The sequence below is a fragment of the Bufo gargarizans genome, chromosome 6 (genome assembly GCF_014858855.1).
Source record: "Bufo gargarizans isolate SCDJY-AF-19 chromosome 6, ASM1485885v1, whole genome shotgun sequence".
Classification (NCBI taxonomy): Eukaryota; Metazoa; Chordata; class Amphibia; order Anura; family Bufonidae; genus Bufo; species Bufo gargarizans.
The window spans coordinates 31649900-31721988 of NC_058085.1; the positions used below are offsets into that span (position 1 = coordinate 31649900).

Below are 72089 nucleotides of genomic sequence, written 5' to 3' on the forward strand. Positions count from 1 at the left end.
AATATCAATAACTGTATAACAACCTTTAAGAGCAACACCACAGGGGAAGAATTCGTTATCAAAAGTCTCATGAACTGTGCTTCAAGTTTTGTCATCTATCTTTTAGAATGTGCCTGTGGACAGCAATATATAGGTCGAACCACTCAGACCCTCAGAGAATGCCTAAACAACCACAGATAGAATATCAAACGGGGCTACCTAAAGCACAGTGTGTCCAGACACTTCCTGGTCATTCACGACAAGGATCCCACTAGGCTAACCATCACGCCCATTGAACATATCTCTGACAGCTGTTCCGACAGGTTCAGAACTTTACAACTGAGAGAAATGTTTTGGATCTACAAACTCCAAACACTGGAACCTTACGGTCTTAATGAAAGCTTAGAAAACAAATGTTTTTAAATCCAACTAGACCACTTTCCTATAACTCTCTCTTTTCTCATTTCCACATCCACTATTATATCATTATCTCCCTAGCATTGCTGCGTCCCCTTTCCTCCCCCTTGTCTCCCCCCCCATTCGCTACACCCTCCCAACACACCCAGCATCACCTTGAACTCATTCCCTGCATCCCTAACATCATCATGATCCCACCCTCTCGCAGATCCCGTCCTGCCCACTTCCATCATGTCATTTACCCTTAGCATAGTTGCATTCCCATCCCTCCCATTCGCCTTCACAACACACCCAGCATCACCTTGCACTCATTCCCTTGCATCCCTAACATCATCACGATCCCACCCCCTCGCAGATCCCGTCCCGCCCAATGATGTAATTCACCCTTAGCATAGTTGCATTCCCATCCCTCCCATTTGCCTCCCCCCGTCCCCAACACCATTCTCAATATCACCTTCGGCGATCACAAAGACCGTGATCGCCGAACAGTGTGCTGTCTTCCTGGCGCTAGAGTTCGACACATCGCGGATCGGGTTGACAGATTACTGGGAGGGGCTGGAGAAGATCCAGCGGTCATGGTCCATATTGGAACCAATAACAAAGTTAGGGGTAGGTGGAGAGTCCTTAAAAATGATTTCAGGGATTTAGGTCAAAAGCTGAGGGCAAGGACCTCAAAAGGTAGTATTTTCCGAAATACTACCTGTACCACGGGCCACACAAGAGAGGCAGCGGGAGATTAGGGAAATTAACAAGTGGCTCAAGAACTGGTGTAGGAAGGAGGGGTTTGGGTTCCTGGAGAACTGGGCCAACTTCTCTATCGGCTACAGGCTCTATCGTAGGGACGGGCTGCAACTCAATGGGGAAGGGGCAGCTGTGTTGGGGAAGAAGATGGCTAGAAGGTTGGAGGAGTGTTTAAACTAGGGACTGGGGGGGGGGGGTAATTATGTTATAGAATGGGAAGATAGTGCAGATAGAGACCGGGGGCAAGGTAGTGAGACTGGGGGAGGAATGGAAGGAGGGACTAGAACAGTTTAGAAGGAAAGGTGTAGAGTAAAAAATATACATAAACCTCTGAAATGTATGTATACTAATGCCAGAAGCCTGACTAATAAAACTGGTGAACTGGAATTAGTGATGTGTGAGGAGGACTAAGACATAGTGGGAATAACTGAGACATGGCTGGATGATAGCTATGACTGGGCAGTTAATGTACAGGGCTACAGTCTGTTTAGAAAGGATCGTCAAAACCGGAGAGGGGGAGGGGTCTGCCTTTATGTAAAGTCCGGTCTAAAGACCACACTCCGTGAAGATATAAGTGAGGGACATGAACATGTGGAGTCACTGTGGGTAGAGATACATGGAGCTAAAAACAACAATAAATTACTAATAGGAGTTTACTATAAACCACCTAATATACCAGAGTCCACAGAAAATCTACTACTAAACGAGATAGACGAGGCGGCAAATCATAATGAGGTGGTTATTATGGGGGACTTCAACTACCCAGATATAGACTGGGAAACTGAAACTTGTATATCTCATAAAGGAAACAGGTTCTTGGCAATAACTAAAGACAATTACCTCTCCCAACTGGTTCAGGACCCGACTAGAGGGACGGCCATACTGGACTTAGTATTAACCAATAGGCCTGACAGAACAACAGACGTGCAGGTTGGGGGACACCTGGGAAATAGTGACCACAAAGTAATAACCTTCCAATTATCATTCAAAAGAGCGTTTCTACAGGGAGGAACAAAAATACCAAACTTCAAAAAAGCTGAATTTAGCCAACTAAGAGAGGCCATAGGCCTAACTAAATGGGATAAAGTCCTCACAAATAAAAATACAGCCACAAAATGGGATATCTTTAAAAGCATGCTAAAATCTCATTGTGAGAGGTACATACCGTATGGGAATAAAAGGTTAAGGAACAAAAAGAAACCAATGTGGATAAACAGAACTGCAAAGAAAGCAATAAATGACAAAAAGAAAGCATATAAATCACTAAAACAGGAAGGTAGCGAGGAAGCACTAAAAACTATAAGGAAAAAAATAGAACATGTAAAAAACAAATAAAAGCGGCCAAACTAGAGACCAAGAGATTAATTGCCAAAGAGAGTAAAACTAACCCTAAAATGTTCTTCAATTATATAAATGTTAAAAAGTATAAATCTGAAGGTGTCGGCCCGTTAAAGAGTAATGAGGGGGGAGTCGCAGAGAGCGACGAGGAGAAAGCAAAGCTGTTAAAAAAAAAATTCTCCAATGTATTCACTGAGGAAAATAAACTATCAGATGACATGCCGAATGTTGAAATAAATTCCCCATTAAAAGTGTCCTGTCTGACCCAGGAAGAAGTACAACAGCGACTTAAAAAGATTAAAATAGACAAATCGCCAGGACCGGATGGCATACACCCCCGTATCCTAAGGGAATTAAGTAATGTCATAGCCAGACCCTTATTTCTTATATTTGCAGATTCTATATTGACAGGGAATGTCCCACAGGATTGGCGCATGGCAAAGGTGGTGCCAATATTCAAAAAGGGTCCAAAAACAGAGCCTGGAAACTATAGGCCGGTTGTGGGTAAACTGTTTGAAGGTTTTCTGAGAGATGCTATGTTAGAGCATCTTAACGGAAATAAGCAAATAACGCCATATCAGCATGGCTTCATGAGGGATCGATCATGTCAAACAAATTGAATCAGTTTCTATGAGGAGGTAAGTTCTAGACTTGACAGCGGCGAATCAATGGATGTCGTGTATCTGGACTTCTCCAAAGCATTTGACACTGTACCACATAAAAGGTTAGTATATAAAATGAGAATGCTCGGACTGGGAGAAAACGTCTGTAAGTGGGTAAGTAACTGGCTCAATGATAGAAAACAGAGGGTGGTTATTAATGGTACACACTCAGATTGGGTCACTGTCACTAGTGGAGTACCTCAGGGGTCTGTATTGGGCCCTATTCTCTTCAATATATTTATTAATGATCTTGTAGAAGGCTTGCATAGTAAAATATCTATTTTCGCAGATGACACCAAACTGTGTAAAGTAATTAACACTGAAGAGGACAGTATACTGCTACAGAGCGATCTGGATAGACTGGAGGCTTGGGCAGATAAGTGGCAGATGAGGTTTAACACTGACAAATGTAAAGTTATGCACATGGGAAGGAATAATGCAAGTCACCCGTACATACTAAATGGTAAAACACTCGGTAACACTGACATGGAAAAAGATCTAGGAATTTTAATAAACAGCAAACTAAGCTGCAAAAACCAGTGTCAGGCAGCTGCTGCCAAAGCCAATAAGATAATGGGTTGCATCAAAAGGGGCATAGATGCCCGTGATGAGAACATAGTCCTACCACTTTACAAATCATTAGTCAGACCACACATGGAGTACTGTGTACAGTTCTGGGCTCCAGTGAACAAAGCAGACATAGCAGAGCTGGAGAGGGTCCAGAGGAGGGCAACTAAAGTAATAACTGGAATGGGGCAACTACAGTACCCTGAAAGATTATCAAAATTAGGGTTATTCACTTTAGAAAAAAGACGACTGAGGGGAGATCTAATAACTATGTATAAATATATCAGGGGTCAGTACAGAGATCTATCCCATCATCTATTCATTCCCAGGACGGTGACTGTGACGAGGGGACATCCTCTGCGTCTGGAGGAGAGAAAGTTTGTACACAAACATAGAAGAGGATGCTTTACGGTAAGAGCAGTGAGACTATGGAACTCTCTGCCTGAGGAGGTGGTGATGGTGAGTACAATAAAGGAATTCAAGAGGGGCCTGGACGTATTTCTGGAGTGTAATAATATTACAGGCTATAGCTACTAGAGAGGGGTCGTTGATCCAGGGAGTTATTCTGATTGCCTGATTGGAGTCGGGAAGGAATTTTTATTCCTCTAAAGTGAGGAAAATTGGCTTCTACCTCACAGGGGTTTTTTGCCTTCCTCTGGATCAACTTGCAGGATGACAGGCCGAACTGGATGGACAAATGTCTTTTTTCGGCCTTATGTACTATGTTACTATGTTACCTTGCAGTCATCCCATTCATCCCTAGCATCTTCATGGTCCCACCCCCTCACAGACATCGTTCCCACCCACCTATATTGCCGCCCCCCCATTCTCTCAATTCCCACCCATCCCCTCCCCCTCTATTCCTTTGTCGTCCCTATTATTGCGGCATGTATCCCCCTTATCCCTAGCATCACTGCGGTCACATTCCCTATCAGATACAGTGCCCGCCTATCGCATTATGCCGCCGTCTCTTCTCCTCCATCCCCCCACTCTCGCCCTCCGCCCCATCGCGTCACACAGTTCCGCCCTCATCTTATCACAAAGTTCAGCCCACCCTAATCTGATTCCACATTCATGCGCCGACACCGCATCGCAGCCTTCCCCATCGCGGGACTAGGCTCTGCCCTTACACACACCCACTTCACCATCTACGTGCCAGCAACAAGCTCCGCCCATTCAGGGCATTCGCGTCACCACCAGCAGTAAGCTCCGCCCATTCAGGGCGTTCGTACCACCCAGCTGGCTTTGTCCCCGCCTACTTCGCCTCCTCTTTGCCGTCCCAGCGCGCGCTACCAGCACACAGCATCTGGACGCCGCACGTGCCAGAAGCTGGGAGTAGCGCACATTCCATCAGCAGTATTTTCACCAGTACGTACTCCAGCAGCGCTCTTTCTCTTCTCTCTTTTTTCTTTCCTCTCACCATTTCCTCTTGTACACACCATATCATGCCTTTCGCCCCAGTCCTTATATTACCACCCAATAGCATATCATGCCCTTGCTTTTTAATTTTTTATATATCATGCTAACCACTGTATAGGTCCATTGACCCTCAGCTAAAACTTACATAAGTGACACTGTAGCAATAATGCAAGAACCACTTCCTGTATAGGTCAATTGACCCTCAGCTAAAACTTACTCAAGTGACGCTGTAGCAATAATGCACCTCTGATCCTGCGTCTCTTCTGACTAATCGTATGCGCATTTTAACCACTAATTAAATATTTAATTGCATAAACTTATATTGCATATCAATATTAAGATTGATTAATTTTACACGCGCCCTACAAATAGCTATTCATCACCAGCTACTTATTATCAGCCACGTAATCAACTGGCGCCTCTCATATATATATATTTATATATTTACATTTTTATTTTTATTGTCATATTTTACAATAATATTTGTTTTTATTTTTATTATATATTATTTTTTATTGACTTCATGGTATTCACGTATTTATGTATCCATTCATCCATTTATATCTACATCAAAATCTAAGCTTGAACTAATCCCCCCCCCCCCCCCCCGACGGTCATATATTATTATTACTACTATTATACATATTTTTTATATAATTTGTATGATTGTATGTACATGTTTTTTAGACTTGAAAAAGGGGTCCACAGAACCCCGAAACGCGTTGTCACGATAACAAAAATAAAAAAAATCTATTGGTTTGAAACAAACTCTGGTTACGTTTTGCGCCTATGGTCCACCCTCTACTCGACCCCAGAGCCCAGTGGATACATACCTCTATACTGTGTGGGGAGGCAAAGGTATTAGAACTGTTGATGCTTTAGATGTTGCAGAATGCTAAATTATGGATCGGCAGAAGCTGTCGGTGATACAAATTTGAAGTTTCTTATACTGTATGTCTGAAAATCAGGTAGGGCTGTAGCTTAGGCTACATTCACTGTAGCGTTCTAAAATCCAGTAGGCTGTTCCAGCAGAGAGCAGCCTGCCAGAGTTCTCCATATCAGCATTGGATTCCTGCTGACTACAATGGGATCCGACGGTGATCTGCCAGTGTCCGGCATAAATGCCGACTTTTTACCAGGCAAATACTTCTGCAGTATTATCCAGCTAAAAGGTAGAAGAAGAATCTTGTAGCAAACAGGGTTCTTCTGTTTCACAGTCACAAAAAGAATTGAGCAAACTTGTAGTTGGGCACCTTCAAACAAAAGTTTTGGTAGGACAGTCAGACTTCTAGATAGAAGTGTGGCCTTCATGTCTGGTCAGCCGATCTGTCTGGATCAGGACAGTTTTAGTCTCCTTTCAGATCTGGATCCTCCTCCAGCTCCTACAGATGATGCATCGAACTTCAGGAAGAACTGCCTTGAGATATCAGGATGATGCAAGATGGAGACAGAGGAGAAAGCTTGCTTTTTAGGTTTGGAATGGAACTTCCTCTGGAGGTGTCCAATCCTTGGCATTCAATTATTTTGTGGTGAGAGCAGAGATAGAAGCAGTGAATCTGTAGAGATGTGGGATAAATTGCTGATAATAATTTGCAAAAAATCCCAAAAAATGCTGGATGGCTCTCAAACCCTGAGGACAAGGCCAGTCAAGAACTGCAGATGCTTTTCAGGGTCCATCTATAGACTGTGGTCTGAATATCACATAGCCCAGAAAAGGATGACATAATCTCTCAAAGAGGCACTTCTCATAATTGGTGTGGAGCGTATTCTCTCAAAAACACTATAGGACAGCATGTCAAGTGAGAAGATCAGGATTTGATTGAGATATACCACAACGCAGACATAGAGCAGAGAACAGAAGATGTCATTGACAAACTCCAGAAACAGAGGTAGAGCATTACTGAGACCAAAGGGCATGACATGCTATTCATAATAGCCTTCACCTGCATTAAAGACTGTCTTTCATTTATCACCGTCACAAATATGGATCAGGTTATAGCACCTTGGAGATTCAATATAGTGATATATTTTGCCCCAGGCTGCCTTACATCTATCCACCTCCCTAATGTGGATCATGTTATAGGCACCTTGGAGATCCAATATTCCAAGGACCTTTACCCCATGCATTGACATGTTAGGTAGGAAGTATTCCCCATCCACATCACTGTTCCCACCTACTTGGACGATCTTCCCTAAATAGTGATCCCCAACTGGGCGATGGTCCCTAACTTGGCTATGTGAACAGGAACTAACCTAGGGGGTAGAAGAGTAGTAAGACAGACCAGGTCAGAACCATATAGTATGCCAGAACTAAAGCAGAGGCAACACACAGGTCAATTCAGGAGGAGACGTCAGAGGAAAAAATAAGCAGTGAGAGGATAGCTAACTAAACAGGCAGAGGGTCAGAGCTCAGGAATCCAGAAAGCATACAATAATGTTAGTGAGGCAGGAAGATTAGTCACACACGATTGTGGCTAGTGGTCACCTGGTTTAAATGCCCTACTATCAAGAAGCATGGGATGAGGGTGCCAAGCCTGAATGGCCTGACATCCCTGCTCTTTGATAAGCTGATCAACTCCACTGTCATTGAGGATGGTTGCTACAGCAATGGAATGACCGCCAAAGAGGGGCCAAGCTCTCTGTGGAAATGTGTACATGTAAGTACATAACGCCACCCCCCTTTCTCATGAGGGTCCACTGGACCTTTAACCAAAGGAGCAGGCTAATCAGGATGAGTTTTATGAAATTTTTCTATCAATTTATCAGCATGCATCACCTTGGCTGACACCCCCGACTTTAAACCATAATCTTTCCAATGGACGAGATAAAGTACTGCACCGTGCACCCCTACTGAATTTTACAATGTTGGAGAACCTCATACTCCTGCTCCCTCTATACCTCAACTGGAGTAGGGGGTCTCCGAGAAGGAAATGTAGAAGAAACATATTTTTTTAATAAAGATCTGTGAAAGACGTTATGAACTTTAAAATAATCTGGTAAACTAAGACGAAAGAACACAGGATTAATGACAACTTCATCAAGAAGGAATTTTACCTGATGTGTCAGATTTGTGGTGGAGGGCCATACCTTGTCCCCAACAACAAAAATGAACCCTGAGAGTGTTTTTTTTTTTCTATCAGGCCTCTTTTTTTGTTTACAATGGTATTTTCTCAGTGATTTTTACACTGAACCTGAGCCCAGACTGGGCAAAGTTTATTTGTGGCAATATGCACCTCCAAATTATCAGACTACATGGCAAGAAAGGACAACAACATGGGTGAAAATCATAATTACAAAAGAATGGAGGGGCATCAATAGACTGGTTAACATGGCTATTCATGGTGAATTCTGCCAGAGCTAAATGAGGAGCCCTATAAGACATGGTCAGAAATATAATACCTTAAATATTGCCCTAACGACTGGTTTAACTGTTCAGTCTGACCATTGGTCCCAGAATGAAAGGCTGACAAATGTGAAAGATTAATACAGAATTTGGAACAAAATATATTCCAAAACTTATACAACACGATCCAACACAATTAGTGTTGCAGTGGCTCTACCGACCCAAATCTACAGCCCAGGTGCACTCTCCTCGACACACCCACTGTCGGCAAATCCGCAAAGTAAAATATCAAAAGTTTGGAGGGCACTCGACTATCTGATGTTGCATAGAATCATCAAATGCATGAATATACCGTACATATATTATTTATTCCAAAAATATAAAAAACTAATAAGAATATATAAAACTCATATACAGCAGTAATAATCATCATAAAAACAACTCTAAAAAAGTAATGACGTCACGACTAAATTCTCTAATACATCAATAAACCTATAATTGGGGCACTTGCTAAATTAGAAACATGATTTACAACATTAATTAACAAATGATTATTATATCATATAATTCACAAATATAAGTTGGATTCTGTAGAGAATCAAATGTCCATGATTAATCAACAATATTGTAAAATTATGAAATGGCCAAACACCGTAAAAATGAAAAAATATATCTCATGGGAAAAAAAAGTCTCAATTAATGTTTTTGTGGTTGGCCAGCTGGCATAGAAAGATGGTATATAAATATCTAATTCAGCATACGTATATTACCCCTTATAATTATCCAGTTGCACTAATATAGGTTTATAGATAATTAGTACCCTTTCTGATAGCAGCAACTCTATTATTGTGGCGACTGTTGATATATAGTATAATTGATTAATGGTCATTATCTGATATTTTGTAACTGGCAACGTTACCGATCCTTTGTATTAGAATCGGCTGCTGCGTTCAGAATAGAGCTGTGTTTTCACGATCACTGGACTTTGCCTGCTCTGCTCATCCGGCGTCCCACGTGATCGGGAGCTGTTTAGTTGATCGGCTGGAGGGAGACGATCAACTAAAATTGTGCTCAAATATTTGAAGTGGACAGACATATCTTGTTAAATCTATCTACGACTACCCAGACCACCATTTGCTACCTCTGTCTTCATTTGACAGTCCCATCGGCCTGTTGTGTGGCATCACTCCTCTACAGTGTCATATACAGTATATCCACTGTCCGTTCCGAAAAATAATACCATGTCGGAATACATAAAGTATCTGTGTCATGTACTTACTTGGCCACTTTCCCGTGGTGAGCCCAGCCTCTCTATGGCAGTGCTCCTGGCATCATTCCATTGCTGTGGCAACAAGCCCCGCTGACTCAGAGAGCAGGGACATACAGGGAGCCCCACAAAAATTTGCCTCCAGCTATAGTATGATCAGATGAACGAGCAAGTGGATTTTTTGTTTTTTTTATTACCCACCGGTCACAAAAGATGCTGAACGTGGTGCCTGTTCAGGTCTCTGCATCTTTGGGCAGGTCGGAATTATGGTTTCGGATACTGCCTGCAGCTCTTCAGCACTGATGGTTTTCCTTGAGTTCATCCAGGGGATGTGGATTATTAGCAGACACTTTCTGTTTTAAATTTCCCCAGAGAAAAAAAATCACATGTAGACAAGTCTGGCAAACAGTGGCCATAACCCCTTGCTCACAGTTCGCTCTTCCATAAACAGTTCATGAACCCATGCCGGTGAGCTTCATGAGATGTGGCATGTTGTCCCATCTTGTTGGAAAAAGCAGGACATTTTTTCTTCTGCAGCATCACTGTTGACGAGCTACAAGCAGTATATACAATATAATCCGAGTCCAAAGATGCATAGATGTGAACGGGGACCACTTTCAACATCTTTTTTTATTGGGGTAATTTAAAAATCTTGTCATACTATTTTAATCTTGTCATACTATTGCTGGAGGCAGGCTACATTTTTGTGGTCCACCCTGTAGAACCAATAAGGTTCGGCTCCGGTGTTTTATGCTTCCTGACAGCAGGGTATTTAAACAGATGATTGCTGGCCTCAGTCAACTGTGATTTTATTTCAAGACACGGAGGCTCATATTGCTTATCTTTCTTTACTGACAAAATCACAGCAGCAAAGAAAAAACTTGGAAAATTAACATATCTCCATGGTAACAAACCCTCCTCCCTGCTCCCCTATAAATAGTCTCTGTAACAGGAAACCCTCCTCTTTCTTTGCTGCTGCCACAGTTAAGTACTTCACTGTGTCCTTACATTGTAGAGTTTTATATCAGTTTTTATATCAGTTTATTGGCTTTTGTTTTTCTAGGGCGCTGGGTTTTTTCCCCATGTTGTGTTCTTTTTCTTGTGGGTATTTCTTTAGCTTATTTGGGGTTTATCTTGTTTTCCCCACAGGTATTGGCTCATATTTGCCGCCCCTTGTGGGCTTCATTGCCTGCTGTTGTTCCCCTCATTTGTCTCTCTTTTGCCTCCTGAGGTTTATCTGCCTTTTCCTGTTCCCCGTTCCTTGCGGGCCGCCCGTCTATTACCTCCTATTTGCCCGCGCTCCTCTCCCCTTCATCGCGGCGGCCATCTCTGCTCCACGGGCGGCCATCTCTGCTCCACGGGATTCTCGGCGGTCATCTTGCTCCACCTTTTCCTTGCGCCGTCTTCTTGCTTCTGGGGAGCTCTTTAGCCACTCCCCTTACTTCCAGTTTCGGGGCACGCGATTTTGTTGCCGCGCCCCTCTTCCTGCGCTCCGTCCGTCCGTCTCCTCATCGTCTGCGGTGTCTTGCGGGGTAACTCACCCCTGTTAGGTTAGGCGCATAGTCTCTCCACTGTTCCTTCTGCCCCTGCGGCTGCAGCTTCTGTCCCTCATTGGCTGCTGGCTTCAGTCCTGCTCACCCCTCCATATATATTTACTGTGTCCCTTTGGTGCCTGCAGCCATGTCCCAATTACCACCCAGGCAGGCGCAGTCCGAAATTACTGAGGTGGGATCCCCCTCCCATCCTACAGTCCCGGGTCCCAGTGGTACTCTCCCCTCTTTGGATCTGTCCCTGACGGACGCATTCCAACGGTCCGTCTCAGAGGCGATCATGGCGGCTATGGGGTCTATGTCCCATTCATTAACTAAATCTATTGCTGAGGCCTTTCAGGCACAGCCCCCTCCGCCTCTGATTACGTCCTAACCTGATCCTGTTTCCTATCCTGCCTCCAGAACCATGTTGACAGGTGTGTCACCCATAAGAGCGCGCCCGGCTCACGCAAAAGAGCCTTGTCCCGCCAGGCAGAAAAGGTAAGGAGTTGGAAATGCGCTAGTACGCAAGCAGATTCTGCTTCTGAATCCGATTTCGGTTCCGAGGATGAGGAGGTTAGATATGAGGATGCAGAATTCCCTGACGCAGACCCGTCGGACTCCCCACCCGACCGGCCCTATATCATTCCCTCCGCCACGGCGGCAGGGACTTCGGCGTCAGAGGCTATACAGGGCCATCCTGGTCTCTTGACCGACCCCTCTGGAGAGCCGTTGATTGACCCAGATTCATTGCACCACCCAAGGTCGGCTGAGTGGCTCTCTCTGGACCATGTAGCTTAGTATCTAGAATCTAGGGTCCGTTGCCCTCTTAGCAAAGAGGCCCGCAACAAACTGAAAGCCGAATGCCCTCGGCCCTTGATTTCAAATAAAGTTTGCGATACTCCTATCGTGGACCCTAAGATGGCCCAATTCCTAACAAAATCGGTCTGGAATCCCAGAAAGGGCTTAGAATCTGCCCTCAAGGCGTGCCAGGACAAACTTCTGGATATGTTCGGCCCTCTTGCAAATATGTTTGAATTAGCTGAGACAGCTAGGGCGACTAATGAGCCGATTGACCCGGAGGAGCTCCATGGTTGGGCCCAACGCGCCATATGTATAGCCGGTAACGTCAATACCTCCCTCTCAATTGAGAGACGGAAGGCTATTTTATTGAAAATCGAGCCTAAACTTGCTAATTTAGCCCTGTCCGAGTCAGATAGCGAGGCACAGGGGCTCCTTTTTGGTGACTCGTTCATCAAAGACATGAGCAAGTTTGTTGGAGCATTCACGGCCCTTGACAAGGCCCAATCCTCGATGAAGAGGGTATTCAGACCCCGTTTTTCTAGCTGGTCCGGCAGTTCCAGGGGCTGTCTGTCCGGCCGCTCCTCTTTTCAGACCCGGGGCTCGGGTCGTGGTTCCTACAACCACCGCTCCTTCACCCAGAGGACCTCCTTCCAGGATTCCAGGCAGCCAACGGGTTTCTTTCCATTGCGAGGTGCCCCCAGTCGTAGAGGCTACAGAGGAAACTATGGCTCACGTCGACCCTTCGGTAAGTACCCCACCTCTTCTTTCTTTTCCACATTGTGTAGGGGGCAGACTCCAACATTTTTCTTGTGCATGGTCCGCTATAACCACAGACGTTTGGGTGTTATCCACGATCCTGGGTTTCCACATAGAGTTGGTGGGTTTTCCGAACCTTTGTCCTCCTCCCCATCCGTTGGTCGTATCATCGGAGTCCCGCCTCCACATAGACAGGGAACTCAGGGAGCTGCACGAGAAAGAGGCGATCGAACACGCTCCGGGCTCTCCCAGGGGCGTCCTGAGCACTATTTTTCTGGTTAAAAAAAAAAGGGCGGTCAGATGCGCCCTGTCATCAACCTGCGTTCCTTGAACCGGTATGTGCGATATCGGCACTTCAAAATGGAGGGAATCCACCTCCTCAGGGATCTCCTACTCCAAGGGGATTGGATGGTCAAGCTAGATCTCAAAGATGCGTATCTTACTGTCCCCGTGGAGGAGTCCTCCAGAGACCTCCTTCGCTTCCTTTGGATGGGAGAGAGCTGGCGCTTCACCTGTCTACCCTTCGGCCTCTCTTCGGCTCCGTGGTGCTTCACCAAGCTCATGCGACTGGTGGTATCCTGTCTTCGCAGTCGGGGGTGAGACTTATCATATACCTGGACGATATCCTCTTGTTGGCTCCGGACCGACGGACCCTCCTGTTACACCTGGACCTCACTTTGAATCTGTTATCCGGGCTGGGTTTTCTCATCAACTACGACAAAACGGTTCTGATCCCGGCTCGGGTCATGGAATTTCTGGGTTTTTCCGTGGATTCGATATCGGAAACGCTCAGCCTTCCAGCGACGAAGAGCAAGGAGTTGCGCAAGACACTTAGAGGTACCACAGATTTCTCTACGACATCTAGCTCGGATCATCGGCCTTCTGTCCTCATCCATCCAGGCCATTTTCCCGGCTCCTCTGCACTTTTGGGCCCTGCAACGCCTGAAGATAGCACATTTACGCGAAGGAGCGTCGTACGCGGATCTTATCTCCTTGGATGTGGAAACTCGGGACGAGATTCGGTGGTGGATCGGCAACCTTCAGGCCTGGAACTGGATTTTACAGTGGACTCCGATGCCAGTCTGCTCGGCTGGGGGGCTCACTGCAAAGGCATATTGACCAGGGGTCATTGGTCAGTGGAGGAGTCTCCATTGCATATCAACTCTCTGGAGCTTCTGGCTGGCTCCTTTGCTATCCGCAGTTTTGCGAAGAACACGGCCAAGGCTTGCATTCGACTACGCATGGACAACGTGTCTGCTGTCCGTTATGTCAACACCATGGGCGGTACACATTCACCCATGCTCTCACATTTGGCCAAGGAGCTCTGGTCTTTCTGCCTGAGTCAGGATCTTACGGTCAGGGCGGAATAGCTACCAGGTTCGCACAACATCCAGGCGGATTGGAGTTCTCGTTATCTTCAGGATGCCAGCGACTGGAAGTTAGACTCGCGGGTGTTCTCTGCCATCTCCTCGCTCTGGGGTCCTGCTTGTATCGACCTGTTCGCTTCCCGCTTGAACAAGCGACTGCCACGTTTTTTCAGTTGGCGTCCGGATCCGGAAGCTGTGGACGTGTTTCTTCAGGACTGGTCCGGATTCCTTCGTTACGCTTTTCCTCTGTTTTCAATGATTCCGAAGGTTCTGAGTCAGGTTCGTTTCCAGTCTGCGGAGATCATCCTGATTGACCCGTTTTGGACGACACAATCGTGGTTTCCCCACCTGTTGGAACTACTTACCCTTCCACACGTTCTCTTGCTGGTCCTTCCAGACCTTCTCTTAGGCCCAGGAGACAGTCGGCATCTTCTCCTTCTAGACAGCTCCCTTCGCCTGCTAGCTTGCAGGATATCGGGTGTTCCCAGGATAACAGCGGCCTTTCGGAAGCGACTTGGAGACTACTGGAGAAATCTTGGGCCCCTGGCCCCAGACGGGCTTACAGAGCGGCCTGGAGATCTTGGGCTAGTTGGTGCCTGGGACGGGATTTGGATCCTGTTTCAGCCTCTGTAGCGGATATCCTGCAGTTCTTTACTTCCCTCTTTGAGGATGGGAAAGCCTACAGAACTATTAATCTCTTCAGGTCGGCTATTTCTTTTTTCATCAGGGCTTTGATGGTCGTCCTGCAGGCCAACATCCTTTGATATGTCGTTTACTCAAGGGTTCTAGGATGTCCCGTCCTCCCAGGCCTCGTCTCTGCCATGTGGGACGTTTTGCTGGTTCTCAATTTTTCTCTCTTCCTGGCCTTCCAATTCGGATCTCTCTTTACATCAGCTGTCGGCTAAGCTGGTCACTTTGTTTTGCCTCATCTCTTGTAAGAGGGTGTCTGATGTTAGAGCTTTGGATTATGACGCTAGATTTTTTCTCTCCCGAGGGCGTCACATTCGATATTTCTCGGAGGACTAAGACTCAGATTCATTCGGTCTCCTTTCCATGTTTCCCTGCGGTTCCGACTCTTTGTCCGGTGTCTTGCTTGCGCGAGTATGAGGCTAGGACTTTATCTCATCGTGTTAGTGGGGTTCCTCATTTGTTCCTTTCCTATTGCCGGCCTTTTGCTCTGGTTGTCACCACGACTTTGGCCCGGTGGGTGAAGTGGGTTATGTCCCTGGCAGAAGTTGATACTTCTATTTTCTCCGCCCACTCTGCTCGGAGTGCATCTTCCACTTCTATGATCGCGGCGGGTGCTCGCCTGGAAGACGTCATGAAGGTGGCGGACTGGTCCAGGGTCTCCACATTTAGAGAGTTCTATTTTCGCCCTTCTCCACATGTATTTGCAGCAGTCATTGATCAGCTTTGAACTCGCAATATGAGCCTCCGTGTCTTGAAATAAAATTGTATGATTTTGCTAATTTATGACGTAAAGTCATGATTTTATGATAGACACGGAGGCAAGTATTGCCCTCCCTCTATCATTTGTCCCTTCCCCATTTTTTTTTAACTTATTCAGGTTGATTATTATTACTGTATTATTTATGCATGTATTAAGCTGCTTGTGTTTTAGTACAATTGGTATTTCTTCTCTGCTGATTTACATGCGCTGGTTGCTTTGTTGGGTCTTAGTATCCCCTCTATGTGATTTTATGTTTCTTTTTCTTTCAGGGTGACTAAATACTCATCTCCAGACGGATTTATTCTGATCAGCGTTCGTGGTTCCAGTTGCGTTGTTCCAGTTTGGCCATTTCGTGGCTGTTGTTCCGGTGTACCTGACGAGTTGGTGTGGCATCTGCCAAGAAAGAGGAGGGTTTCCTGTTACAGTGACTATTTATAGGGGAGCAGGGAGGAGGGTTTGTTAGCATGGAGATATGTTAATTTTCCAAGTTTTTTCTTTGCTGCTGTGGTTTTGTCAGAAAAGAAAGATAAGCAATACTCGTCTCCGTGTCTTTGATAAAATCATGACTTTACGTCATAAACTAGCAAAATCATACAATTGGTCTTCCTGCCTCACTAGTGTTATTGAATGTTTCCTGGATGGCTGATCACTGACCCACTGTCTGTTTAGTGACCTAGCCTCTGATTGCTTATTTCTGCCTCTGACATCTACCCCTGATTTTACTTAGCTTGGTATTTGACTCTGCATTGTCTCTCCTTTGGTTCTGGCATGGTCTCTGGTTTTGACCTGGTCTATCTGTCTACCCTTTCACTCTCCCATGTTAGTTCCTGTGCACCTAGTCAGGTTAGGGACTATCACCCATTTGGGGGCCACTATTTAGGGCAGATCAGTCAACTAGGTAAGAACAGTGGTGTGGGTGGAAGTTAAGGTTGCACTGTTCCCTACCTACCATGACTGAATCACATGCCGTACCAACATTTCTCAGTGGTATTTTCCTTTTTCTCCATGGATCCAATGAGGGCCTTGGTTGAGCAGATGTCCCGCCGTTACTCCAGACTACTTAGTCTGCACCCCTAGCAACTGTTCACTCACATTTCCTAGAACCTCAAGTTAAGTTGCCTGTTCGATTTGCAGGTAATAAAAAGCAGATTGTGTATTTCAGGGAGAGTAGTAAATTAAACTTTCAGCTCAGACCTCTTTTTACAGACAGAAACCCTTTTAGGGTGACCGCCTACACTGGTGAACCTATGCAGTTAGGAGCTACTATGTCTCCTCAAGACAAAAGGAGCTTTTGGAGGAGCAAGGAGTTATGCTTCTATTATGGAAATGCTGACCATCTACTATCTGAAATGGCCACAGCCAGAAAACAGAAGTGCTTAGGTGGTTCTTAGGAAGACTACCTAGCCAAGCAGGTATTTCCTAAAATATTTAAAAAGGTCTTATTACCAGTATTTATTACCTACAAATCCTGTAGACAATCTAGATATGCTTTTGTAGATCCTGGATCGGCTGCCAATTTTATTCAGTTGAATGTTGCTGTTTCTATGGGTCTTCCTTTACTTGCTCTCCATGACTCTGTAGGAGTCACCAATGTAGAAACTACACCTTTGGCCAAGGTTTTTTTTTACTGCTGTATACCCAATATCTCAATGCATATTGGTGCTATTCATTCTGAGGTTTGTTTTCTACTAGTTAACATTATCTTGGTTATGCCATGGTTCCAATTCAATAATCCAGTTATTAACTAGACTTAAGGAGAACTGGGGAAGTGAGGACCCAAATGTTACAGTACTTGTCTGTCAATGTTCTTTGCTTTTCTTGATGTAAAAGATGGAACACGTTCCTAAATATATCAAGAACTTTTGGTGATGCTTTAGCAAAATCTACCTCTGACTCCCTTTCACTACATAGGTCATACAATTGTGCTATTGATCTATTACTCCGGGTTAAATATCCAATGGGCAGAATCTATAATCTTTCTGATCCAGAACACCAGATCATGGGAGATTTTATCCAGGAAAGTCTACCAAACAGGCATATTTGGCTTTATATGTTTCTTTTATATCAGCAAAAAGTATGGAGGACTCAGACCACATATCCATTATAGGGAGCTGAACAAGATCACAGTGAACTATCAGTATCCTTTGCCACTGATTCCAGACTTATTTAACCAGATTCTGGGGGTGCAATGGTTAATGAAACATGACCTCAGGGGTGCTTATAATCGTATTAGAATTAAGGAAGGGAATTAATGAAAAACAGAATTTAATACCCCTAAGGGTAATTTTGGATACTTGGTCATGCCTTTAGGTCTGAGTAACACACCGGTGGTCTTTGAGAATCTGGTAAATAATATTTTAAGGGAATATATTGGGATGGTTGTTGTGGTATATCTAACATAGTAACATAGTACATAAGGCCGAAAAAAGACATTTTTCCATCCAGTTCGGCCTGTCATCCTGCAAGTTGATCCAGAGGAAGGCAAAAAAAAACTGTGAGGTAGAAGCCAATTTTCCACACTTTAGGGGAATAAAAAATTCCTTCCCGACTCCAATCAGGCAATCAGAATAACTCCCTGGATCAACGATCCCCCTCTAGTAGCCAAAGCCTATAATATTATTACACTCCAGAAATACATCCAGGCCCCTCTTGAACTCTTTTAGTGAATTCACCATCACCACCTCCTCAGGCAGAGAGTTCCATAGTCTCACTGCTCTTACTGTAAAGAATCCTCTTCTATGTTTGTGTACAAACCTTCTTTCCTCCAGACGCAGAGGATGTCCCCTTGTCACAGTCACCGTCCTGGGAATGAATAGATAATGGGAGAGATCTCTGTACTGACCCCTGATATATTTATACATAGTAATTACATCTCCCCTCAGTCGTCTTTTTTCTAAAGTGAATAACCCTAATTTTGATAATTTTTCAGGGTACTGTAGTTGCCCCTTCCAGTTATTACTTTAGTTGCCCTCCTCTGGACCCTCTCCAGCTCTGCTATGTCTGCCTTGTTCACTGGAGCCCAGAACTGTACACAGTACTCTATGTGTGGTCTGACTAGTGATTTGTAAAGTGGTAGGACTATGTTCTCATCACGGGCATCTATGCCCCTTTTGATGCAACCCATTATCTTATTGGCCTTGGCAGCAGCTGCCTGACACTGGTTTTTGCAGCTTAGTTTGCTGTTTATTAAAATTCCTAGATCCTTTTCCATGTCAGTGTTACCGAGTGTTTGCCATTTAGTATGTACGGGTGACTTGCATTATTCCTTCCCATGTGCATAACTTTATCTTGTCAATTTGTCAGTGTTAAACCTCATCTGCCACTTATCTGCCCAAGCCTCCAATCTATCCAGATCCCTCTGTAGTAGTATACTGTCCTCTTCAGTGTTAATTACTTTACACAGTTTAGTGTCATCTGCGAAAATTTATATTTTACTATGCAAGCCTTCTACAAGATCATTAATAAATATATTGAAGAGAATAGGGCCCAATACTGACCCCTGAGGTACCCCACTAGTGACAGTGACTCAATCTGAATGCGTACCGTTAATAACCACCCTCTGTTTTCTATCACTGAGCCAGTTACTTACCCACATACAGATGTTTTCTCCCGGTCCGAGCATTCTCATTTTATATACAAACCTTTTATGTGGTACAGTGTCAAATGCTTTGGAGAAGTCCAGATATACGACATCCATTGATTCGCCGCTGTCAAGTCTAGAACTTACCTCCTCATAGAAGCTGATTAAATTAGTTTGACATGACCGATCCCTCACAAAGCCATGCTGATATGGCGTTATTTGCTTATTTCCTTAAGATGCTCTAACATAGAATCCCTCAGAAAACCTTCAAACAGTTTACCCACAACAGATGTTAAACTTACCGGCCTATAGTTTCCAGGCTCTGTTTTTGGACCATTTTTGAATATTGGCACCACATATGCCATGCGCCAATCCTGTGAGACATTCCCTGTCAGTATAAAATCTGAAAATATCAGAAATAAGGGTCTGGCTATGACATTACTTAATTCCCTTAGGATACGGGGGTGTATGCCATCCGGTCCTGGCGATTTGTCTATTTTAATCTTTTTAAGTCGCTGTTGTATTTCTTCCTAGGTCAGACAGGGCAGTTTTAATAGGGAATTTATTTTTGCATTCTGCATTTTATCTGACAGTTTATTTTCCTCAGTGAATACATTGGAGAAAAAAATATTTAACAGCTTTGCTTTCTCCTCGTCGCTCTCTGCGACTCCCCCCTCATTACTCTTTAACGGGCCGACACCTTCAGATTTATACTTTTTAACATTTATATAATTGAAGAACATTTTAGGGTTAGTTTTACTCTCTTTGGCAATTAATCTCTCGGTCTCTAGTTTGGCCGCTTTTATTTGTTTTTTACATGTTCTATTTTTTTCCTTATAGTTTTTCAGTGCTTCCGTGCTACCCTCCTGTTTTAGTGTTTTATATGCTTTCTTTTTGTCATTTATTGCTTTCTTTACAGTTCTGTTTATCCACATTGGTTTCTTTTTGTTCCTTAACCTTTTATTCCCATACGGTATGTACCTCTCACAATGAGATTTTAGGATGTTTTTAAAGATATCCCATTTTGTGGCTGTATTTTTATTTGTGATGACTTTATCCCATTTAGTTAGGCCTATGGCCTCTCTTAGTTGGCAAAATTTCGCTATTTTGAAGTTTGGTATTTTTGTTCCTCCCTGTAGAAACGCTCTTTTGAATGATAATTGCAAGGTTATTACTTTATGGTCACTATTTCCCAGGTGTCCCCCAACCTGCACGTCTGTTGTTCTGTCAGGCCTATTGGTTAATACTAAGTCCAGTATGGCCGTCCCTCTAGTCGGGTCCTGAACCAGTTGGGAGAGGTAATTGTCTTTGGTTATTGCCAAGAACCTGTTTCCTTTATGAGATATACAAGTTTCAGTTTCCCAGTCTATATCTGGGTAGTTGAAGTCCCCCATAATAACCACCTCATTATGATTTGCCGTCTCGTCTATGTCGTTTAGTAGTAGATTTTCTGTGGACTCTGGTATGTTAGGTGGTTTATAGTAAACTCCTATTAGTAATTTATTATTGGTTTTAGCTCCGTGTATCTATACCCACAGTGACTCCACTTGTTCATGTTCCTCACTTATATCTTGATGATATATTGATTTATTTTCCGGATTGGACATCCAATATACAACATGTCAAAACTGTGTTACAGATTATTTGTGATAAACAATTGTATGTCAAACTTGAAAAGCGTGCGTTTGGGGGCTTTTGGTATGGATCTGCAAAGGTCCATTCTATTATTGATTGGGTCAGCCTCTCTTTTCTTAAAGCATTACAATTTCTCTGCTTTCTGAAATATAACCATGAGAAATTTCTCTATAATAACGAAGCCACTAGCAGACATGACTCGGAAGAAGGCAAATCTACTACAATGGCAACCTGAGGTGCTTTCAGTTTTTAATTTGCTAGAATTTTTTTTTTTTTTTATGGAAGCTCCAGTTAGGGCCTAGATTGATCGGACTAAGCCATTTGTGGTTGATGCCTCTGAGGTGGAGGTGGGAGCCGAGTTGTCTCAGGGGACATTTTCATGTACTTACCTCTGAGAAATGACCATAGTGGTAACTGCAAGCTCCTTGAAATCAATTGGGCCTTCTAAGAATGACGACACTTTCTGGAGTAACGGTCCTTAGAGATCTTGAATTTGATGTTCTTGGCAAAACATCTGTAGGCCCAATTCTTCACCCATTTTCATTTTGTAATTCCATTTAGGCCTGTTCCAAAATATTAAGGCTGACACCTTATCTAGAAGTTTCTGTGGCAGTTATACCTCGGAATACAAACCAGAATCCATTCTGGCATTGTCATTGCCAGGATGGATTTGTCCCCTGAGAATCTTCCTGAAGCCAGTGTTGTCTATGCCTTCTGAGCGATCTTCATGATGCAGGATTTTTGACACAAAAAGACTTGTCATTAGGTATTACTGTTGGCCCACTATGTCTAGAGGCATTTCAGCATATGTATCTGCCTGTGAGGATGGTGATTGTTCCAAGACCCTCAGGTCATGCCCCCTTGGTGAGCGTTGTCCTCTACCCATTCCCAAGAGGCCATGGTCTGATCTTTCTATTGATTGTATCACAGATTTGCCATCCTCTCGGGGGAGGCTGCAGTAGATTTAAAGAGGACCTTTAACCAGTCCTGACATGCCTGTTTTAATAGCTTAATGCATTCCCCATGTAATAACGATTCTGGAACATCTATTCTTATGGCTATATGTTGTGCCACTCCTGCATTATTTCTACTGGAAGTTATGAATGAATTGCTAGCAGTCTGCAGTAATGGTGCTGAGTGGTGGTAACAAATTGGGGGTTTGTACCTGCACAGACTTACTCTATCCAATCAGTGCTGCCATTGTCAGACTGTGCAGGTACACCCCCCCAACTGGTTATCTCTCCTCTGTACCCTTACTGCAGACTGCTAGCAATTATCTCATAACTTCTAGTTAGGAATGAATGGTACAACATAAAGCCATAAGAATAGATACTCCAGAATTGCTATTATATGGGGAATGCATGAAGCTATTAAAACAGGTAGGTCAAGGGTGGTGAAAGGTCCACTTTAATTGTGTCATGTGGCGTGCACGTCTGAACAAATTTGGTGCATCCTCCAGCTGCACAGGTGGAATCAAGACCAGTGTACCAGGTATACTGCAACTCCATAGGTTTTCAAGCTACAGTGAAAAAATTAAGAAAGGTAGGCCAAGAATATAAGTTTTAAAAGCAAATGTTTATTAACAATCAATGTTTTTTCATGTGAAATATTCTATGCACATGGTGGATCCATAGGTGTGTTAAATGGATTGTCAGTTTTCGGATAGCAGACATTTGTTGGTAATTACAGACATTTCTTAATCATTATTTTGTGCTCCTAATTGCTTTCCTGTTAAGGCTGGATTCACATTTTTTTTCAGTCAGAAGTCGGCATACTTTTCGGAAAGTAGACGTATCCCCGCCAGATCCCATTATAGACAATGGGGAACTGGTGATGCACGGCTGTACTGGCTATGCCCGATACAGTGTTCTCCAATCTCCAGCATTATGTTTCTCTGCCAGATTAGACTGCTAGAGTTCACAAATCACACAAGTTCACAAAGCATAAGTGAACACAGCCTAACATGACTTTACTTTGACCGTAACTGAAAGCTATGACAATTTCTGAGTTCAAAGGTGTTTAAAATAGGTGCAATTTCTGGGTAAAACACTGAGAACATGAAAATGGCCTTTCCCTTGTGTAGGACTCAAGATTTTATTTGTATTGAAACATTACTCCTTCTGAGCATGAAAATGGATTCTTCGCTGTGTGAACTCTCTGATGTGTAAGAAGAGATACTTTCTGAGTAAAACTTTTCCCACATACTGAACATGAAAACGGCTTCTCCCCTGTGTGAATTCTCTGATGTAGAACAAGAGCTGATTTATGAGTAAAACATTTCCCACAATCTGGGCATGGATATGGCTTTTCTCCTGTGTGACTTCTCTGATGTGTAACAAGACTTGATTTATTAGTAAAACATTTTCCACATTCTAAGCATGGAAATGGCTTCTCCCCTGTGTGAGTTATTTGATGGGCAGCTAAAGACGTTCTGAAAGAAAAACATTTCCCACATTCTGAACATGAATATGGCTTCTCCCCCGTGTGAACTCTCTGATGTATAACAAGAGCTGATTTATGAGTAAAACGTTTCTCACATTCTGAACATGGATATGGCCTCTCTCCTGTGTGAATTCTCTGATGTCTAACAAGATCTGACTTCAGGGTAAAACATTTCCCACATTCTAAACATGCAAACGGCTTTTTATCCGTTTGAAGTCTCAGATAGCTAATGAGATCTGATTTCTGGATAAAACATTTCCCACAATGTGTACACAAAAATGGCGTTTCATCCTTGTGAATTCTCTGACGTTTATTGAGATCTGATTCCTGCATAAAACACTCTCCACATTGTGAACATGAATATGGCTTCGCTACTGTGTGAGTTCTTGGATGTTCAGTCCATTGTTGTTCTTTGTTTTGCTTAACAGTCTGTGATGAATCAAAAGATCGGACCCATTGAAAAAGATCAGATGATTGATTAATGCTATGATGGGTTAAGGGTATATCTGGGACAACGGAATGCTCTTTAAATGTATCCGCTATGATACCATAATCATTTGCTGTACAGTCTGAAGATATCAGGTGTTCCGTTGAGCTCGTGGTACAGTCATCTGCCAAGAATAAAACTGACTATTACCTTTGTATAACATAACCTTCAAAGCCTAATTCCATTCTTGACTAAATAGGACAGTGGTGGCAAAACATATCACAATCTAACAGTAGATCTCAGAACAAGGGCCAGCAGATAAGGATGTCAGGTCATCAGGCTGCTCTTTTGTAGGTTTCCACTTTTGTGTTGAAGCCAGAATTTTCATAGGTTCATGTATGTGTGTCTATTACCTCTTTTTTTAAGTGCAATGCTCAGTGGAGAATCAGAAAGGTCCTGTAAGTCAGTGCTATTAGGTGACGTATGTCTCACATATTCTATGACAGCTACATTTACTTTAGCATAGTGAAGGGCATAGGGGAGTAGCAGTACGGTCATGTACAAAGAAGTCCTGGCAATGAGCTAGCGCAGATTTGCATTATAATTTATGCCATGACCTATTTTGGTCATGTTGCTCCTTAAGATTGCTAAAGTAAAAAATGTGCATTATCTGTATTATTTTTGTGCTTCATTTCATTAAGTCCTCCTTTTTTTCTTATTTTGGATTGATAATTTGGAACTAATTACCTATTCTCCATAGAGTTATGATTTCAACATACAATGGTTGTCTAGGAAACAATAACTATTGTAAATGGAGGAATCAATATCAGGTCTGAAAAAGTTCACAAATTGTAGGGGGCAACACTATACGGAAACCTGAATATGGTTTCATAGAATTATTATGTCAGCTTTTTACAGCTGTGTTTTTGTAGACTCACAACAATCTCATTGTGATTGGCGACGAGTAATGTCTGTGCATGTTTCTGCATCTCATTACAAGAACGTCAGAGCAGTTTACAAATGGATTAAACCTTTTCCTAAGGGCAGAGAAAGGCCTCTCTCACATGAGCACCGCGGATGAAGACCGGATGCATTGCATTGCGGGAAACCACGCAATTTTAGTCAGTTTTGTTCAGTTTTTTCCGCACAAGTGCAAAGCGTCTTAATGCGTTTTGCATGCGCGTGATAAAAAACTAAATGTGGTACAAAGACCCAAACCCGGACTTCTTCACTGAAGTTCAGGTTTGAGTTAGGTGTTCTGCCGATTTTATTATTTTCCCTTCTAACATGGTTATAAGGGAAAATAATAGCATTCTTAATACAGAATGCTAACTAAAATGTCCATTTAGGGGTTAAAAAATAAACAAAAAAATAAACTCACATCATCCACTTGATTGCGCAGCCGGCATCCTCTTCTTTCTTCTTCTTGCAGGACCTGCAAAAGAAACTGCGCTGACGTCATCAAGCTCACCACGTGGTGAGCGTGATAACGTCAGTCCAGATCCATTTGCAGGTCCTGCAAGAAGAAGAAAGAAAACTATAATGGCTGCGCGATCAAGTGGATGATGTGAGTAATTTCTTTATTTTATTTTTTTAACCCTTAATGGACATTTTACTTAGCATCTGTATTAAAGAATGCAGATGCATGTTTTAAATTGAAAATAATTCACTAAATGGACTTTAATGGGGTCTCGGGGCTCATCTCATCATCTCCATCCGTGTAAATTGCAATGCATCCACACTTGCTTGCGGATGCAATGCGATTTTCATGCAGCCCCATTCACTTCTATAGGGCCTGCATTGCGTGAAAAACGCAGAATATAGAGCATGCTGCGATTTTCACGCAACGCACAAGTGATGCGTGAAAAACATTGCTCATGTGCATAGCCCCGTTGAAATGAATGGGTCAGGATTCAGTGCGGGTGCAATGCATTCACGCCATTAGGGCGCAATGCGTTCACGCAATGCGTTCACGCAATGCGTTCACGCATGCAATGCGTTCACGCCCGTGTGAAAGGGGCCAAAGGGTCACTGACAAAGAGAGATCGGGCTGGCCATGAACAAGTAGAACTGATGAAAACATTGCAAATGTTACTCAAATTGTGCGTGAAAATCATCTGCTGACTGTCAGGAGAAGTGCAAGTGAACATCCATAGGGATACAATAAGGAAATTCTTAACTGAAAATCTTGGCGTGAGGAAGGTGTGTGCAAAAATGGTCCCCAAGAGGCTCACCAATAAACACAAGCAAAGGAGAGCTGAAATTTGCCAAGACCTTCTGAAGAGGCAGGATGCTGTTTTGGGCCGTGTCATCACAGGTGGACGAAACATGGGTCTACCAACCCGACCAACCCGACCATGTGGCAAAGTGCACAATGGAAGACTGACGATTCTCCCTGACCATAAAAGTTCTGCCAGTTCAAATCAAAAGTCAAAACAATGTTGGTATCTTTCGTTAACATTAGAGAGAGTTTTCACTAGGAATTTGTACCAAATAGTCAACCAAGTGTACTATTTGAAAGTGCTGATAAAGCTGTGTGAAAAAGAAAGGTGGAATGGACATGACTTTTTTCTGGAACAAATCAAGAGGGCTCTTGCAAACGAGTGTGTCCTATGCAGAAATCACGCTCCATGTGTGATCATAATTCCCCGGTATGGGCACTGGTCGTTTAGCAGGAACACACAGCATTATAATGATTTAAATTGCTGTGTGTGTCTGTTTGATTTGACTTCTACTGACAGTGTTATGTTAGTAAAATTCAGTAGATGCCGGTCAGGCAGAGACACACAGCATTATAAATCAGTATAATGCTTTGCGCTCGTGCTAAACGAGCAGTGTCCATAACGGGGAATGACCCTCACACTCGGAGCGTGATTTCCGCACAGGACACTCTCGTCTGAAACAGATCTTACACCACGACATAACACACCTACTCTCACAGCACTGTCTGTGAGGCAGTTTTTAGCTAGTAAACAAATAACTGTGTTGGAACATCCTCCATATTCACTGGATCTAGTGTCCAATTACTTTTTTCTGTTCCCAAAGATAAATGATAGATGATATTAATGAAATCAAAGGTAATATGACAGCAGTACTGAAGGCCATTCCACAAAACCAGTTCCAAAATTGCTTTGAAGCGTGGAAGAGGCGCTGGCACCAGTGCATAGCTTTCAAAGGGGACTACTACTGTATGAAGGCAACCACAGGGAAATTCAACAGTGAGGTAAGTAATACTTTTATTGCTATGAGTTCACTTTATTGTCAGAGCTTATATATATCTATTCCCTTTATAGACTGATTACTACTCACCTGGGCGGTTACCTGTAGGAAGGTCCTCTATACTCTGCTCATCACCCCTCACATATGTCTCTGTAACATATATAATGTTCAGATCTTCACCCGGATTCACAATCTGGGAAACAAATATTGTAAAAGTCATCAGACGGTTGGAGAAGTCGTGTGGAATGTTTTATATGACCTGAAAAGATCAGTAATTAGAATGATGCCCAAAAATGACCGGACATCAGGAGTTATCTGACCCAAATATCTGCAGGTCTCCTGTATAAATCCAACCTCTTGGGTCCTTATTCCAACCAGCAGTCTCCATAACTAGAAAACAATGAGAAGATCCAGACACCACGTAATGTCTATGGTCAGCTGTAATCCTGCCATCTCCACCTTTCTCATTATACAAGGATAAAACATATAATACTGGTGGATAAAACAAGACCGAACACAAAATCTTCACAGTCTTCTACAGATCATAGGGAACAGTGAGGACTTATCTCCATCTACCTGATCATCCTGTGGGGCATTGTAATGTTCTTCTGAACCATCCTGTGGAAGAAGAGGACTGGGACATCTCTCCAGTGTTCTCCTCTCTTTCTTAACTATAGGAAACACATCCAGTAACTGAATTCATTCCTTACGTACAGATGAGAGGACATGTGGATTTATTTGTGTCTATTACCTTGTGATGTGAGGGGCTGGTGATTCCCCATCATGGCGTCCTTGTACAGGTCTTTGTGTCCTTCTAAATACTCCCACTCCTCCATGGAGAAATAGATGGTGACATCCTGACACCTTATAGGAACCTGACAACACAATGATACAGTCATCACCCAGATCCCTTCATAGCGTTCCTGTATAATGTCCCAGCATGCCCAGCAGTGTCACCTCTCCAGTCAGCAGCTCAATCATCTTGTTGGTGATCTCTAGGATCTTATCTCTATTGACTTCCTCATGTATCAGGGGGTGAGGTGGAGGCCCTGTGATTGGGCTCAGGGTTCCTCCCCATCCTTCAGACACAGGGTCCTGACAGCGCTCACTAGAGGTCTTCTTCACTACTGTGTAGTCCTGGTTACAGAAAGACACAGTAATAAATATTACTCCATACATCTCCAGAGTCCCTCACCTCTTCAGTCATGTCCATCTGTTAGTAACAAAGATGTAATGTGACATCATTAGAATCTCTCACCTCTCCAGTAAGCCGGAAGAGGATCTCTAGGGTAAGATTTATTATACTCTCTGCCATCTTGTCCCTGTTCCTATCCATCCTTGAGGGGTCAATCAAGAGAAGGATCTTATATAGCAACCTGAATGGAAAGAAGATAAGACGATCTAAAATCCTACAAAATCCCATGTAAAATACAATTACAGTAGAGCCCCTCAGGTAACAGTAAGTGTATTCCTTTCTATTTGAGTCAAAGTCTGATTTTTCCACTTCCTCAGAAAATGTAACATTAGGATAAAATAAAGAAGTTGTAGTCCAACCTGCATTTACAGGTTGGACTTGATGGACTTTTCTCTTTTTCCAACCTTAACTACTATGTAAGTGTGTAATATGTCCTTTAAATGATGTTGTGCCCCTTCCCATTACAGCATATTTTTCTCGGAAGGATCTACCAAACAAGATCTTTTCTTCTCCTTAATCTGTCCTTGTAATGCCATAATATTGTTATAGGCTTCTTATAAAAGTTCTCACAGTGTTCCTGACAGTATTTAGGCTAAGGGCTCTTTCACATCAGAGTTATTTATATCTATTCTCCATTCCTTTATAGGAGCAGAAGAATAAAAATAACAGAAGTGCTGGCACATAACTGACAGGAATGGAGCCTAAAAGATCCCAGTGACCATAATAGGATCCATTAGGCTTCCATTCGAAGAACTTGCTTGCAGGACTTTTCTCTCCGCTATTTTTGACAAACACTGTGATGGAGGTCCTGAACGGAGCCTGTGATGTTGACGTGAACGCAGACTTACAGAGGTTATCCAGTTGGTTTTTAAGTATTTTCAGATTTTTCATTATTTTTAGTGAATGTGTTTGGGTGCCGTATGGAAGATGTAGGGAAGAACTTCGAGTGTAGATGTCAGAATCTCAACATTCTGTTTTAATTGTGACATGAGCTGTGAATAGCTTGACGAGGCAGTTCCTCCATCTTTAGGGTCTAGTGGTCAATGTGCATACCTCTCACCACTCTACTCTAACTTCTGGAAAGACAAGTTCTTTTACCTCCAGCCGCCTCTCCCCATTTCCGTGTGTTCTACAAAGACCCTTGTTCTCCTTTGTTGCTGTAAACTACGAGGGCAGAGTTCAGTATGGCTTTTATTGATATATGATTAAAAACCCAGATGAAGAATATATGTGGATATTACTCACTCCCAAAATGGTGGATGGAGCGCAGTCAGGTACAAAAACGTAGAAATGTAGGTTACCAAGAATGTTAAAGAGTGCACAAAAGCTTAGAACAAACACTGTTAATTCCCTATAATTGAACTGTTCATTAAATTGATGAGTAAAGAGTTGAAAAACCTACCTAGGAACATCCAGTATGACAACAGATGAAAGTGTTGAAGGAATTGGAAGAATTGATGGATATTGCCTTAAAAGCCAAACAAATAAAGATGGTCTTACCCATTAACCCCTTTCTAACAAGCACTGTGCATTTATGGTGCTAGTCGGGTCTTTTATGGTGAAACCCGCTCCAAAGCAGAGCGGGTTGCAATAGCCAGAGGGTATCACACAGCAGAGTTCCAGGGCTAATGCCCATGATCAGTAATGACACCGATCACAGGCATTTAGCCTCTCAGATGCTGTGGTCAATTGTGGCATACTGTACTATCTAAGGTGGAGGGGCCAAATTGCTCTCTTGTGCTGCGACGAGGGGAGCCATTCATTTCTCACGATATCCTCGATTCCCTCTGAAGGATTAGTTCCCTCTGAAGTTATCACAGTTGTCCTTCCTGTAAATGCCTGCCTGTGGAAAACATTGAAACTCCCATAGGCTCCAATGGTAATTCATTGCAGTCTATGGGGCAAGCGATCTAACTATCACTTGTGAAAGTCCCCTAAGGAGACTTGAAAAGGACCTTTCAACACTTCTGACATGTCTGTTTTAATATCTCCATGCATTCCCCATGTAATAACAGTTCTGGAGCATTTATTCTTATGGCTCTATGTTGTGCCATTCCTTTATTATTTCTACTAGACGTTATGAATGATTTGCTATCCGTCTGCAGTAAGGGTACAGACGGGTGGCAACTGGTTGGGGGTGTGTACCTGCACAGACTGACTCTATCCAATCAGTGCTGCCAGGTAACCCCCCCAACTGGTTACCTCCCCTTTGTACCCTTAGTGAAGGTTAATAGCAATTCATATAAAACGTCTAGTAGAAATAATAAAGAAACATAAGACTAGATGCTCCAGATTTGTTATTACATGGGGAATGCATGAAGCTATTAATCCAGGCCTGTCAGGAGCGGTGAAAGGTCCTCTTTAAAATATGTGTAAAAAAAAATGTTTTAAATATAAAAAAATCCTACTCACTCCCCTTTCCCCACAATAAAAAATAAAGATAATTTGCACCGCCGCATCCCAAAACGCCTGTACTATTAGGTTTTATTCATCCCGTACGGTGAACATCGCAATGAAAAAATAACATCTCCCCCCACAGCTCTATAGACATAACTACAAAAAAAGTTATTGGCGTCAGAATATGGCGATGCAAAGACGCATTCATTTTTTTTACAAACTTTTTATTGTATAAAAACTATATAAATGTAGTGTAATCGTACTGACCAGAGAATGAAGATCAGTTTTACCGCATGGGGAAGGTCGTCAAAACGTAACCAATAAAACTATGGGGGAATAACATTTTGCCAGTTTCCTACTACGTTGTATGCGATATTAAAGGGGTTGTCTGCTTTTTGTTATTGATGGAGGGGGTCAGACACCTGATCTCCATTGACTCTAATGGGATCCAGCCGCTTTCCAACATTATTTTACGGCTTTTGGCTCGACAAAGTCCTGCGTGTAAGATTTCTTGTCCGCCAGTTCACCAGAGTGTGGCTGGATCCCATTATAGTCAGTAAATGTCAGTACCCGGCTATGGTGAAATCCGCTAGTCTATTTCTCTGCCGGACCAGGCAACCGATTCCTGAACCTACCCAGAAAGCACAACTGTCTGAGATTTCAGAAGTAGGTGTCATCAATCAGGAGATATTCTGGAAGAATCCCACAGGGGTAACGTTTTACCTCTCGCCAAAGATTCACATACACAATACTCAGCCCCCGGACGACCGATAGTGTCAGGCGTGATCAACCAACGCGCGTCTGCAAATTAATAGAGCATTTCTTCGCTCCGTGGAAGAAACATTTCCTTCTTATCTAAAAGACTCGAAGGATGTTCTACAAGAACGGGACGGAATACAGTATCAGAGCCCTTGTGATGTGGACGACACTATACATCGAGCGGTGAAAATAAGATATAGCCTCTGATGTCCGAGATTACAGGGCGTTACGTCATCTTCGAGGTTACCCATCATTTTTTTTATATGTCGTAAATACATATCCAAGGAACAGCGATGGGGCGGCTTGTGCACCCTCAGATGCAAGTCTGTCCCTCAGGCTTCGGGAGAGGGCGGCTCAGAGACTCCAGATTTGGAGCCGGTCTTTCGAGGTCGTCAGGGGACAGTGGAAGAACTGGACCAGTCCCCGTATCATTTAAAGGGGATGTTCAGTGGGATCATACTGATGATCGGTCCTCAAGATAAGTCACCAATATGAGATCGGCGGAGGTCCGACTCCTGGTTCCCCCGCCATTTAATTGTTTGAAGCCATAGCGGTGCTTCGGTGTAATTACAATATATTCACTTGAATGGGACGAGCGGCTGTAATTACACTGAACCGCCTCTACAAGAAGCAGAAGAAGATATCACACGAGCACCGCCATCTCTTCAGACAGACGATCCGCAGGGGGGGGGGTCATTCGGATCCCCACTGATCTGACACTGATGACTGATCCTGAGGACAGATCATCAGTACACCAGCTCTGCACATCCCTTCAAGATAACGGTTCCATTACAAAAATTACAAAATACAAATAATCCCACAAAAAACAACAATCCCCCATATCATCAGTGACAGTACACATACCTCCACCGCTGGACACTACATGTATGGGGGAGGGGGAGACTAGTGGGCTAAAGGACCTTTCATGATGTCATGACCATGTGACCATGTGAGGGAGGAGTCATGCTCCAGGCTGTGCTGCTGAAGGAGGTAAAGGACCTGTGATGATGTCATGACCATGTGATCCTGTGTGGGAGGAGTCAGGGATCACATGACCGAGTTTATCTCCTCAGTGTGTGTAGGACTCTACTGTGCTGGATGAGGGTGAAATTACAGTGTGCAGGTAGCAGAGCTGTCTCTGTGTGATGTGTATATAGCAGAGCTGTGTCTGTGTGATGTGTATGTAGCGGAGCTGTCTCTGTGTGACGTGTATGTAGCAGAGCTGTCTCTGTGTGATGTGTATATAGCAGAGCTGTGTCTGTGTGATGTGTATGTAGCAGAGCTGTGTCTGTGTGACGTGTATGTAGCAGGGCTGTGTCTGTATGATGGGTATGCAGCAGAGCTGTCTGTGTGATGTGTATGTAGCGGAGCTGTCTCTGTGTGACGTGTATGTAGCGGAGCTGTCTCTGTGTGACGTGTATGTAGCGGAGCTGTCTCTGTGTGACGTGTATGTAGCGGAGCTGTCTCTGTGTGATGTGTATGTAGCGGAGCTGTCTCTGTGTGATGTGTATGTAGCGGAGCTGTCTCTATGTGACGTGTATGTAGCGGAGCTGTCTCTGTGTGACGTGTATGTAGCGGAGCTGTCTCTGTGTGACGTGTATGTAGCGGAGCTGTCTCTGTGTGATGTGTATGTAGCGGAGCTGTCTCTGTGTGATGTGTATGTAGCGGAGCTGTCTCTGTGTGATGTGTATGTAACGGAGCTGTCTCTGTGTGATGTGTATGTAGCGGAGCTGTCTCTGTGTGATGTGTATGTAGCGGAGCTGCCTCTGTGTGACGTGTATGTAGCAGAGCTGTCTCTGTGTGATGTGTATGTAGCAGAGCTGTGTCTGTGTGATGTATATGTAGCGGAGCTGTCTCTGTGTGACGTGTATGTAGCAGAGCTGTCTCTGTGTAATGTGTATGTAGCGGAGCTGTCTCTGTGTGATGTGTACGTAGCGGAGCTGTCTCTGTGTGATGTGTATGTAGCGGAGCTGTCTCTGTGTGATGTGTATGTAGCAGAGCTGTGTCTGTGAGATGTATATGTAGCGGAGCTGTCTCTGTGTGATGTGTATGTAGCAGAGCTGTGTCTGTGTGATGTGTATGTAACGGAGCTGTCTCTGTGTGACGTGTATGTAGCAGAGCTGTCTCTGAAGTGTTTGTAGCGGAGCTGTCTCTGTGTGATGTGTATGTAGCGGAGCTGTCTCTGTGTGATGTGTATGTAGCAGAGCTGTGTCTGTGTGATGTATATGTAGCAGAGCTGTCTCTGTGTGATGTGTATGTAGCAGAGCTGTGTCTGTGTGATGTGTATGTAACGGAGCTGTCTCTGTGTGACGTGTATGTAGCAGAGCTGTCTCTGAAGTGTTTGTAGCGGAGCTGTCTCTGTGTGATGTGTATGTAGCGGAGCTGTCGCTGTGTGACGTGTATGTAGCGGAGCTGTCTCTGTGTGACGTGCATGTAGCGGAGCTGTTTCTGTGTGATGTGTATGTAGCGGAGCTGTCTCTGTGTGATGTTTGTGTAGCGGAGCTGTCTCTGTGTGATGTGTATGTAGCGGAGCTGCCTCTGTGTGATGTGTATGTAGCAGAGCTGTCTCTGTGTGATGTGTATGTAGCAGAGCTGTCTCTGTGTGATGTGTATGTAGCAAAGCTGTCTCTGTTTGATGTGTATGTAGCGGAGCTGTCTCTGTGTGATGCGTATGTAGCGGAGCTGTCTCTGTGTGATGTGTATGTAGCGGAGCTGCCTCTGTGTGGTGTGTATGTAGCAGAGCTGTCTATGTGTGACGTGTATGTAGCAGAGCTGTCTCTGTGTGATGTGTATCTAGCGGAGCTGTCTCTGTGTGATGTGTATGTAGCGGAGCTGTCTCTGTGTGATGTGTATGTAGCAGAGCTGTCTCTGTGTGATGTGTATGTAGCAGAGCTGTCTCTGTGTGATGTGTATGTAGCAGAGCTGTCTCTGTGTGATGTGTATGTAGTGGAGCTGTCTCTGTGTGACGTGTATGTAGCAGAGCTGTCTCTGTGTGATGTGTATGTAGCAGAGCTGTCTGTGTGTGATGTGTATGTAGCAGAGCTGTCTCTGTGTGACGTGTATGTAGCGGAGCTGTCTCTGTGTGATGTGTATGTAGCAGAGCTGTCTCTGTGTGATGTGTATGTAGCGGAGCTGTCTCTGTGTGATGTGTATGTAGCGGAGCTGTCTCTGTGTGATGTGTATGTAGCAGAGCTGTCTGTGTGTGATGTGTATGTAGCAGAGCTGTCTCTGTGTGACGTGTATGTAGCGGAGCTGTCTCTGTGTGATGTGTATGTAGCAGAGCTGTCTCTGTGTGATGTGTATGTAGCGGAGCTGTCTCTGTGTGACGTGTATGTAGCAGAGCTGTCTGTGTGATGTGTATGTAGCGGAGCTGTCTCTGTGTGATGTGTATGTAGCAGAGCTGTCTGTGTGATGTGTATGTAGCGGAGCTGTCTCTGTGTGACGTGTATGTAGTGGAGCTGTCTCTGTGTGACGTGTATGTAGCGGAGCTGTCTCTGTGTGATGTGTATGTAGCAGAGCTGTCTCTGTGTCATGTGTATGTGATGTATATGCCCTATTACTGCCGGAGTTATGAAGAGTCATAACTTCGGAGAATCCACCGCTGCTTCTAAATCTAAGACGGCTTCCTTGCATTTAGACCATTTTCTACACCTAAAACAGGCATAGAAAATGGTATATGAGACAGGCCAGACACTTTTATAGACCTGGCGTGAGAGCGGGGAAACGTCAAAGATTGAGGTGCAAAAGACTTTTGCGCCACAATCTGCACCAGAAAAACACCTAATTTAGGCATATTTCTGTTTAATAAATGGCCCCCAAGTTGTCTAAAAGGACATATTGGGGACATTTACTAAGCATGTTGCGCCAGTACACTAAAAAGAATGGTCTTCACGCCAAAAATGAGTTATAAATGTCCAGGTGGGCGGGGCTATTAATTTAGCGGATATTACGCCTCATGTATCACCCTCTTATCGGCAGAAATAACTTAGATTGTATTGTATATGTATTGCTCTGTTACTGCCATCTGCTGGCCAGAATTGTATGCTGCACGCCTCTGCTCTTGCTAGTTTTTTCCTGCTGGGCGAGGTTTTAGGCAGCCTTGGTCCACGTCACTTCCTGCAGCCATTTTCAGTGTTGCATAGCTGTGTGACCGGATATACAAACACTTTGGGCTTGTGAAGGCATCAGTTTTTGACCAACAGTTAGGCCTCATGCACACTGCCGTGTTTCACGGCCGTATGCGGGCCGTGGAACCGCGGCCTGGATCCCTCCTGAGAGCAGGAGCGCACGGCGTCACTGGTTGCTATGACGCCGTGCGCTTCCTGCTGCGCACGGCGTCATAGCAACCAGTGACGCCGTGCGCTCCTGCTCTCAGGAGGGATCCAGGCCGCGGTTCCACGGCCCGCATATGGCCGTGAAACACAGCAGTGTGCATGAGGCCTTAGCCACAGGAAAGACATCATCAGGACAGCATCAATACCACTGCTACATTACACTATTGTATCATCGTTGTCGCTGTATTTGGATTAAATAAACCCATGTTGATTTAATGTGTCTACGTTTGGACCCATCTAACCTGAGCATCTGCCGGTCTGCTCCACTGCTTGGTCACGAAGGTCGGATGTCACGCAGCCATTATTAGTTATATCTTCATTCGCCTTTATGTGGGGACAGAACAGTCAAAAACTGCCTTAACTGGAACCTGTTATTAACTTTATGCTGACCGTACCGAGGGCAGTATAAAGTAGTGACAGAAATGCTGATTTCATCTCTGTGTCACACATCAGGTAAAAGTTAGTGATTGCCGAGAACCAACATCACAATCATTGCAGACTGGGCCTGGAAAAGAGTCCCGGCCACCTGAGAAGAGTCATGGTTATTCATGAATTCCTGCTCTCCCTGCCCACCTGTTGATGACTGACCGTCTTCTACCTAGTTTTCTCCCTTTCTCTCTAGGAGAGAACTGCCAATCATCAGCATGTCCACAAGGTATATAACCTTTCTAAAAGACTAATACTGATGAAGCCCTATCATAACTGAGCAAGGCAGAATCTATAGACAGAGAAAGAGACGCCATGATGCTGGATGTTAAAGATATAGCGGAACTCCGTATCTCTCATTTGCAAGAAACTAGATCACACAGATCAAATTCATCTAAACATTCTTCTCGGTCATACAGATCCTCGTGCTCAAGAAGCTCAGCCCTGAGTGACAGAATACTAGAGGCCCGCATAAATGCAGAGCAATCCAAAGTGAGATGGTCCTTTATTGAAAAAGAAGCTCTTGCAAGAGCAGAAGCGGAGGCCAAGGGGGCAGAGGCCGAGGCCAAGGGGGCAGAGGCCGAGGCCAAGAAGGTGGAAGCAGAGGCTCGAATAAAGATTCTTGAATCAGAGATAGAAGAGGAAATTGCATTAGCTAAAGTAAGACTACTTGAGCAAGCATTGAGCCAAGGTCTTGATCCAGTCTGCTCGCCACCACAGGAGCTAGATGATCCAGTTGATCGCACCAGTGACTATGTACCACCCCCAGTTTGCAGTACTGTCCAAACCGACGACACTGAAACCTCCAAGCCAGGTCTACCTGCGGTGCCAGTGCCACCCACAAACCTCAGCAACCTAATAACCATAACCCGGATGTGCCCTCCAAGGACAGTTATTACAGCAAGATCGCTATCAGGTGTTTTCTGGCCTACCTCCACAGCTCAAGTAGCAGTCATCAGAATCTACAGAGGTTAAACCATAGCTCAACCCTGCAACAACATCATTCTACCTGGAAGCATCTCACCCTTTCACGCCAGGCAGCCCATATGCCCCAGGGGTATCACAAGTTGTCATTGCAACAAGCAGTGAGAAAGCATATATGTCCTAGTTTGCCAAGTTTATGGTGAGCAAAGAACTAATCAACACCAGTCTCTCAAAATTTGATAATCGTGGAGTTGTCAACCTCAACCTAACCGCAGAGCAGGAGCTTGACCTCTTGATCAAATGGCTGGGCCCAGGCTCCACAAATTCTATCAAGAGTTTCAGAACTGTCTACGTGGGACAAGCAGAAGCAGGTCTCGCTGCTGCCTGGCAGAGACTCGAACATACCTTCGGCAGCGCAGAAGCAATAGAGAAGGCCCTATTCAAGAAAATGCAGAACTGAAGCTTTCCAGAAGAGACCCCAGTCTGTCTGGGCTGTGCTACCTGGATGCAGCCCATGGAGTGAACCCAATCGTCATGAACTACCATACAGTCTGCAAGAAAAGTGGGCGGCATCAGTCTCAAGGTAAAAAAAGAGCGCATGACTTCAACTTTCCCCATTTATTCATTTCTGTAGGTTCATCAATGAACAGTTCCAGATGAGGAACGACCCCAACCTTGACTTCCTGGAGTTCAACACTACAGCTTCAGCGACCTCATCATCCAAGGTATGAAAGCATCATGCATAAACACAGAGACTTTAAGAGCAGCGTGAATGTTAGAAATACCAACTTACCATCACATGCAGTACCCACGGGTAAATAGTACACTACCTCATCATGAGACAAGTCCTTCAATCGTGAATGTCCCATTCATAAAAAAAACACACTCACTGAACAAATGCAGAGGGTTTAGATCCAAAACCATACAGGAGCGCAAGAAAGTCCTCATCGAGCTTGGGGTATGTTTCAGATGTTGCGCTTCATTGGAGCACATGGCTAAGGACTGTAAATCTGTCATCAAGTGTGAGGAGTGTCATAGTGAAAGACATGCCTCAGCTATGCACCAAATCCCACTCGCCAGATATTCTCCGACTGCCGTCGCCACCAGTCCTGCTCCAAGTCATGGCGGGGAGCCCCAGGATCACGCTAATACAGCCACCGCTGTTGCCTGCTCATGCTTGGACGTATGTGGGGAGGGCCAGAGTGAGAAATGTTGTGCCCTAATATGCCTAATCAAGGTCTACCCAGAGGGACTACCAAAAAAGGCAGTAAAAATGTATTCCATTATCGACGACCAAAGCAACCAGTCCCTAGCAGGACCTAAATTCTTTGAAGCCTTTGGAATAAAGGGACCATCAGCACCCTACATCTTAAACACCTGCTCGGGCCACATAGAGACTAGTGGCAGGAGGGCACAAGGATTCATCGCTTCTCCCGTCGGTGGGAATACAGAAATACCCGTACCAACGCTGATCGAATACAATCAAATACCCAACCATAGGGATGAGATTCTTACCCCGGAAGCTGCATTTCACCAAGCACACCTAAGGCACCTAGCCAATGTTATCCCACCTATGGACATCAACGCCAAGATTCTACTCCTGTTCGGCAGAGACAATCTAAGGGTACACAAGGTGCGTCAACAGTGTAATGGTCCCGACTATGCGCCATACACCCAGAGACTGGACTTGGGATGGATAGTCATAGGAAATGTATGCTTGGATCAACCAGGATACAGCTCTTTCAAAACATATGTGCGTGGAGATGGACGCACAACTTGCAATAATCCATGTCCTCATCACTATGAGGTGAAAGAGAAGTCTCCAGATCTCATAGAACCACCTGACGTCATTTCTCCCCTCTTTGCCGACACACAACCAAGGACGACGATAAAGTAGCCTTGTCAGTAGAGGGCAGAGAATTTGTCAAGATAATGGACAGTGAGTTCTTTAAAGACTAAACTAATAACTGGGTAAGACTCCCGGACAATCGGGAACAAGCTCTTTCAAGATTTAACTCTTTTCAGCGTACCATGGACAGCAAGCCTAAAAAGAGAGAACAGATTGTTGCCTTTATGGATAAAATATTCCGTAACAACCATGCAGAACCAGCTCCATCCTTAAGGAAGAACGACGAGTGCTGTTACTTGCCTTCATTTGGAGTGTATCATCCACAGAAACCTAATCAAATTAGGGTTGTTTTTGACTCAAGCGCTAAACATCAAGGTGTATCTCTTAATGATGTCCTTCTCACAGGTCTTAATCTGACGAATAACCTAGTCGGAGTGCTGATAAAGGGACAAATTTATCCGTGATAAATACGATTACGATTCGGATCGCGTATTCGATTGGGGCAAAAGAAGGATCCGCCCCAAACGCATGCCACGGAGAGGACGCCATAACTTTTGGGCCACCGACTCTGAGTCCAGCCTATCCGAGGGTAATGGAGCTAACTCGGGCGAGGAAACAGCCCCTTTAGAAAGGGCACGAGAAGGGGGCGTGGCCGACAGTCAAGGAACAACAAAAGAAGTACGAAAATCTACGAGGAGAAGGCACCAAGTCACGTGGCGGAATTGAACAGCAACGATTCGGATTGTCATCTACCACCCCAGGACATAGTCATCAATCTCACAGGCTCTGAACTGCCACCGGGCTGTATCCCACTCCTCAACCGAGGACTGGGATACAGCCTGCCTGGACAGTTCAACCTAGTAGATTTTGAGATTGACCTTTTTTTATCTGTCCGTAAATTGTATTTGAAGAAGGTTTTTGCTGAGACCCCGGTCCGGTGTCATGATGTTTCACCGGGGGAGGTCCCAGCTACGTTGTCTTTTGCTGATTTTCACCTGTCAGGCAGATTCACTGAGGAAGAGATTGCATGCATACATTTCTTGTCAAATACAGAACCAGAGGAGCCAGCGGCCACAGTTGATTCTGTAAAGAGGTACACGGGGGGCATCAGGTCCACCTTCCTTCCTACCATGCCGGCCGGATCTGCTATAGATCTCTTCCACAAACGAGTGCTAAGAGAAATTCGTGCGCTGGTATATCCTGCAGCACCTTCCGGCTTAACGCCGGAGGAATCTCGAGCTCTTTCGTGGTTGAGTAAGCAGACCAATATGGTCATTAAGCCGGCCGACAAGGGAGGGAACGTGGTCCTGATGCCCAGGGAGTACTACCTGGAAGAGGCACATCGGCAATTGGGAGATGACATGGTATACTCTAAGCTTAGAGGGGATCCCATACCTGGTATATCATTCAAATTGTTTGCGTTAATTAACCGCTATATTCATAGCGGCTTTTTACCAAGCAGTATGAAAGAACGACTCATTCCTTCCTTTCCCAAAATTCCCACGTGGTACTTTGTACCAAAAGTGCATAAATCACTGACCCGTCCCCCTGGTCGTCCCATCATTGCAGGGATCGGTTCAGTGACAGAGCCCCTGTCCGGCTATATAGATTGGCTCCTTAGACCTCTGTTGCGCAGCACTCCGACCTATCTGAAGGATACGGGTGATTTCCTTCGTGCGCTCAATGACCTTGAATGGCAGGAGGGGCTTCACCTGGTCTCCTTGGATGTCGAGAGCTTGTATACTCGCATCCCCCATGATTTGGGTCTCTGCGCCATTAAGACGGTGCTGCGCAAAACCAACAAGAGTGTTGCGTTTATTGATTTTGTTGTTGAGGCCCTGGATTTGGTACTCAGCAACAACGTCTTCCAATTTGATGGTCTCTGGTACCGCCAGGTACTAGGTACTGCAATGGGCACTCCCGTTTCGTGCACATTTGCAAACCTGTACCTGGCGGTATTTGAAGAGACCTACATTTTTTCGACGGATAACCCCTATCTATGCCATATTCATTTATTCCTGAGGTATGTGGATGATATCTTTCTGGTCTGGCGGGGGAGTGAGGAGTTGTGTCACGCATTTGTCGACCATCTTAACGCACACAACCAGATGAACATGAGGTTCACCATCAATTTTGGTGGCGAATCTCTGGATTTCCTGGATGTGCGGGTCGACGTAAAAGAAGGCAGGGTACACACTAGTGGCTTTCGCAAACCCACTGCAACTAACTCCCTCCTCCACCAGACCAGTTTTCATCCACCCTCAGTGAAGCGTGCGGTTCCTTACGGACAGTTTGTCCGACTCCGCAGAATTAATGACACCGATGAAGGTTTCTTCAGGCAAGCTGGAGAACTTCGTAACAGGCTTTTGGATAGGGGTTATCCATCGAATGGTGTTTCAGCAGCCTTTCGTAAAGCCGCTAAACTCAATCGTACCTCTCTACTTAGAGAGAAAGACACTAACACCACGCAATCACGATTTGCATTCTCTTTCCTTTATAGCACTGCCGCAGATACAGTTAAACAGGTGATTAATCAAAATTGGGACCTCCTAAGAGGAGATCCTTCTCTCAAGAGTATAACGGACGAAAGACCTCTGATCGCATTCAGGAGATGCCCTACACTCAAAAATAAACTCGTCAGGAGTGTCTTTTCGACACCCAAGGGCGAGACCTGGCTAGGGAAGCCCAAGGGCAATTTTAGATGCGGTCATTGCTCTTTCTGTTCACTCAACATTTGCAGCAAGCATCTATCCCTGGGGGGGGTGACACACACAGTGCGGGAGTTTATTAACTGCCGCACATCGTATGTAGTGTACGTGGTTTTTTGTCCCTGTGGGCGTTTTTACATAGGTAAGACGATTCGTCCTCTGTTTGAGCGTATTCGCGAGCATGTTGGCTCCATACGCTCGGGCAGAGGCAGTCCGCGTCTCATGGACCATGTCCGTGACGCCCACGGCGCGCATCCTCGGTGCCTCTCCTTTGCCGGGGTGGAGCATGTCGGTCCCATCGCTCGCGGGGGTGACCGGCATCGCCTACTCCTGCAGAGGGAGGCAAGGTGGATTATGCGGACGGGCGCCATGGGCCCGGCAGGCATGAATGACAGGATGACCTGTGATTGATGCCTGTCGAGCGCAATTTTATATATATTGATAAGCGCTGCACGAAATAGGACAGGTGCCCGTTAGTCCCGGTGTATTTATATTCCGTTATGACTCAGATAGGCCAACCGTTTCTGACTCAATAAAACGTGCCTATATGTACTCAATAACCGGCTGCAGCCCCATTATCATGTATTATTTTGCTATGCATAGAATTTTGTATACACTATCCTCTAATAATGTCCATGCCGTTGATTCATGATCATGCATGATATGAACTAATGCATGTTTTAATTTTTGTACCCCTAGCTGATTATATTCGCACCTGATCATCGCTGTACGCATGTTTTTAAATATGTCATTTGTATCCAGGAGCGCGCAGCTGTGGGTGACGGCGTCGGCCGTCCTCTGCCCGCCCCTATAAAAGGACGCCCTGGCGTCATGACGTATTGAGCGGCCTGAGGAAGCGCGATCTTGCGCGCGAAACGGCCGTCGCCGCTGCAACACTGTGTCCGCCCCTGGACCTCCGATGTATCCACTTCTAAGGAAGTCTCAATAAAGACTGGCTTTTTGTATCCTGGTGAGTGCCGCAACTTTGTTACTTTCTTCTTTCCTTCTCGTGCATCTCTGCTTGCTGGCTATCTCTGCTGAGCACCACCGATTGGATACTTTACACCGCAGCACGTTGATTCGGATACCTTTAGCCATAATTGTGGAGGCAGTGCCGCCTTGTTCTCTTCTCTCCCTGTGTTCATTTGGAGTGCTGATAAGGTTCAGGAAAAAGCTTGTTGCCATCACTGCTGAGATTGAACAGATGTTCCACTGTTTCGTAGTCAGAGAGGACCACCGGAATTTCCCCAGGTTTCTGTGATACAAGGACAATGACACCAGCATAGAGATGGTGGAGTATCGAATGAGGGTACACATATTTTGAAACAGCCCTTCACCTGCTGTAGCGACTTACAGCCTTTGGAGAACTGCGTTAGAAGGAGAATCTGAGTACGGTACAGACGCCAGAGACCTTGTTGAAAAAGACTTCTAGACGATGGACTCAAATCACTACAGACTGAAGAAGCAGCTATCGATCTGCTCAAAAGGACTCAAAGTATGTTGTACCAAGCTAAACTTAGAATACGCAAAATTGCTTCAAACAGCCTGGCCATAATGAGAGCCTTTGAGCCAGGTGATCATGCACCTGGATTTAAGGACATTAACTTGGGACTGGACAGTTCACCTGTGCAGAGGAGCTTGGGCCTCAGATGGGATCTCTCTGCTGACTCCTTCGGTTTTCAAATAAGTTGTGCAGACAAGCCATTCACAAAACATGGTGTTCTATCAGTGGTGAACAGCCTATTTGATCCGCTGGGATTTGTAGCGCCCATCACCATACAAGGTAAATCCCTACTGAGACATCTTTCTGAAACCATCAAGGATTGGGATACCCCACTTCCCTCTGATAAAGAGCAAAAATGGGAAGCCTGGAAGCAATCTTTGTGTGCCTTGGATGGGATCCTCATCCCGAGATGCCATATTAAAACCTCACTTACCTCTAGCATAAAGAAGTAACTCCATGTGTTATCGGATGCCTCCACAGAGGCCATAGCAGTGGTTACCTATCTGAAGGTCACAGAACCCAACAATCAAAATCACGTTGGATTCATCTTTGGTAAGGCTAAGTTAGCCCCCAAGCCCGATCATACTATTCCCAGACTTGAACACTGTGGGACTGTGTAGTGGAGATTGCGGAATTCATACAAGAACTGGGTGTCAACATAGATAAAGTTCAGTATTACACGGACAGTAAGGTCATTTTAGGTTACATCCACAATCAGACAAAATGATTTTATGTGTATGTCAGTAACCTCATAGAGAGAATCCAGAGGTCTTTCAAACCTGAACAATGGCACTATGTACCATCCGAACTTAATCCAGCAGATCACACCACTAGGCCTATGTCTATAGGTTCATTTACTAACTCTACTTGGCTTACAGCAGATCCCAATAAAAAGCCCTCTCACTAACTTAAGTGCAGTTATTGACCGGTTTGACTTGCTCAGAGTTGGTGGTCGTTTGAATCAAGCTCACCTAGGAGTTGTAGAACAAAATCCTCTCGTCATTCCCAGCAAACATCATATCACCGTCTTGCTGATCCGACACTACCACAAAAAGGCTGAACACCAGGGCAGGCAAATCACTGAGGGCAAGTTACGGTCTGCAGGCCTTTGGATTATAGGTATAAAAAAACATGTGGCCCAAGTACTGCATGACTGTGTGCACTGTCGCAAAGCGAGAGGAAGACAACTACATCAACAAATGGCTGACTTGCCTGTGGATAGACTATGTACAGAGCTGCTTTTCACCTACATTGGCCTAAACATCTTTGCGCCATGGATGGTGTCCGCATGCTGGCGGTTACGCAAACAGTAAGCATTGGGCTGTACTATTTACTTGCATGAGCCGTTCACATAGAGGTGATAGAATCCATAGACATATCCAGCCTTATTAATGCCTCAAGACGGTTCTTTGCAATCAGTGAAACAGTTGAGGTCTTTACCTTGGAAGCAGTTTCATCGGAGCCTGTAGAGAAATGAACATCGAAACTAAGCCCATTCAAGATCAGTTGGCGAAAAAGGGTTGCACCTTGATTTTCAATCCTCCTCATAGTTCCCACATGGGGGGCTCCTGAGAGAGAATGATCGGGATCTCACGCAACATCTTGAATTCTATGTTGATGGATGTAAACTCTTTTTCCCTTTTTGTCCTACGGCAGCACATCATAGGTTAAGCTTGTCTTCATTAATTTCCTAGGGCCGCCCACCTAGACAAAATAGATAATTAATTAATTAGCTAAATACTATATAGGGACATCCCCTAAAATGCATCTCTGTGTTTTTTTATTGTCCTCATGCATGACAATGAAGCCCACCTAGGATTGTCGGCTATGAATACCTTGTTTACCCAGGTTTTAGGGCCCAAGAGTGGTTATAGCCATGTATAGTACCTGGCTCCACTCTTATCCGCTAAAGCGCCTACAAAAGAAGGACTGGTGTGTAATCTTTACTTGCGGCCTGAAGTTTAAAGTCCGGAACTTCAGTTTTTTTGTGCGGTGGAACGCACTGTGGAACGCAGGCACAGGGGGTCTGACGTCACACACATGCCATCTCTCACTTCGTTCGCGCGCATAAGTTAAGTATTTATTGCGGATTACTGCAGAGCTCGGTGCCCGTTGTGCCTGGCAGCCGAGCTCTAGCAGAATAAGGTACTTAAACCTGTCTTTGGTCAGGCAAACCTTCTCTCATGCTATACATATTGTTTTTTGACTGGTTCTTATCTGTGTTTGTTTCTTCAGATGTCGAGTTCATCCAGCAAAAGGGGCAAAAGATCCCATAAAACAGGCATAGATTATGTCATTCATGCGAACCACCTCTTCCGGATGATTTTTTGGAAGAATTGTGTGTAAACTGTAAGGTGGATTCCCAGAGGATCTCTCCAGCTAGATCTAAATCCAGATCTACCAAAAAACAATAAACTAAACAGGCCCTGTGTATCATGTATACAGCCCTTACCAAATAATTGCTCCTCTAATATATGTGAGGAAATATCGGATACAGAGACAAGAAGATTGATGTCTCTCTTCAAATCATTTTTGGCCCAGTCCAAAAAGAAGAAAAAAGAAGCATTTCTCATCTCCGTCCTCCTCTTAACAATCCTTGCGTACCGAGGGAGAAATTTCTTTAGATTCTGAATCAGATCTTCCTATTTTAGAAGATAGTTTTTTATTTAGTAAAAATTATGCTAATAATTTAATTAAAGAAGTAAAAAATATTATGGAATCTATGAAGGAGAAAGCATCCAATCAGGATGAAGAAAATCTCTTTAATTTTCCCAAAAAGAAAGCTTCTGTGTTTCCCAGTCATCCGGTGTTAAACACTATCATGCATAAGGAATGGGAACAACCAGTTGGTAAAATAAATTTAGGATCCAGATTTAGGGCCACATACAAGACAGATCCTTCCGAATCCACTAGCTGGGAAGCTCCTGCCAGGCTAGATCCTGTAGTCGCCAGACTGGCTAAAAAATCCCTTTTTCTCAGTGATGACTCTTTCTTGCTCAAGGATCCCATGGAGAAGTAGTCTGATAGTCTACTGAAAAGATTACATACATACCTAGCCTCTCTGAATAAGGCTGCTATGGCGACAGTTCCAGTAGCCCGTGCACTAAGAGTCTGGCTAAGTCATTTCAGCAGAGATATAGAGGATGGAGTTTCAAGAGAAGAACTACTCCAACAGTTACCAACTCTAAAACTGGCAGCGGAATTCCTATGTGATTTCCCTGTGGATTTTATAAGATTAATTGCAAAAAATATGTCTCTTAACAATTCCATCAGAAGATCTTTAGACAAAGTGCTTGAATCTAACACAGAAGAAAAAGTTTTTTTTTGTCCCTATAGAGGTCAAGATTATATAAGATCTAGTTTTAGAGGATGCCTCAACAGGGGAAGATCTGACCATAGATTTGGGATAGCTTCAGAGAGATCAAATAAGAAGTCTGATTATGCTAAACCACAGAAGACAGAGTTCTGACACCAGAAGTAGGAGGTCGTCTCACACATTACTATTCAGAATGGCAGCAAATCACTACAGACAGATGGGCTCTAGAGATCATAAAAGAAGGGTATACGCTGGAGTTCGACCATTTTCCAAGAGACAGATTCCTTTTAAACAAGAGAAAAGATCTACAAGTAGTGCAGCTTCTACAAGACTTTCTAGAAAAAGGTGCTCTAGAGCCAGTGCCAAATCATCAAAAAGAATACGTGGTATACTCCAGGATATTCCATGTTTCCAAGGTAGATGGGAAAAATCAACTCATTATAGATCTACAATACGTCAACCAATATACAGTATAAAGAAAACCCACTTCAAGATGGAGACAATAAGATCCATGACAGTGGTACTCAGGAAAAACCAGTTCATGGTATCCCTATATATGAAGGATGCTTACCTTCAAATTCCAATAAAAGAAGGATTCCTAAGAATTGCCATTTTCATAAATGGGAAGACTTTACACTACCAGTTCAAGGCACTCCCCTTTGGCCTATGTTCGGCTCCTAGAATATTTACAAAAGTCGCGGTCATAGTAGCAGTGAAACTTCGTCTTCAGAAGTTTTTACTTACCTGGACGACTGGCTGTTAGTAGCCCAATCCAAGGACCTGCTACAATTAGACCTCAAAAGGACTGTGGAACTTCTTCAGTCGTTAGGCTTCCTGATAAATTGGAAAAAATTATCCCAACTGAAAGAATTTGGACCTTTCTGGACCTCTACGACAACCTTGGTTTGAGACACTGACATCAGGAGAGATGTTTCTCAGTTGGCAATAATAGACACACACACACATCACTGAGCAACACTCTAAATTTATTATGCTATAGCTTGGCCTTATATAGGCAGTAGAAAAGGTTGCATAACAACAGCGTTAAACCAATCATAAAAGATAAACATTGGTGCTCACACAGATACTACCGGAACATCCTTTTATGGGTATGCAATACGTCACATATAAGAATGTAAGCAGTTGTGCCGAATTACCCTGAATGAGACAGAACATTTGTTCTAGTTCTGGGAGATTCCCAGAATCTGTCCTGAGACAGATAAATGAACCTAACTCACAGTGGGGGATCTAAAACAGTGCGTGGGTGAGATATTATAACAATTCTGTGCATGTAAGAGAAGACAAGATGGAGTCACATTTATCTTCACCTACCACCTCAAAGGTTTTTCTAGGTCTCCTAATAGACACGTGTTCCATGACACTATACCTGTTCTGAAGATGAAAGCATTGAAGAAGGAAATAAGAACTCTAATATCATTACACCTGCCCACAGTCCGCAGAATAATGAAGACGCTTGGGCACCTGACAGTAGTTTCAGATGCAGTCCCATGGGCAATGATTCACACCAGAGACCTACAACAGAACATGTTACAAAGTTGGCATTACTGCCATCACAATTTAGGAGCAAGAATAAGACCAAAATCCTCCATAATTCAGAGTCTCAGATGGTGGTTGCAGACCAAGAACCTTACCAAGGGGAAAATATTTCAGTTTCTTTCCCCTGTGATAATTACCACAGATGTGTCTGGCCACGGCTGGGGAGCGCATTTTCAGGACAAGTGGGTACAGGGACAGTGGTCCTTCCAGGGCAGAAGACAGTCCTTGAATTTCAAAGAACTTAAAGCTGTCCAACTAGCACTTTACCAATTCGCAACATATGTAACAGGAAGACCAGTTTTGATTCGCTCAGACAATCCTCCAACATTTTTTTTATCTGAACAAACAGGGGGGAACAAAGAATAGTTCCCTCCTGAAATTATGCAAACAGATCTTCGCGTGGGCAGAATTGCATCTCTTAGACTTGAAAGCTATGCATATCAGAGGCTGCTGCAATACTCGAGCGGATCAGCTGAGTCGGAAGAGGATCAAGCCAGCAGATTGGGAACTGAATCCTGTCATCTTTTAGCAGATTGTAACCAAATGGGGATGTCCCACCTGGGACTTAATGGCATCCAGTAAGAACAAGAAACTAACCAACTTCTGTTCCCTAAACAGATTCGACAACCCCTCAATTGTGGATGTGTTTTCTATCATCTGGAAACACCTGTTTGTGTACATTTTCCCTCCAGTACCCCTCATCTTGAGAGTTCTTCGGAAGATACTGGTAGAGAAGCCTCGGGCAATAATATTAACTTCTTTCTGGCCAAGAAGATCCTGGTTCCCTCTCTTACTCCAACTATCCAAGGGAGAGTTTTAGAAGCTTCCCCTAGTCCCAGACCTATTACTACAGGACAGTCTCTATCACCAGAACCTGAACAAATTGCACCTTACAGCCTGGAGACTGAAAGATCTAGATTAGAGGAGAAAGGTCTCTCTGAGTCAGTCGTCAACACATTACTCTGTTCCTGTAAAGACTCGACTACTAAGAAATATGCCAAAGTCTGGAGGAAATTTGCAGACTGGATGTCTGAAGCAAACTATGTAAACATAAATATTTCTTCTGTTCTACAATTCCTTCAGGAAGGATTTCAGAAGGGACTCAAACCTAATACCTTAAGGACACATATGATGGCAATCAACACTATGACCGAAAATAAATTTCTAAATCTCCCACTTATTTTCAGGTTTTTTAAAGCAGTAAAGAAATTAAAACCTACACTTACAGAACCTATGCTTGTCTGGGACCTATCCTTGATTCTTAGAAGATTGACATTCCCCCCTATCGAGCCCCTTCAACAGGCGGAGTTGAAATGGTTTTCGTATAAAGTATTATTTCTGATTGCCATCACTTCTGCATAAAGGCTAGGAGAACTGCAAGCCCTATCTTCTAAGTACCCATACTTAAGATTTCTTGCAGATGGAGTATTGCTGCGCACCATGCCGTCTTTTCTGCCTAAAGTTCTTTGGCCAACATAAATGGAGAATCTTTTCTTACAGTCTTTTTTCCTGAACCTAGAGACGAACAGCAAAATCTCTTACATACACTGGATGTCAAAAGAGCAATTGAAATCAATGAAAGCAATTGAAGAGTTCAGAACTGCGGAAAGTCTTTTTGTATTATTTGCTGGACCAAGGAAAGGACTACAACCATCCAAAGATACCCTTGCGAGATGGATAAAAGCTACAATTATGGAAGCCTATTATTATTATTATTTTTATTCTTTATTTATAAGTTTCAAGAATATGATGAAACCTGAAATATGTTACATCACATATAACAGATTGGCACAGGCGAACAAATTCGACAAACAGTCATGAGTAACACATCGATAATCGGACATTAAAATCTGAATACATGCAGCATATGGTAGCCATGATAGTGACTGAACAACAAAAAAAGAATAAGAAGAAACACAATAAGCCACACTCAAAAAGTGGCATATCACAACGTAGTCTCAGCATAGTACTAGTAAGACCAAATATGACAGAAAAGACAGGACACACCACAAAAGGGAGGGAAGGACACATAGGGTAAAAGAAAACAAAAGAGGGAGGCGGAGAGGACATCATCAGATAAGTAAGGATTGGTACTCTGCAGAATCCTGAAAGATAAACCAGGGGGTCCAAGTAGTAACAAAGGCTTTGTGGCTGTTCTTCAAGGACGCTGTTAGCTCCTCCATTCTCCGGATCTCTTCCACTTTTTGAATCCACAACTCAGTGGATGGTGGGGTAGGGGTTTCCACTTCACCGGGATGCAAGACCTTGCCGTAATGACCAGATGGCGTAATCAGGAGCGTCGGAATAAACTCAGTGGTAAATCCGAGTGGAACAATAAGAAAAAAACTGGCGTGTTTGGTATGGGAAAAGAGAGAATGGATGTCAAGGCCCTATGAATTGAGTCCCAAAAATGTCTGAGTTTGTCACATTGCCAGAAAATATGGAGAAGTGAACCCTGAGATGTTTCGCAACGCCAGCACAAAGAGGAGGCTGTCGGAAACATTCTCTGGAGACGGGTCGGAACATAGTGCCATCTTGACAGTATTTTGTAACTGGCCTCTTGATACTTACTGGCAATGGAGGATTTATGAGCTAATTGAAATATTTTGAACCATTGGTCGGAGGAGATATCAATCTGTAGATCTTGAGCCCACTTGTCAGAGAAAGAGGGAGAGAAATCCACATCTGGTGTCACCAATGCGTTATACAGTTCTGAGAGAAAGTGGCGGTATACTCCTGAGCCTATACAAATTTTTTCTAAGAAAGTAAGAACCCTATCAAAGCCTGGGGAAGAGGGAATAGAGGAAAGAAAGTGATGCAATTGCCTAGTTCTCCATGGACCAAAAGTACAGGGTTCAGATTGCCCCAAGAGTTCAGCGTGAGTGAACCAGCGTCCCGAGGTCCTAAAGAACGGTGCGCGACACCTCCCAGTCCGTCTCCACTGAACAAACGGGCCTCCCGAACTACCCGCTGGAAAGTCCGGGTGTCCCAGGATTGGGAACATCGGGGACAGTGTAGGGGAGATCGTGAGGATATGTTGGTACTTGCAGAATTGAAGTAGAGTAGGGCCTATGATAGGATGCGAGGAGATTGTAGATGGAGTCTTCCTGTCGATCCATGGTAAGAGTGCCAACGGGGTTCGGGAAGAGAGCTGTTCAATAGAAATCCATTGTTCAAATGGGATGTGTCGGCACCAGTCTACCACCCGCTGAAACATGGAGGCAGCATGATATTTCCTCAAGTCAGGTATCCCTAGGCCTCCCCTATCCCTCGGGACATGTAGCAAGGATCTAGAAATTCTTGGATGTCTTCCCGCCCATATAAACTTGAAGAGGTCATGGTGAGCAGAATTAAAGAAACTAGCTGGTATGTGGATAGGGAGAGTTTGGAATAAGTATAGCAGTCGTGGTAGGACATTCATTTTAAATATGGCACACCTGCCAAACCAAGTATAAAGGCCTTTGGACCACCTTATGAGGTCCACCCTAATCCGACTCAAGAGGGGAATGTGATTTCTAGAGAACACTTCCTTCAAATCTTTCGGGAGCATTGTGCCCAAGTATCTAATGGCACCCGTCGTCCATCTGAAAGGTAAGGAGCCCGCCAGTTTCGCCTCTAGGGAGTTTGGTATGGATATATTAAGAGCTTCAGATTTTTGTACGTTAATTTTCAAATTAGACAAATTGTGAAACTCCTGAAATTCAGCAATGAGGTTGGGGAAGGTGATCTGAGGTTTGGTAATCATAATCATCAGATCATCTGCATAAGCTGCTATTTTAAATTCCTGACCCCCCACTACCAAACCAGAGATATCAGGGCTTTGCCTAATTGACCTAAGAAGGGGTTCAAGGGTAAGAATGAAAATTAAGGGTGATAGAGGGCATCCTTGGCGGGTGCCATTCCTAATATCAAAGGGACGCAAGAGCACACCATTAACCTTTGTGGACGCCGAGGGTGAGGAGTAGAGAGAGTGTATCCAGGAAAACAGAGGGCCCTCGATGCCCACATGGCTAAGTACTGCGTGTAACTAAGGCCATCCCACTCTGTCAAACGCCTTCTCGGCATCAGTGGACAGGAGACATAGGGAGGAACATTGTATTTTGGCATGATGTATCAGGTTCAGTACTTTCGTGGTGTTGTCTCTCGCCTCCCTAGAAGGGATAAATCCAACCTCATCTGTATGTATAAGATCTGATAGGAAAGGGGTCAAACGGGTAGCCAACACTTTGGCAAATAACTTAATGTCAACATTAAGTAGAGATATAGGGCGGTAACTAGCGCAGGCGGTTAGGTCCTTACCTTCCTTATGGTTCACTGTAATGTGAGCGTGCGACATATCCCTGGGGAGGGGATTACCTGAGTTTACTGCGTTCAGGGCGTTAGTAAGAGGTGTTTGAAGGAGAGGAAGATATCTCTTATAGTATGATGCTGGAAGACCATCCGGAGCCTTACTAGGCTGCATGGATTTCAGGGCCTCTCCTATCTCCTCAGCCATAATCGGGCTACTTAAACCTTCAAGCGCCTCACTCAGTATTCTGGGTAGACCTAAATTGGACAGGTATGTCCTCATGGCTAAATCTAGGGACGGACCCGATTGGTTAGACTGCGGGAGATTATAAAGGTTCTGATAAAAGTGGGCAAAAGCCTCCGTTATAGAACTAGGATTACTCAGGGTGTGGCCCCGTGGAGGAGTAATGCGGGGGATGTAACTCCTAGCTCTCTATTCTCGCAATGATCTGGCTAATAGTCTACCACACTTATTCCCATACTCGAAGAAATGTCTTCTACCCCTGGAAAAGAGAAGTTTTGTACGGGTATCTAACTTGTCTTTAAGTTTACACCTGGCCGCCTATTATTATTATTATGGAGTGCCTTCTCCTTTTCCTATCAAAGCGCATTCTACAAGAGCTACTGCAACCTCCTGGGCGGAGCAAGCGCAAGTATCTACAGAAGACATCTGCAATGCAGCCTCCTGGTCCTCATCTCTAACCATCGTGAAACATTACCGGCTGGACATCAATGCTAAGAGCTCAGCCTTTGGTGCTGCGGTATTAAGCGCAGTACTTGATGTAGACACCCCCCTTTGTGATCTATACAAATGCCATAATATGCTGCCGTAGGACGAAAAGGGAAAATTCGTACCTGGGATTTTTCTTTCCTTGAGTCCGAAGGCAGCACATGGAAACCCTCCCTAAATAAAACTTTTTTGTTATTTGCATCTAATTGTCTGAATCTATCTTTTAAAAAAATGAGATGCATTTTGGGGGATGTCCCTATATAGTATTTAGCTATTTAATTAATTATCTATTTTGTCTAGGTGGGCGGTCCTAGGAAATGAAGAAAGACAAGCTTAACCCATGATGTGCTGCCTTCGGACTCAAGGAAAGTAAAATCCCAGGTACGAATTTTCCCTAAGACTCACACATGAGACTTTAGTCACACTTCTCACTGAAGTTTTGCCATAATCAATTCAAGAAGACCCCTTGTGCCAGTGTCTATGGATCCCGAAACACCAGCCGTACTGACTCCAGCTATTCTACTTACCCCAAAAAATGAGAATACGCTAATACCTAGTGGAGAACTTACTCATGCGAATATCTACCAAAAACACTGGAAACGTGTACAATACCTAGCGGATTACTTCTTGAACAGGTGGTGAAAGGAGTATCTCAATATTCTTCAAGTAAGAAGAAAATGGCAACACCATGAACCAAACTTGAAAGAAGGAGACCTCGTGTTGATGAAGGAGCAACAAACCGAACGGATTGACTGGCCTATGTGTCACGGCCTATGGTGTACGCTGTGACACTGTTGCCACACTTGTGGTTGCCCATGGCAACGTGTTGCTGTGAGAGCATGCGGTGGGAGTGTCTCGGCCTTCTGAGTGGTTGCCATGACATGGTTGCCACGCATGCTGTTGCCGGTAGTTATGTGTTTGGCATGCTTGTGTGTGCAGTGTCAGTGTGTCTGTGGCAGCTAAGTGTGTTATTGGTTTCGCTTACCTGCTATCTCCTTATGCTGTATGTGTTCCCCTCTCCTTGCAGCCTGGCCTCAGATAGAGACTCCTGTTCCTCCATTACTGGAATGAACAGGTCGTCTCTTCCCTGCTCCTTGGCGAGGGATTACCAGGGCGACTTAGGGTCTCCAGGAATCCTGAGTTTGAGTCATCCTACCATCGGGGTCCGCTCATGCGGTGAGGAGTCAGGGAGAGGATTAGGGACGCTGTAGGAGGTGACCTGCTCCCTTATTACTCCTTTTGGCCAGGCTGATCCCCTTTTACCCTTTTGACACCGCACGGTGACACTATGGAACTAATTACAAAGGTTTTTCCTAGCAAGGATGGCAAGGTCCGGAAGGTGGAGTTGAAGATCTTCAGAAAGGGTGAGCTTAGAACGTTTGCAAGGCCAATTAACAAACTCATTTTGATACTACCCATCGAGAACGTCCCTGCGGGGTGAACAGGACTGAACTTGAACTTCGTGATCTTCTCCACTCCAAGTTGGAAAACGACTATATTGTTATGTTTTATTGCATTCTAACATGTTCTTTGTTATAGGTTGTTCTATATTTTATGGACACTTGTCATAGTGAAATCCCCAATGGGAATTTCAGACGGGGAGTGTCCTGTTCTCCTCATATTTAATCGTACACTGTATTATTAATTCTTCTTTCACCATGTTGTTTCTATGTATTGTTCTGTTGCCTCTATCTGCTGGCAAGAATTGTATGCTGCACACCTCTGCTTGTTCTAGTAAAGTTTATTCTCTGCTGGGCGTGGTTTTAGCTGCCTCAGTCCATGTCACTTCCTCCAGCCATTTTCAGTGCTGCATAGCTGTTTGATTGGATATTCTAACATTTTTGGGCTAGTGAAGGCATCAGTTTTTGACCAGCACTTAGCCTCAGGAAAGACATCAACAGGACAGCATCAATACCACTACCACATTACAGTATTGTATCATCGTTGTCGCTGTATTTGGATCAAATAAACCCACGTTGATTTTATTCCCGTGTCTACATTTGGATCCATCTAACGCGAGCATCTGCCGGTCCAGTCTGCTCCACTGCTTGGATACAAAGGTAGGAAGTCACGCAGCCTTTATCAGTTATAGCTTCATTCGCCTTTATGTGGGGTTGACAGGGTTGGCTGAAAAGGCACACTTCGGTTTAATAAAGGTCTATTTTAGTGCTATTGGCATTGTTAAAATGTTGCAAATTGATAAAAAATAGGCGAATAAGGGTACTTTCACACTAGCGTTATTCTTTTCCGGCATAGAGTTCCGTCAAAAGGGCTCAATGCCGGAAAAGAACTGATCAGGCATATCCCCATGCATTCTGAATGGATAGAAATCCGTTTAGTTTGCATCAGTATGCCTTCCGTTCAGTCACTGTCAGGCGTTTTGGCCGGACATAATACCGTTCAAAATGCCTGATCAGTCGCTGGAATGCCGGCATTAATTCCCATTGACTTGCATTAGGTCCGTATCCAAGCCTCTTTTTTTGTGGCTTGGATGCGGATCCAAAAGGAACCATTCACTTCAGTGGGGCCGCGAAAGATGCCAGCAGCGCTCCATGTACTGTCCACATCTGTTGTTCTGGTCTGCAGCCCCGCACAAAAAATTAGAATATGTCCTATTTTGCAGACAAGAATAGCTATTTCTATCATAGGGTGGGATGTTCTGTTCTGTAAAATGCGGAACGCACAAGGGTGGTATTCCTGTTATGCGGACTCTAACCCTGCTTTCACACCTGAGCGTTTCCCGTCAGACGCGCGTTTTTTGTAATAGTAAACGCGCGTTTGACGCGCGTTTGTGTCATTGACTGCAGTGTCCTATGGCCACAAACGCGCGTCAAAACGCCCCAAAGAAGCTCAAGTACTTGTTTGAGCGTCGGGCGTTTTACAGCGCGATCGTACGCGCTGTAAAACGCCCAGGTGAGAACCATTCCCATAGGGAAGCATTGGTTTTCATGTGTTGAGCGTTTTACAGCGCGTTTGAACGCGCTGTAAAACGCTCAGGTGTGAACTTAGGGTAAAACATGGTACGGTCGTGTGCATGAGGCCTTAATAAGAGTGTTTTCAAAAGACAACTGTACCTGATAATTCAGATCGCAGGTGTGAGAAATGCAAAACCTTGTGAAACATCTGCCGGGCCATGCATGCTGAACCTACGATTCCACCTGAACTTGAATCTTCAGTAAATAATTTTTTCAGTTAACTTGGACTCATTGGGGTCATTCATCAAACTGGTGTAAAAGTAGAACTGGCTTGGTTGCCCATAGCAACCAGTCAGAGTACACCTTTCATTTTTCACAGTTCCTTTGGAAAATGAAAGGTGGATTCTGATTGGTTGCTATGGGCAACTAAGCCACTTCTACTTTACACCAGTTTGATAAATCTTAAAAGTAACACCATAAATAGAAGTGGCCGTACATATACCTCCCTGTCTTCAAGTAACATAATAACATAGTAACATAGTACATAAGGCCTAAAAAAAACATTTGTCTATCCAGTTCGGCCTGTTATCCTGCAAGTTGATCCAGAGGAAGGCAAAAAAAACACTGTGAGGTAGAAGCCAATTTTCCCCACTTTATGGGAATAAAAAATTCCTTCCCGACTCCAGGCAATCAGAATAACTCCCTGGATCAGCAACCCCTCTCTAGTAGCTATATCCTGTAATATTATCACGCTCCAGAAATACATCCAGACCCCTCTTGAATTCCTTTATTGTACTCACCATCACCACCTCCTCAGGCAGAGAGTTCCATAGTCTCACTGCTCTTACCGTAAAGAATCCTCTTCTATGTTTGTGTACAAACCTTCTTTCCTCCAGACACAGAGGATGTCCCCTCGTCACAGTCACAGTCCTGGGGATAAATAGATGGTGGGATAGATCTCTGTACTGACCCCTGATCTATTTATACATAGTTATTAGATCTCCCCTCAGTCGTCTTTTTTCTAAAGTGAATAACCCTAATTTTGATCATCTTTCAGGGTACTGTAGTTGCCCCATTCCAGTTATTACTTTAGTTGCCCTCCTCTGGACCCTCTCCAGCTCTGCTATGTCTGCCTTGTTCACAGGAGCCTAGAACTGTACACAGTCCTCCATGTGTGGTCTGACTAATGATTTGTAAAGTGGTAGGACTATGTTCTCATCACGGGCATCTATGCCCCTTTTGATGCAACCCATTATCTTATTGGCCTTGGCAGCAGCTGCCTGACACTGGTTTTTGCAGCTTAGTTTGCTGTTTATTAAAATTCCTAGATCCTTTTCCATGTCAGTGTTACCGAGTGTTTTACCATTTAGTATGTACAGGTGACTTGCATTATTCCTTCCCATGTGCATAACTTTACATTTGTCAGTGTTAAACCTCATCTGCCACTTATCTGCCCAAGCCTCCAATCTATCCAGATCCCTCTGTAGTAGTATACTGTCCTCTTCAGTGTAAATTATTTTACACAGTTTAGTGTCATCTGCAAAAATTTATATTTTACTATGCAAGCCTTCTACAAGATCATTAATAAATATATTGAAGAGAATAGGGCCCAATACTGACCCCTGAGGTACTCCACTAGTGACAGTGACCCAATCTGAGTGCGTACCATGTGTGTAAATGGATACCTGCTTCGACTTCGTTGTATCGCCTTTATGCGTGCCAAGTTTCTTACTGTTCGGTAGGTGTCTTTAGTAGTGGGATAAGAAGCCCTATATTCTGTTTTAAAGACAAGCCTGCCCGGCCGGTGGCAAAAACGGAACCACTAGTTCTCACTCGGTTTCGAGCGCTATGTGACATCACTGAACTAGGTACAAATGCCCAGGAGTATCAGAATTCAACGCGTTTTGGAAAAAACATTATCCTTCGTTAGGGATGCGATCTCCTGCTTCTGATGTTCACTATATAGGGTATCCTGTCTTTACCCACACCTATCTGTGTTAATCAAACGCAAATAATTCGATCTCTGAATTTAACCCTACTGGCACTAATGTGTTTAAGGCCTCATCACACGACCGTTCCGTGTTTTCTGCGGTCATGTTTTTTGGGATTTAGACATTTTCTTGATAAAATCCCCCCCTTCTTTTGTCTTTCTTAATAATTTCTATCCCACTAATTGAAGTGCCCACAATCAAACCCCCATGTTGTAGTGTCAAGACAGGGGATGACCATCATTTTCTATGAATATTATGAATATGTTCCCCCGCTCTTTTATTTACAGCTCTTTTTGAACACCTTGTTAAAAGGACAAGTTAATGAATAAATAACTCCCCGGCTTTCGTAATCTCTTATATCATACACGGTTGTACATTCACTATTTTTAACTTGTATATTTTTTCCTGATCTTTTTGTGGTTTTCAACTTTTTACATACCCCACAGACCCCACACAGGAAAAAAAAAAATTATTGCTTGTTTCACTTCAGAATTTGATAAATCTCCCAAATTATTTATTCACTACATTTGCACCTTAAGGTCCTGGCTTCACAACTACAGGGACCCTGCCTTGCACTGTAAAAATGCCAACATCAAGGGCACCTCGACCGCCATCAGGCAGGAGCACCTCATAACCAGAGTGTGCATTGACTCCCATGATCTCTCCTCAGGGCCAAATTCCTTCCAGTTCACCCAGAACATGGTCCTGCCTCTACTCTTCTTCATGCCCAGAACACCTTTACCCTTATAGATGTTCTCCACACTGACAGGAGTAGGAACATATTTCTTGAAGAACCAATTAAGGATGACAGGCTTCAACAGAGAAACATGAAAATAATTTTATTCCACAAGAGCGGCAAGCAACTTCAACTTGTAGGATACATAATTAATCCTCCTGATAACTTCAAATGTGATCGAGGAACTGTGGACCCAATTTATAGGAGGGTACTTTAAGTCTGATGTACTTGGAATATATCCATACTTTATTACCAGGACGGAACTGACGAGAACTTCTTTGCCTTTTATCAGCAGATAACTTCATCCATACAGACACTTCTTTCAGAGCAGTCTCTTTCCAGATTTTGAAAAAATTCCTAGTAGCCGCATCCGCTGCAGGAATACCAGAAGTAGAAGACACTGTAATTGGGATGTTAGGTTGCAGACCAAAAACAAAAAAAATTACCTTTGGAAGCCTCATTAACATGGCTGTTGTAAGAAAATTCAGCCCAAGATAACAGTTCGACTCAGTTGTCATGATGAAGATTAGTGAAGTGGCGCAAATAGTTGGTAAGAATTTGGTTGACACACTCCACTTGGACTGGGATGATAGGCTGAAGAGAAGTCCAGGGATACATTCAGAAACGTAAAAAAACAAAATATCGTCAACAAGAGCATGACCCTATCACTCATGTGTGAACACATGTAATATAACAAAGCATCACTTTATTGAAACACAATGTAACAATAACAAAAAAAAAACACATATATAAAATCTTGCGGATGAGTACTGTGATAAAGACCAGTAAGGTGCATACAATAATTTTATAATGATAAAATGACCATTGCAAAATGGCAAGAACCAGGGATTACTGTAGAAAAAACAAATCAGACTACTAACTGAGTAAAAGGTTGGCCCCACATTAGTTGGCCCATACGGGTATCAACATGCAAAAAGTAATTAATACAGTCTACTGGTACAGCCACAGTCAATGCATAAATACAAAAAATAGACATAAATAGATGCGCCATACTAACCAGGCAGGGAAAATAAGCAATTTCCCTGACACGCGTTTCGCTTCGCCAAGCTGTATCCCTTTGAAAAAGTTTGGCGAGGCAAAGCGCGTGTTCTTCTCCCTCTTGGGTTAGTATGGCACATCTATTTATGTCTATTTTTATATTTATGCATTGACTGTGACTGTACCAGTAGACTGTACTAATGTGGGTTCAACCTTTTACTCAGTTAGTAGTCTGAGTTATTTTTTTCTACAGTAATCCCTGGTTCTTGCCATCTTGCACTGGTCACTTTATCATTATATAATTATTGAATTCACCTTATTGGCCAAGGGGGTCTCTATCACAGTACTCATGGCAAGATTTTATATATGTGTTTATTGTTATTGTTACATTGTGTTTCAATAAAGTGATGCTTTGTTATTTTACATGTGTAGTCCATGTGATTTGGTAGAGATACATTCAGAAACTTGCAGAGAGCTCTCCAGAATTTTGACATGAACTGTACACCTCTCTGTCAGGAACAATATGGAGAGGAAAGCCATAGTGAAGGAAAATGTGTTTGATAAATTTCTTGGCCAGTTGAGGAGCCTAGGGGAATCCAGGCAGACAAATGAAATGCGTCATTTTAGAGAAGCGGTCTATCACTACCCAAATCACGGAAAAAAAATGAGGAAGTGGCCAGATCTGTAATAAAGTCCATGGGTATTTGTTGCTAGGGAGCCTCAGGAAGAGGTAGAGGAAGCAGAAGGACAGCTGGACGTTGTTTGGAGGTCTTATTTCAAACCGGAGAGACTCTGCAACAGGCAGAATCTCGGATAGATTGACAGGGCAGAGATTTTAGCGGGATTGATGATATGTTGGGGCTCCTGCTCCTCCTCTGTAGAATCAAAGGATCGTCAGTACAATCAAAGGAATATCTAGCTTGGTTAGGCTTAAGTCTTTGCGCAGACTGCAGATAGGTGAGGTTCTTGTTAGTGCTATAGATCACAGCTGGATAAGCCGCTCCCTCCAGAAGATATCGCTATTCCTCCAGGGCTATCTTTATTGCCAACAACTCTCTATCACCAATCGAGTAGTTGTGCTCAGTAGCAGAGAAGGCTTTGGAGAAGAAGCCACAGCTTCTCCTCTTACCAGAGGAAGACTTTTGTGAAAGCACATGCATCCACCAGTATCTGATATTATATATACTAGGAATGGAAGCAAAGATTGTTCGAAAATGCACTTCTCTACTTTGGCGTAAAAATTATTTTCTCAAAGTCTTTTTAGCACCAGGTGGATCTGTTTCCGGTGGGAGACAAAATCTGAGGAAATAAGAATGTTGTCAAGATAGACCTCAATACAGGAATAGAGCAAGTCTCTGCAGATATCATAGATGAATTCTAGAAATACTGCCGTGGGCATTGCTTAGCCCAAAGGACATCACCAGACACTCATAGTGACTCACTGGTGTTGAAGGCAGTCTTCCACTCGTCCCCTTGATGAATTCGGATCAAGTTGTAGGCCCCATGCAGATCTAATTTAAAGAAGATCTTAGCTCCTCTGAGGCTGTCAAACAACTCTAGAATTAGGGGAATAGGGTATTTCTTCTTGATTGTGATCTTATTTAGACCCCTATAATAGATGCATGGCCAGAGAGAAACATCTTTTTTCTTCACAAAGACGAAGCCAGCTCCAGCTGGAGAAGATGATTTCTGGATAAATCCTCAGGATATTCTTTAATATATTCGAACTTGCTGTCACGGCTGTTTAAGGGTAACAAGAGCATACACAGTAAAAGAGCTACTGACCGGACCCAAACTAGGGAAGAGAAAGGGTGACCCCTGTCAGACCCTCAACACTCTCCCTACGCTGCTAAAGCACATGCCCGGATCCAAGTGGTGGAACGAGGCATGCCCGCGTACCTAAGACTGATGAGCCCTGTAACCCCTACAATAGTGGAAGGGGCACGGCCACCGATGCCCTGCTCAGAATATGGAGGGAACCGTGGCCACCTCAGATCCAGTCAGAAAATCACCAGGTACACAACAATGTCTGCACACTTAGCTGATGGAGCTGCAACCGCAGAGAAGACGGATCCTAAGGGCCGCTGGCAATATCCGGAGTGCTTGCAGCAACAGAACACAGGTCCAGAGAACTAATAGCTTAACAAGTGAAGATACTCAAGGCAGAGCTACAACTGAAAAGAGAAATATAATCCACGCCCTGCAATAGGAGGAGGGGTGATTTAAAGGCAGGGAAATCAAACGCAGGAGGAACAGCTGGGAGTAATGACCTTATCACAGGGGCGGAGAAACAGAACAGTGAGAACACCTCCAAACTCTAAGTGACATCATCACAGGGGTGGAGACACAGAGCTGTGAGAACGTCTCAAAGCTCTGGTAGTGACAGTACCCCCCCCCCTCTACGGGTGGACTCCGGACACCCAGGACCCACCTTCCCAGGATGAGCCCTATGAAATGCCCTGATAAGGCGAGTGGCTTTAATGTCCGACATCGGAACCCACATCCTCTCCTCAGGACCATAACCCTTCCAATGAACGAGGTACTGAAGAGAACCGCGGACAATGCGAGAGTCCACAATTCTGGAAACCTCAAACTCCAGATTGCCATCAACCAAAATCGCAGGAGGAGGCAAAGAGGAGGGTACCGAGGGCTGGACTTATGGTTTTAAGAGAGATCTGTGAAATACATTATGTATCTTCCAAACCCATGGAAGATCAAGACGGAAGGCAACAGGATTGATGACTGACAAAATTCTTGCCATCTTGCACTGGTCACTTTATCATTATATAATTATTGAATTCACCTTATTGGCCAAGGGGGTCTCTATCACAGTACTCATGGCAAGATTTTATATATGTGTTTATTGTTATTGTTACATTGTGTTTCAATAAAGTGATGCTTTGTTATTTTACATGTGTAGTCCATGTGATTTGGTAGAGATACATTCAGAAACTTGCAGAGAGCTCTCCAGAATTTTGACATGAACTGTACACCTCTCTGTCAGGAACAATATGGAGAGGAAAGCCATAGTGAAGGAAAATGTGTTTGATAAATTTCTTGGCCAGTTGAGGAGCCTAGGGGAATCCAGGCAGACAAATGAAATGCGTCATTTTAGAGAAGCGGTCTACCACTACCCAAATCACGGAAAAAAAATGAGGAAGTGGCCAGATCTGTAATAAAGTCCATGGGTATTTGTTGCTAGGGAGCCTCAGGAAGAGGTAGAGGAAGCAGAAGGACAGCTGGACGTTGTTTGGAGGTCTTATTTCAAACCTGAGAGACTCTGCAACAGGCAGAATCTCGGATAGATTGACAGGGCAGAGATTTTAGCGGGATTGATGATATGTTGGGGCTCCTGCTCCTCCTCTGTAGAATCAAAGGATCGTCAGTACAATCAAAGGAATATCTAGCTTGGTTAGGCTTAAGTCTTTGCGCAGACTGCAGATAGGTGAGGTTCTTGTTAGTGCTATAGATCACAGCTGGATAAGCCGCTCCCTCCAGAAGATATCGCTATTCCTCCAGGGCTATCTTTATTGCCAACAACTCTCTATCACCAATCGAGTAGTTGTGCTCAGTAGCAGAGAAGGCTTTGGAGAAGAAGCCACAGCTTCTCCTCTTACCAGAGGAAGACTTTTGTGAAAGCACATGCATCCACCAGTATCTGATATTATATATACTAGGAATGGAAGCAAAGATTGTTCGAAAATGCACTTCTCTACTTTGGCGTAAAAATTATTTTCTCAAAGTCTTTTTAGCACCAGGTGGATCTGTTTCCGGTGGGAGACAAAATCTGAGGAAATAAGAATGTTGTCAAGATAGACCTCAATACAGGAATAGAGCAAGTCTCTGCAGATATCATAGATGAATTCTAGAAATACTGCCGTGGGCATTGCTTAGCCCAAAGGACATCACCAGACACTCATAGTGACTCACTGGTGTTGAAGGCAGTCGTCCACTCGTCCCCTTGATGAATTCGGATCAAGTTGTAGGCCCCATGCAGATCTAATTTAAAGAAGATCTTAGCTCCTCTGAGGCTGTCAAACAACTCTAGAATTAGGGGAATAGGGTATTTCTTCTTGATTGTGATCTTATTTAGACCCCTATAATAGATGCATGGCCAGAGAGAAACATCTTTTTTCTTCACAAAGACGAAGCCAGCACCAGCTGGAGAAGATGATTTCTGGATAAATCCTCAGGATATTCTTTAATATATTCGAACTTGCTGTCACGGCTGTTTAAGGGTAACAAGAGCATACACAGTAAAAGAGCTACTGACCGGACCCAAACTAGGGAAGAGAAAGGGTGACCCCTGTCAGACCCTCAACACTCTTCCCTATGCTGCTAAAGCACATGCCCGGATCCAAGTGGTGGAACGAGGCATGCCCGCGTACCTAAGACTGATGAGCCCTGTAACCCCTACAATAGTGGAAGGGGCACGGCCACCGATGCCCTGCTCAGAATATGGAGGGAACCGTGGCCACCTCAGATCCAGTCAGAAAATCACCAGGTACACAACAATGTCTGCACACTTAGCTGATGGAGCTGCAACCGCAGAGAAGACGGATCCTAAGGGCCGCTGGCAATATCCGGAGTGCTTGCAGCAACAGAACACAGGTCCAGAGAACTAATAGCTTAACAAGTGAAGATACTCAAGGCAGAGCTACAACTGAAAAGAGAAATATAATCCACGCCCTGCAATAGGAGGAGGGGTGATTTAAAGGCAGGGAAATCAAACGCAGGAGGAACAGCTGGGAGTAATGACCTCATCACAGGGGCGGAGAAACAGAACAGTGAGAACACCTCCAAACTCTAAGTGACATCATAACAGGGGTGGAGACACAGAGCTGTGAGAACGTCTCAAAGCTCTGGTAGTGACAGTACCCCCCCCCCTCTACGGGTGGACTCCGGACACCCAGGACCCACCTTCCCAGGATGAGCCCTATGAAATGCCCTGATAAGGCGAGTGGCTTTAATGTCCGACATCGGAACCCACATCCTCTCCTCAGGACCATAACCCTTCCAATGAACGAGGTACTGAAGAGAACCGCAGACAATGCGAGAGTCCACAATTCTGGAAACCTCAAACTCCAGATTGCCATCAACCAAAATCGCAGGAGGAGGCAAAGAGGAGGGTACCGAGGGCTGGACATATGGTTTTAAGAGAGATCTGTGAAATACATTATGTATCTTCCAAACCCATGGAAGATCAAGACGGAAGGCAACAGGATTGATGACTGACAAAATTTTATAATGCCCAATAAACTTGGGACCCAATTTCCAGGAGGGAACCTTCAGTTTAATATTTCTTGTAGACAACCACACCAGATCACACACATTCAGGTCCGGACCAGGCACACATCTCTTATCAGCCACACGCTTATACTTCTCACTCATCTTTCTGAGATTACTCTGAATCTTTTGCCAAATGGTAGACAAAGACGAGGAAAATCTCTCCTCCTCAGGTAAACCAGAAAGAGCCCCTCCCGAGAATGTCCCAAACTGCGGATGGAACCCATATGCACCAAAAAATGGTGACTTATCAGAAGATTCCTGACGACGGTTGTTCAAAGCAAACTCAGCAAGAGGGAGAAATGAACACCAATCCTCCTGGTTCTCTTCCACAAAACAGCGCAAATATGTCTCCAGATTCTGATTGAGGCGCTCAGTCTGACCATTCGACTGCGGGTGAAAAGCAGAAGAGAAGGACACCCGAACCCCCAGGCGAGAACAGAAAGTCTTCCAGAACCTGGACACAAACTGCGTGCCTCTATCGGAAACAATATCAGAGGGAATGCCGTGCAATTTAACAATATGGTCGACAAAAGCTTGTGCCAACGTTTTAGCATTGGGTAAACCAGGGAAAGGAACAAAATGAGCCATCTTGCTAAAACGGTCCACGACCACCAGGATCACCGACTTCCCCGAGGAACGAGGAAGATCCGTGATAAAGTCCATGGACAGGAGTGTCCAAGGACGGGAAGGTATGGGTAACGGGAGAAGGGAACCTGAAGGTCGTGAACGAGGGACCTTAGCGCGAGCGCACGTCTCACAAGCAGCCACAAAACCCTCCACAGACTTACGAAGAGCCGGCCACCAAAATCTCCGAGCAATGAGATCTACCGTGGCTCTACTCCCGGGGTGACCAGCAAGAACCGTATCATGATGTTCCTTAAAGAGTTTGTGACGTAGCTCAGGAGGCACGAACAACTTCCCGGAGGGACAACGGGCAGGTGCCTCAGTCTGGGCAGCCTGGACCTCGGCCTCCAAATCGGAATATAGAGCAGAAACAACTACCCCCTCCGCCAAAATGGGACCCGGGTCCTCGGAGTTTCCTCCTCCCGGAAAACAGCGAGAGAGAGCATCAGCCTTCACATTCTTGATCCCAGGGCGGAAAGTAACAACAAAATTGAAACTGGAGAAGAACAGAGACCATCTGGCCTGTCTCGGATTCATACGCCTGGCCGACTCCAAGTACGCCAGATTCTTATGGTCGGTAAAAACGGTGATAGGGTGCCTGGCCCCCTCCAACCAATGGCGCCATTCCTCGAAAGCCAACTTGATGGCCAACAACTCCCTATCTCCCACATCATAGTTTCTCTCTGCCGGGGAGAGTTTTCTAGAGAAAAAGGCACAAGGTCGCCATTTGGCAGGAGAGGGGCCCTGGGACAAAACTGCACCCACACCCACCTCGGAAGCATCCACCTCAACAATAAAAGGTAAGGAAACATCGGGATGCACCAAGATGGGAGCAGACGCAAAACTCTCTTTAATCTTAGAAAAGGCTGCAAGCGCCTCCTCCGACCAAGAGGAAAAATCCGTCCCCTTTTTTGTCATGTCAGTAAGGGGTTTGACAATAGAGGAATAATTCAAAATGAACTTTCTGTAGTAGTTAGCAAAACCCAGAAAGCGCATCAATGCCTTCTGATTTTCAGGAAGCTCCCACTCCAGCACAGCACGGACCTTCTCCGGATCCATGCGAAAACCAGAAGCAGAGAGGAGAAAACCCAGAAATTGAATCTCCGATACCATAAAAAGACATTTCTCCAGCTTGGCATACAGTTTATTTTCCCGCAGTATCTGCAGGACCTGAAAAAGATGATCCTGATGGGTCTGAACATCAGGGGAAAAAATCAAAATATCATCAAGATACACCAATACAAATTTCCCCATTAAATGATAGAAAATACTATTAACAAAATGCTGAAAGACGGCCGGAAGCATTCATCAGGCCGAAAGGCATAACGAGATTCTCGAAATGCCCGTTAGGGGTATTAAAGGCCGTTTTCCATTCATCCCCCTCTCTGACCCTGACCAGGTTGTACGCGCCTCTCAGATCCAATTTGGAAAACACCTTGGCCCCAACAATTTGGTTGAAGAGGTCCGGGATCAGAGGAAGGGGATAGGGATCGCGAATCGTGATACGGTTCAGCTCCCTAAAATCTAAGCAAGGTCTCAGAGAGCCATCTTTTTTTTTAACAAAAAAAACCCCCGCGGCAACAGGTGACTTTGAGGGACGAATATGCCCCTTCTCGAGACTCTCGGAGATATAGGTTCGATTTGCGAGTCTTTCCGGTTATGAGAGATTGTAGAGGCGTGCTTTTGGCAGCTTGGCGCCGGGAATGAGGTTAATGGGACAGTCAAACTCCCGGTGAGGAGGTAGCTCCTGAACACCGCTCTCGGAAAACACATCCGAGAACTCAGAGAGAAATGATGGCACAGTTTTAGTAGACACCTCTGCAAAAGTCGCTGTGAGACAATTCTCTCTACAAAAGTCACTCCACTCATTTATTTGCCTTCCTTGCCAATCAATAGTGGGGTTATGTCTAGTGAGCCAGGGTAGCCCCAAAACTAGAGGAGAAGGCAATCCGTTAAGTACAAAACAAGATATCTCTTCCACATGAATGTCACCTACAGCTAGCCGGATATTGTGAACAATGCCTTTCAGAGATCTCTGCGAGAGTGGGGCAGAGTCAATAGCAAAAACAGGTATATCCTTTTCTAATGTACAAACTTGAAAACCATGCAAGGCTACAAATTGAGTGTCAATAAGATTGACGGCCGCTCCACTATCGACAAAAATCTCACAAGGAATGACTTTGCTCTCTAGCGCCACCCTGGCAGACAGGAGAAAACGGGAACTGCAGGTCAGAGGAATAGCATCAATTCCCACATCAACTTTGCCCAAAGTAGCAGATGAAGCAGAACTTGATGATCTACCTCTTGAGGTTTTTCTCTTATTATCGCTCTTAGTACAGTTCAGGAATCTCCTAGACGGACAAACATTTGCCAAATGACCTATGCCCCCACAACAAAAACACACCATATTCTGAGGACTAAATCCTCTTTTATCAGGGGCAAGTCGGCCTAGCTGCATGGGCTCCTCCTCAGAGGGGAGCGAGACAGGATGAGGACCCCTGCATACTGAATGAGTCCGCACCATTGCCCCTAGACTGACAATGGCTGGACGGAGAGGTCTTGTTTCTTTCCCTTAGACGCCTGTCAAGGCGTACCGCCAATGACATGGCAGACTCTAAGGACGTTGGTCTCTCATGGAAAGCAAAGGCATCTTTCAAACCCTCTGAGAGACCATGACAGAACTGACTTCGGAGTGCAGCATCATTCCAGCCTGAATCAGCTGCCCATCTCCGAAATTCAGAACAATAAAGCTCCGCAGACAGTTTGTTCTGGCATAAAACACGTAAGTTCGATTCTGCCAGAGCAACACGATCCGGGTCATCATATATCTGTCCCAGGGCCACAAAAAATCTTTCCACGGATCGAAGGGAGGGATCCCCTGATGGCAGCGAAAAAGCCCAAGTCTGAGCATTACCCCTGAGCAGGGAGATGACAATCCTCACCCTCTGTTCCTCATTACCAGAGGAGTGGGGACACAAACAAAAATGGAGTTTACATGCCTCTCTGAAGCGAACAAAATTCTCACTGCCCCCGGAGAACGTTTCCGGAAGTGAGACCTTTGGCTCGCAACAGACTCCATGAGCCGGAGCAGAGCCCAATGCTTGTAGCTGAGTCACAGATTGACGGAGATCCGCTACTTCCAAAGAAAGACCCTGCATGCGGTCAACCAAGCCAGAAAGCGGATCCATGTCAACAAGGACAGGTTTTGGTGGATTATAATGTCACGGCTGTTTAAGGGTAACAAGAGCATACACAGTAAAAGAGCTACTGACCGGACCCAAACTAGGGAAGAGAAAGGGTGACCCCTGTCAGACCCTCAACACTCTCCCTATGCTGCTAAAGCACATGCCCGGATCCAAGTGGTGGAACGAGGCATGCCCGCGTACCTAAGACTGATGAGCCCTGTAACCCCTACAATAGTGGAAGGGGCACGGCCACCGATGCCCTGCTCAGAATATGGAGGGAACCGTGGCCACCTCAGATCCAGTCAGAAAATCACCAGGTACACAACAATGTCTGCACACTTAGCTGATGGAGCTGCAACCGCAGAGAAGACGGATCCTAAGGGCCGCTGGCAATATCCGGAGTGCTTGCAGCAACAGAACACAGGTCCAGAGAACTAATAGCTTAACAAGTGAAGATACTCAAGGCAGAGCTACAACTGAAAAGAGAAATATAATCCACGCCCTGCAATAGGAGGAGGGGTGATTTAAAGGCAGGGAAATCAAACGCAGGAGGAACAGCTGGGAGTAATGACCTCATCACAGGGGCGGAGAAACAGAACAGTGAGAACACCTCCAAACTCTAAGTGACATCATCACAGGGGTGGAGACACAGAGCTGTGAGAACGTCTCAAAGCTCTGGTAGTGACACTTGGCTTGTGTTTCTCCTGGCGACAGGGGATAAATACAACCACAGCGAGGCAAAGAATCAGGAACCAGGTCAATAGGACAATCATAGGGCCTGTGTGGAGTTAATGTCTTAGCATGCTTCTTATCGAAGATGTCTGCATATGCGTAATATGCTGCAGACAGATCTTGAAGATTTGGTGGTACCAGAGGTAACTGAGCCGGCTGAACAGGAGAAAGATATTTTGCAAGGCAAGACTGTCCCTAACAAAGCACCTTCCCTGACTTCCAACCCAGAAGAGTTTCATGGATACAGAGCCATGGTAGTCCCAAAAGGAGAGGATGAGACAAACTTCAAAGAATCAAGAGCAAAATCTCTTCAGTATGGACAGCTCCCACATATAGTTTCACAGGTTTAATAGTAAATTGTACAGACTTAGATAGAGCCCTTCCATCAACGGATGACACCATTAATGGTCTCTGCAGGCATATTTTACCTACTTGCCTAGGTAGGCTTCTCGAGAACCACCTAATTAATGAAGTTTTAATGAGTCAAGTTTTCAGTGTTGCCACAGCAAAAGCATGACCCCTTGCTCTTGGTGGATCTGGACTGGAATACGGGTGTGGATAAATGTTCCTCTAGTCATCTGTCCAAGCTCACTGCTAATGTAATGGTCTCAATAAGAGAGTCAGGTGAAAAGGTACTTCACTAAAAGATCCTTAAGGATGCCAGAAAGACCCTGACTGAATTAATATCTGAGGGTCTGGCCATTCCATTTGTAAGTGACACACCATCTATTGAAATCCATACAATATTCCTTGACAGGTACTGTGTCCCTGACAGCAGGGGTGGACTGGGAACCTAAATTGGCCTTGAAAAAAAAAAAAAAAAAAAAAAAAAAAAAAAGTGGCACCAAGTAGGCAAGTCCAAATTTACAGAAGGTGGGGCAACACAAGTAAACAGAGACAACAGAAGCAGGTAGGCAGGGCCAGCAATACCATAGTGCTGCGCAAAATACCACCCGAACAAAATCAAATACCACAGTGCAGCATAAATCACTGCCATATGAACATAATGAGGACTTAAATACAGTTGAATTTAGGGGGGCACCTGCAGCTGCTGGTCAGATGCATAAGTACCTGGTGCTCCTACCATTAATTAATGCGGAGAGCATCAGACTGTTATGCACCTGGCCAACTGTTTTGAGAAGGGCTCAAACAGCCTGGTGGAAATTGTTCAAGTGAGAAATTTCCCTGCAGGGTATATGGCCAGTCTGCCCCTGCGTGACAGAGCGAGACCAACTTGGACTCATCAAATGCAGCCTTGTTCTGGGTCTCCTTACAGGAAAGAAATAATGATCCCTACTTTCTGTTGTTCTGTACGATAAGACTGAGGTTTGGGACTAAAGTATAATGTATAACTCTCCCTGAAAGAGACAAACTGCTCTCTATCCCCTGCATATTGATCAGGCAACTTGACCTGGGGTTCAAGGAGTTGTTTGTGAACTGTTGCTAATGGTGGAGAATGAGTGGTCTCCTGGTGTTAAACCCTTTTTGCAAGGTTCTGAACTAAATAATTGAGATGTGCTTGTGGTCCACCAAGGCCCACACTGGATCAATGACAAGAAAAACACCACAGAGAAATTTGGGACGGCCTGTAATCATGTTAAGGGCTCATGCAAAATACTCTAGTTTGGTCCACATCCGATCAGCATTTTTTGCGGATCGGATGTGGACCCATTGATTTCAATAAATGTTCTGTGGCCTCGCCAAAAAGAAAATAGAACACGTCCTATTCTGTTCCATTCTGTTGACAAGAATATGCAGTTCTAAAACAGAGGGCAGGACGTACTGTTCCACAAAATGCAGAATGCAAAAATGGCTACAGCCGTGTGCATGAGCCCTAGGTAGGGGACAGTGGTGCTCTAACTTCCACACACACCACCCTACCTACTTAGACGATCTGCCCCAAATAGCAGCCCCCAAATGGGTGATGGTCCTTATCCTGGCTAAATGCACAAGACCAAACCTGCGGGAAGAAGGAGAGGAGATGTAATGGTAGTCAGACAGACCAGATGAGAAAGAAAGAATAAGGACAAACACCAAATCAGATCAAATCAGGAAGAGAGGTCAGAAGGGTAATCAAGACCGGCGTACAATACACCAGTCTTGATAAATGTCTATCAAAATGCCTGCCGAGTGTACCTTTTGAGACTACATTGAAAAGATGAAGAAAGGTAAGCCCGAACACAAGAATAGAAGTTTTAACAGCAAACGTTTATTAACAAGTATGTTCATATGAAATATTTTTTTGCACATAGTGGATCTATAGTTATGTTATCTGGATTCAGTCAGTTTTGGGATAACAAACATTTATTGCAGTGGAGGAACAGCCTGCCATATCCAGATAGTCAATGGGGAACTGGTAGCACACTGCCAGATACAGTGAAATCCAACAGTCTGTTCCTCCACCGAATCAGACTGCCGGAGCTCACAAAGCATATGTAAATGCAGCCTAACTTGAATTTACTTTGACTGTAACTAAAACTTATATCAACTTCTGAGATGTTTAAAAATATGTAGTTTATGGGTAAAACATTGAGAATGCAAAAATGGCCTCTCACCTGTGCATGTCGGATAGGAAACAAGATTTCATTTGTATTAATAGTAGAGATAAGAATTCAAAAATCCGATTTGGCTGCTTTACTGAATTGTACAAAACAATTTACTTTGTGCCGAATTACTTTGTCGTGAAGTGC

The 72089-nt window shown here is 44.4% G+C and overlaps 2 protein-coding genes across 3 annotated transcripts in view; both read right to left on the bottom strand.

The window, feature by feature from the left end:
• Nucleotides 1-22463: 22463 nt before the first annotated feature.
• Nucleotides 22464-56687, bottom strand: LOC122941664 (oocyte zinc finger protein XlCOF7.1-like). 2 transcript variants are annotated; one of them, XM_044299077.1, is made up of 7 exons: nt 56644-56687; nt 28201-28318; nt 27900-28079; nt 27694-27817; nt 27519-27613; nt 27033-27135; nt 22464-23907 (listed from the first exon to the last, which is right to left on the bottom strand). In XM_044299077.1, the coding sequence occupies exons 2-7, from the start codon at nt 28276-28278 to the stop codon at nt 22949-22951; spliced, it is 1539 nt and encodes a 512-aa protein (XP_044155012.1). In that variant the 5' UTR covers nt 28279-28318; nt 56644-56687; the 3' UTR covers nt 22464-22948. The 2 variants fall into 2 exon arrangements, with proteins under 2 accessions (XP_044155012.1, XP_044155011.1); XM_044299076.1 differs by lacking the exon at nt 56644-56687 and adding an exon at nt 44479-44577.
• Nucleotides 56688-71588: 14901 nt separating this feature from the next.
• LOC122941683 (gastrula zinc finger protein XlCGF17.1-like) overlaps nt 71589-72089 on the bottom strand; it is a 3175-nt gene continuing 2674 nt past the window's right edge. The window contains exon 2 of the mRNA XM_044299106.1: nt 71589-72089. This exon is cut by the window's right edge and continues 1218 nt beyond it. The gene's annotated coding sequence lies outside the window, so the exon portion shown is untranslated.

What these genes read in the sequence shown, in the direction of transcription:
- LOC122941664 (XM_044299076.1), bottom strand. Translation starts at nt 44,534, where the DNA reads ATGGGCTTAGTTTCGATGTTCATTTCTCTACAGGCTCCGATGAAACTG. An exon ending in TTGAGCTGCTGACTGGAGAG is followed by an intron (nt 27,818 to 27,899) that starts GTGACACTGCTG and finishes TTGTGTTGTCAG; the next exon opens with GTTCCTATAAGGTGTCAGGA. An exon ending in ATGCCCCACAGGATGATCAG is followed by an intron (nt 27,136 to 27,518) that starts GTAGATGGAGAT and finishes TTTGTTTCCCAG; the next exon opens with ATTGTGAATCCGGGTGAAGA.